At 38.4% G+C, this 72089-nt stretch overlaps 2 protein-coding genes across 4 annotated transcripts in view; one reads left to right on the forward strand and one right to left on the reverse strand.

Annotated features, from left to right (window-relative positions):
- The first annotated feature begins 4357 nt into the window (after positions 1-4357).
- Positions 4358-47953, forward strand: LOC121320823 (protein FAM193A-like). Of its 3 annotated transcripts, none has more exons than XM_041259501.1 (22): positions 4358-4745; positions 23252-23317; positions 23445-23690; positions 23976-24142; positions 25421-25588; positions 26169-26397; positions 26625-26749; positions 27389-27536; positions 29588-29665; positions 30243-30358; positions 32783-33025; positions 33467-33653; positions 34109-34273; positions 34553-34801; positions 35391-35598; positions 38013-38282; positions 38944-39226; positions 39708-39894; positions 40642-40872; positions 43334-44177; positions 44459-44540; positions 46385-47953. In XM_041259501.1, the coding sequence occupies exons 1-22, from the start codon at positions 4521-4523 to the stop codon at positions 46476-46478; spliced, it is 4611 nt and encodes a 1536-aa protein (XP_041115435.1). In that variant the 5' UTR covers positions 4358-4520; the 3' UTR covers positions 46479-47953. The 3 variants fall into 3 exon arrangements, with proteins under 3 accessions (XP_041115435.1, XP_041115443.1, XP_041115452.1); XM_041259509.1 differs by having other exon boundaries at positions 38013-38237; XM_041259518.1 differs by having other exon boundaries at positions 35457-35598.
- An 18536-nt stretch (positions 47954-66489) lies between these two features.
- The window catches only part of LOC121320839 (TNFAIP3-interacting protein 2-like), a 5620-nt gene continuing 20 nt past the window's right edge, over positions 66490-72089 (reverse strand). Inside the window, exons 1-6 of the mRNA XM_041259532.1 lie at positions 71308-72089; positions 69488-69793; positions 68884-68979; positions 68511-68768; positions 68061-68177; positions 66490-67927 (exon numbers count right to left, since the gene is read on the reverse strand). The exon at positions 71308-72089 is cut by the window's right edge and continues 20 nt beyond it. Of these exons, the coding sequence (XP_041115466.1) occupies positions 67643-67927; positions 68061-68177; positions 68511-68768; positions 68884-68979; positions 69488-69793; positions 71308-71700 (1455 nt within the window). The 5' untranslated portion in view covers positions 71701-72089 and the 3' untranslated portion in view covers positions 66490-67642. The remainder of the gene's footprint in view (positions 67928-68060; positions 68178-68510; positions 68769-68883; positions 68980-69487; positions 69794-71307) is intronic.

The following is a 72089-nucleotide window of genomic DNA, read 5'->3' on the forward strand; positions in this document are numbered from 1 at the left end:
TGACAGTGTAGTGAAAACAGTAATGCACCAATATAAGTATAGTACTACATGGTAACAACAACAGTGTTAAAGCATGGTAAAAAATTTTTAAAGGTGGCACGTTTACAGGACAACAACAACAATATACTGGTGTTTGGGAACCCACAATTGTAAAGTGTATAATAAGTACATTTCATTAAAACATTCTGAACACACAAAAACCCTGAAGTTTATTCCTCTTCAATTTTGTCTCTCATGTGTACAGTTTAACTGCATGGAGTGTTAAGTAAAACATTGTATCCTTTATTCCCCAAATAAATCTCCCTAGAAAGGGGAGACTAGCTGTGATGGCAGCTATCGCTGTTCTGGTTTTTCGCTGGTGCTTCAACCCTGGTCGACGTCATTTGCAGTAGCCCCTGAAAGGGCTGGTATTTAACAGGGTCCCCGCGGAGACTGCTGCTCTGGGTGGGGGGGTTGGTGCGGCTAAAAGGAGTGGAGGGTCTGCTCCGAAGGTTATTGTCCCTCTCGCTAAATACAGCTACCCTTTCATATGTTGAAGGAAGTCAAGCACACACTTCTGGGTTGAAGGTGGTCTCAGCCAGGTGCAGCTGCAGTAGGCCTCTCCCTCGCATTGGGGATAGCTGTCCCGTCACTGTCCGCCATGGGTGCCACTTTAGAACGGTAGATCCAGTATCGATCAGCGTGGTGCAGGGCACGCCCTCCACCCAGCAATTTAAATGGAGGTGTGCCCCAATACTGGTTCTCCCCACGATGACTGGTGCGATGGCAGTTGGGTTGAAGTTGAAGACTCGGGACATTGTTTCCCCTCTTACATCAGCCCCTTCTCGTTTCCTGCCGGTGGTCGATGGGGTTCAGGTCGCGGCTCTTTCAGGGGAAGTAGAAGCGTATGTGACCGGGCTGGCCACATCCCCAACAAAGACGGGGACTGGTAGTTAGTGTTGGTCCGGACCGTCTCAGCATGGCTTGCTAAACGGTCATGATCTCCCGCAGGATCTCTGTGAGTGGCGTGATTCTCAGTGTGATACCGGTGTCCTCTCATGGAAGGACCTGTACTGTTGGTGAAATAAATAGTAAGTGTTTGTTTGTACTGTCTATTGTTGAGTGTGTTCACTAGACAGCTAATACGTTCCAGAGCTGTCACCAGAGGCCAGCACAAACCTGGAACAGCACTTCATTTGTACCACTGTAAAACTGTATTGCACCACAATCGCTAATTTACGCACTAACTGGACTTGTTTTTGTGTTTTGTGTTTAATGTGGGAATATAAGAACGGGACTATTATGTCGGGACCAGCCCAGGGATTATAAATGTAAGTAATACACGCGCTGTATCACTTATTATCGTTATTACTTACTGTTTATTTTGCCGTCAGGAACTTGTCTTAAAAATAAATAAAACAAACCTTTTCACCTGGATTACAATTGTCTGTCTGTTCTTTAATCACCTGCACCTGCATACTATCAACCACTTTGCCATACAGAGTAATAACAATTAGTGCCAGATTACACAGCTCTTTGAATGGTTCTCACCTGTAGCATCTTGCAGGGTTCCACTTCACACCAGAACTTTTCAGTGTCATCAACATTTTCCCACTGGAAGTAATGTATGTTGCGCCACTGAAACTCAATTCTGCTGATTTCCTCTGGGGATATCACAAACAATTCTGCCAGTTCCACTATTGATTTCTTTGTATGTCGAAGAGCTTCACCAACACATAACATAGACATTTGCCATAAGATTTTTATATTGTCTGGCAAACAATTCTGACTCTCCTGTAACAGCAGCACTGTGATGTTAACACAGCGCCCTCGTATTGCTGCTTTTGCTACTTCTGGCACAGAATCTTCCCTGATTGCTTTCATATCCAAGTCGTGGATTAAGATCCAGATGATGTCACCTGTGAGATAATCAACCTTTGCCATAGGAAGTGTTACACTGTGTCCAAGTGATGTGGCAAGCCTGACAGGCCCATCAATTAACTTTGTTAGATCAACGTTATTTCCCTGGAATGTTTTGTTGACAGGCTGCACCTCTGATAGCATATTTTTTATAAATATTAAAAACAACCGACTTTGTGGATCACAAAATGGGCGGTAGAGCTGCTCTGCCATGTAACAGCGCTCCTTCTCACCTACAACAGCAAACAATGTTTTCAGGTCAAGCCACTTTTGGTCGAGCATGCCCGCAATATCTTCTGTGGCTCTGCCCTGTCGTTTATTGCAGTGAATACCTTCTTGTATGTTATTTGCCTTCCAGCACTGTGGGAGACTGCAGTACTAAACTGACAAAACATACCACACCAGAATTAGGTGGGGAATTTCAGATTTTAGCATTGCACACACACCATTATTTATCCCTGTCAATACTGAGGCATTGTCTGTCCCGATTCCGGTAAGATTTTTTAGGTCTAGCCCCAACACTGAAATGCAGTTCTTCAGAGCTGAAACTATTACATTTGCTTGAATTCTTCAAATTCCACAGCACTTAGAAATCTTGAAACAATCTATTTTTGTTTCACACTAAAATATCTTATGACAATGCCAAGAATCTTGACCACAGAAATGTCATTAGATTCATCTATAAGTAAGCTGAATGGACCGCCACCAATGTCTGACACTAGCTCACTGATGAAATGAGGCACTGTGGCAAAGTGGTTTACAGTGAGCAGGTGTAGAGGTGCTGCAGTGCTCAGGAAAAACAGACACAAGACAGTTCACAGTGAAAGCAACTATTTTATTTGGCTCTACACACCAGTATGTATCGCTCAGTTAAACCACGGGGTTCAGTCCCGAAATAATAAGACACTAAACAAGACACACAAGCACAACGTGGTCCAGAGTGAGTGCTCTTAGTGAAAGTGGTGATTTACAGGTTTATACGTGCACAATAGCGAAGTGGAGTCCGGGTTTAATTGCTGGCTGTTTAGCTACAGCTCACAGTTTAGCCTTCTATAATGACAAATATAACAGTTAAATAGGCAGGCAAAGCAATACACAAAAAGTCACGGTTTCTTTTTTGTTCGTACGTCCTTCACATAAACATAAGAAACAAACAGATTGCTTCGCCACATCCCGATATACCTTCAGTCACGCCCCCTTCGGTAGTGACTGCAATCACATATCCTCCAATCCATGACTGACACATCGCCTACCGCATTAAGGCAATGACTTGTGGTATTGTGACTCTGCCCCCTTTCTGGATGGCAGACTTCCGACAAACCCTGGAATGAACTCCCAAACCATCCAGTACGGGGCACACTGTTCCTGTTATACCGCACCCTCACAGGTCGGGAGGGAGATTGTTGACTAGGATTAATTCGCTATCTGTCACAGGACTAATGAATTATTAATGATAGCCAAACATTTAGACCTGTGCAGTCTCAGAACATATGCATGGGAATCCTTAAAGCACCCAGCTCTACCAATCCGTCAAGGACACTGGACTTGGACTTGGACTTGGACTTGGACTTGGACTTGGACTTGGACTTGGACTTGGACTTGGACTTGGACTTGGACTATGCAAACCCAAGGTACACAAGCACACCAGTGCAGGGGTACAGCGCCCTTTTATAACGTAGCTTCGCCCCTTTATGCTAATCGGGTGCCGGAGCGAACAGATATCCCGTTGGCCCCCAGCAGCACACCAGAACCAATGGGCACAGACAAACAACAGCCAATGACAGGGAGGGATCACAATACAACGGTAATAACAGTACAGGAACACAGTGGAAATACAGTACACAAAACAGCGCACGGATCGCTACATTTCAATGTGATATGATTTTTTTTTTTTTTTATATCCTGTAACCCTTACTCAATAACAGTGTTTCTTATAGTTTTATCATAACTATTGTATATTCTTAATATCTTTTGGAGAAAAAGTACTCTGTTGAATAATAAAGAACGGTATCATAATGCATGCGATTAATGTTATCTTGCACAATGCATATTAACAATACGTTTTCTTCAAATGATGGGTTGTATTAAATTACCGTTAATCAAGATAACTAAGGGGCACAGCAAATACCCAACTGGATTCAGGGAAATGTTCTCGCTAACCGGCCCCGCTCTGGTACTTGTAGTTTATTTCAAGCACAAACCCACACAGCAGGGAGAAAAAACTGTAATGAAATCTAAAGAACTACAGAAGAACTACAGAAGTTAAAAACACTGCCGGATTTGGGCGATGTCAATAATGCATGGTTTCTTGGGTGTTGTAGTTTTTGAATACAGCACTCTAACCTGGGAAGAACATCGGTTTAACTCAGTATAAACTACATTTCCCGAAGGACTCCATTTGCACGCAAAGCTACGCCCCGCGTCAGGACGCAAGCTTTGGCATCCCATTCCCGTTGGACCGGCCATATTGGACTCTGAAGTCTGAAGGTATTGAGTGACTGATTTTTTGGACAGTGTATCTTTCCTTTCAAGGCAGCGGTTTCAGGCAAGCTTTCCTAGTAGATCAACTAAGCCCCCGCCTCCTTTAAGACGGCAGGTTGTCTTTGATCATAGGGAGAAAGATGAGTCCGACCGACGCGAAACGAGGAGCAAAGCGCAGGAAGAACAAGCGGGGCGGTGGCAGCAGTAGCTGCAGTAGTGCAGTTTGTAGCAGTGGCAAGGCCGGGGCTTCAACTGCGGTTAGGAGTCAGCAGACAACTGGAGCATCAGCCGCGGCCATGAGCCTGTTGACGGCCGGGAACTCTGGAAACAGCAACACCGGCAGCATCACAGGCCTCCACGGAGAGGTGAGGTATTTAGTTGGGGTGGTACTTTCTAGTGAGAGTACACACATTGATACATTCTCTATGAGGCCTACTAAGGTTTAAATTTTATTTATTTATTTATTTATTTTGGGGGGGGTGATTACACACCGAGTGTATTATTTTGGAGGAGGGTAATATGCCTGGGTGCTGAAGTGAGTTGACACTGGCATTCTACAGAGCTAAACGTGCGTTGATGGTGGAGTCATTTCAGTTGCAGGGCCTTTGGTGCTTTCAATTTCCTTTTAAACTTACTGAACTGTTGTGATCATATCCAGTACGAACTGGATATGATCACAACATTTGCTTTGGGGGTTTAGGACAAGGTTTAGTTACAAAAGTGTTGTAATATGAATTCCCAACTAGGTTTGTGCTTGTAAGCTGTGCAAGGGATTGACTTTTCTCTTAAATCTTGTTATTGTTCCTTCTGTTGGAGGTTGGTAATCAGGTGCAATACATGCATTCTTACTGTGCTTTAAAAAAGAGATCAAAGCTTAAGCAACAGACAAACTGACAACTAGTTTTCTAATTGTTTTGAACATACATAGCACAGTAATATATACTGAACTTTAAGTGTGTTTTCATTTGTTGAGCAAGTGTCATTATATGTTTTCTGGGAGGATGTACTTTGTGTTTACTTGCTGCGCAATACTGGGTTATTTTTTGGTTCATGGGATTAAAAAAAAAAAAAAAAAAACTGCACTACTCAGATGGGCCATAACTAAGTCACACTGACAGCTTTAAAATTTTACAGAGCACTACACCAGCAATTACAAATATTGTAGTTGTGTAACTAGTGATGGGATTTGGTGTGTGAAAGCAACATTGATAGTTGGTGGACTAGTGATGAATTAATCATTTGTAGTGTGAATGCTACAAGTTTAAGTATTGCCAATTTTGTTCAGGCTGTTAACAAAACAAGCATGCATGTAACATCTATTTTAGTCATGTCCCACAAGTAATACACATTTTCTGTCAATCATTTTATATGTAAAATATTGGAGATGGAAATAATCACTGTCTAGCTTATCATTAACAGCTTGTTTAAACAAAAATGACAGATTAATCAACAATGCTTATTAAATGAACAAAAATTACTAACAAATATAAGTGTTATATCTTCAATAACTAACGAGTTAGGCCTACATGGCAAAAAATATTTTCTACCCCAAATCAGATCCAGTTACACTTATGAATATTTAATAACATTTGGGAGAATCCATAGGAAACCGTCTGAGCCGAGGATGACATCTTTACATATACTGTAGAACAGATCGATAACTTGAGGAACAGAACACCTTCTGGAATAGTGAAATATCCCTATCGCAATGAGAGCATTAGGGTGAGAACAACACAAAGAACATGATCAGATTTGCTTTTTGATTCTGGCAATGAATGACTGAACACCAAGCCTACCCAGGGTCTCTCTCTTCATAATTTGGTCATATTTTGGCATGGGATATGAACATACATCATGCATGATTTTATGTAGTTCCCGTTATAAGTGTCTTTGTAATCCTAATTTTAATGTTTCAGCAAACAATTGACAGGCCTTTGGTATGCAGTTCTAGCATCCATTGCATCCTTTCAAAAAAATTTAAAGTAGGCTACATAGAGCCAACAATAATTTGGCTACAGTAAAATTTACCAAGTAAGAAATATTACCACTTCGTAGATCTCACATTTTTCTACTTGGAAAATGTACACATTGTGTTAAACGCAGGGTTCGAAATTAGTACATTTCACATACTACTAACAGGCCTCAGTGGCGCATCCATTTTTTTATTATTTAGAGGTGCAGCTGGAGCACGGTAGGTCTGCACTGCCTGCAATGAAGTAGTGAACTGTTTCAACCAATTATCATTGCCATATACGGGCTGGCATAGGGTTTCAACCAATTAGCACTAATTATTGCCATGGGAGAGCGGTGTTTATTGTTTCAACCTATCAGCATCAAGCATTGCCCTGCGCGAGTGAGAGCGCGGTTATTTTCCAAACCTCTCGTAGCAGCTGGTTTCGCTGTGATAACTGAGCTCAGCCATGTCTGATGACAAAACGATATTTTGACATGTATTCGGAATCAAAAATCAGATGTTCGTATTCGCTAGAAATTACAAAAATACCTTGTACTCACTTACCACCTCGCCAGAAGCTGCGCAACAGTTTAAAAAATGGCAAATGATAAAGAGCTCCTATATGAGATTTATGTATTAGGGGTGCACCAATAATCGGTAGCCTGTCGGCATGGCACCGATTATACGGGGGGTAAAGAAAACACAATTGGCTATTGGCAGTTTTTTGTTTTAGCTGGTAATGTACACCGATATTCATTCTTGAATTTCTTCCAACACAGAATTGAATGTTTGGTCAGGCATGCTTACTAATGACGTAAGAACACAGAATCGTTTGCCCGGTGCTCTGTGTAACATGTGATCAACCTGCACTAATTATACCCTTAAAACAGCAGCACTGTTTGGATTATTATTATTTTTTTTTTTAATAATATCTGAAGACAACAATAGGATAGCGAGTAGTGTGCAGCAGAACAGACTTGATGCCTCATTAAATCCAACAATGAACTGTGAGTAGAATATTATTCTGATTCTTTTTAAAAGCTATTTGAAGTGTTTAAAGTTTAATTTCAATTTCCGTTTGCTTGTTCAGCTACAAAAAAGTAAACCTCATTACTTTATGAAAACATGTCTATGGCAACTGTTTACTGTGAAGACATGGCAATGGCAAGGAATGAAAACATTTAAAACAAAAAAAAAAGAAATGGGATGTCAGCTGTGTACTTTTTTCTTTTTTTCATGGATACACAAAACAACGTTTGACTTGAACTATTTGGAATTTCTTGTTTTGTAGTTAATTCATTGGTGTAAAGTAAGGCCTACACAATGCATTCCTTACTCCTGGGATATTTTTCTACTTTAAGGTGTTACATGTTATAATGTCTTGCTGTAAAATAAAGGCACACACACAGGGGCCACGCCCCCCTGCATCTGCTGCTATGCTGTCTCTGCCTGCGTTCTGAGCAATATAATGGCTTTTATTACTTTTTGAAAACAAACGAGTATCCAAACAGAAATTTAAATTGAGCTAATCTGAACGTGAAAATCCCATTTTCGTCCCAGCACTACTCTTACTACTGAGAAACATTTACTGTTGTGGAAAAACTTTGACGCACCAGTCAGGGCAGCCAGATCTTTAGTTGAAGTCTTGCAGAAGGAGAGAGATTATTTCTGCTTCATCAGTGGAATGGTACCTGAAACCCAGCTGTCAGCTCTTCAGGGTCTGATGGCCAATAGGATGAGTCGAGCACCTGGAACAGCTGCAACTGTGTATCATTCCACATTGGCTCAGAACGATCCACTAAGCATTGTTTAAGTTCAGCACACATTTTACTTTTAATTTCCTGCTTATGTGACTCGGTCAATGTCATCACCTTCATCTCCTGAAACTGCTAACTCCTCCCTCTTTTTTTTCTCTGCTTTGTGGGGTTAGATGATTGGCAGCTGGTGGTGGCAGAGGCATGTGGACCTGATTCAGTGCTAGTGAGAATTACGCTAATAGCATCCAGGTCTGCACTGAATATAATGCTTTTCACTTTTGGTTTTGTTTGGGTTACCAACAGGCTGTTGGACTAAAACACTTTCGACAACCTAGACAGTGATGACAAATAATCCGTCTGAAATTAATGAACCAGCAATCAGATCATTATGACAGCTGTGATAAGGACTGTTTCAATTCAGTTGAAACCCCCCCATGCTTTCATTGCATAACTGCAGCATCATAAGTGCCTAAACCTGATTCCTCCATGGTTACTCTTTCCACTCCCTGATGCCTAATTTGAAAAACAATGCATCCAGTGATTTTTATGTAACCATCTGCATTAGCTGTTGCACTAGTTTGGAGCCAGTATATTGAGTGAACCACCCCTTCTAGGTCAACAAAGTGGAGGAATACATTTACAAACTCACTAACAGTACTAGCAGCCGAGTTTCTGGCTTTCTCAAGTAGACTTTCCCTAATTAGTGTTGCTATGTGCTGAATGAACTATGCACAAGCTGTACGGTTTACATTGCTTTTTTTGTATACTGTGCAGAACATGCTCTGTAAATAAAAGGAAAGCCATTCATACTGACATTGCCATTCTGATCTAAATTTTCTCGTCGATTTTCCTACACTGCTTTGATTCATTGTGGGCGTGTGTTGCTGTGTCCCAGAAATTGCAGTGAACTTGAACTGGAATGTTGTTGGACCTCACTGTTGCTCACGTTAGTTACACCAAAAAAATTGGTCATTATAAAATTTTTCAATTTCAGGTTGGGTTACAATCTGAGAACTATCATTTTCAATTTCACAAGAGGGTATTACTAAAAGATTTGTAGTTCAATGTATATTATCTACATGAATCCTACCAGAAAATCAAAAGGCTAACAAGGAAGCTTGCTTTGGTTTCAAACCAGGGAGCTAAATCACCAAACTAAAGCTATAAACTGAGGGTGCACCTTTCACGGTCAAGTTTACACCATGCAAAGATATTTAAGCAAAGGCTTTCCAAATACTAAACTTTTGTTTACACCAGGAATAATGTGGGCAATTTCCAGAAATGTAAATGATGAAAAACGTATACTGGTTTGTGAAAAATTATTAGTAGTAGTAGTATTGTTGTTGTTGCTGTTGTTGTTTGTTTTCTTAAAGCCTTTCTGTCTTTAGTCCACCACAGAAATACATTATTTAATAATAATACTGCCCCTTCCTTTTCTAATCAATTAAACACATTTTTTCTTAAATTAGATGGTTAACTATAATTGATTGACCGTATAGATTTAGAGAGAAGTTATGATTTATCCCCAGGTTTTTTTTATTTATTTATTTTTTAAACCCATCGCCACGAAAACAAAATAAAACTGGTAATTTGTGTATTTATTGACCCTGACTAAAAAATGGGGGGAAAACGAATCCCACCTGTAACTTGTCCGATTATTCAAAATAATAGTAATGTGCCGATACCTGTGGTGTTAATAATAGATGTTTTTCATTGACATTTAAATAAGAATAATTTTAAATTCTCTTTTATTAATAACTTGAAGTTGCCTAAATAAAACAAATCCTAACAGTGATATTCTCAGTTATATTCTCCATAATTATATATATATATATATATATATATATATATATATATATATATATATATATATATATATATATATACATACACACACACACACACATATATATATATATATATATATATATATACACACACATACACACACACACACACATCCATACATACACATTTAAACACATTTACCATTTATATAGTCTCAAATAATTTGTATTAACAATATACATGAATTCAATTGGTAATTAGACTGGCAACGGCAGTCAGATCATTAGGACGAACGAATTACATATTGTAACACGCAATATATTGGTTTAAGTATTTTGTTTTAGCATTTTTTGAAAATGGAATTTTAAAAAAATCATTAAGGCAAGTCAATTACATTTCAACGCACAATACACATTAGCTTTATTTAATTTTTAATTTTTTTTTTTTAAAGTCAAGAGATTTATCCGTAGCAGTCTATCATTTACATAGACCCAAGTCCATATCCGTATATGTTAAATGCAGAAAGAATATATATATATATATATGGCAAATACACAAATAAATAAGTCTCATTACAAATACAAAATAAGTTACATTACATTATACAATCAGTCATTCAATTAATTACAAACAACATAATTTAATGAACACGTTGACTTGATGCAAATCCCCAGTTAATAATTTAAAGCTTTATACATGTAAAAATGCAGTGTCTATACCTCACAATTCCATATATTACCTATATTTAGTGCCCAGATCTCCACCTCTACAATGGAGTAAAATTATTTTTAAACCAACAAAATCAGAAAGAGAATGAGTATTGACAATACCCATGATCTGATTACTGGTGATTACTATAGGTGGTTTTAAAAATACAAGAAAATGTCTTATTTTGTGTTGGTACATTTTTTATCCAAACCTTGTCTCAATGTTATTAAAGCATTTTAATAAAGCAGAGTTTAACCACTGTACAGGATAGACTCTACAAATGAAGTATCGATAGAGTATATCTGAATGATAATCAGAAGCTTCATTGGTAGAGCAAAAATGCACAATTTGGCTATAAGGTAAACCTTTTTTCAGCACAACAGGATGAAAACTATTAGCCTGTAGGCATAGGCTGTTCTTTTCCATATCCTTTCTGTATAGAGTGGAACCCAAAATACCATCCTAAATAAGTCATTGTGTTTAAAAAACGAACTTGTAGGGCATACACATGATGTGTAAATGTAATACTATCTCTCCAGCCACTGATGTACATAATAAAATTATTCAATTAATTTGCTGTACCATTCCATGTAACAAAAACGTCATCAATATAACGCTTCCAAAATATCAAGTTCTGTGTAAAGCTTTTATTGTTCTAAATATGGCAGTCCTATAAATAGCCCAGGTAAAGATTTGCATAGTCTGGTGCCATTGTTGCACTGATAGCAGTACCTCGAATTTCCCAATAGAATTGGTCCTCAAAGAGAGAATTATTTTTAGTTAATACTAGTAATGCAAAATTAAGAAGTAATTCAGTCGGAAAATATGAAACATTTTGAAACATCTAAAACATATTTCGTTGGCAGTAGAACCTCTGTATGAGGTATACAAACTGGAGACGTCAAAAGTAGCAAGAAATACATTAGAATTAAGAGGACCCAAATAATTAAGACTACCTAGAAAATCTCCTGTATCTTGATCTTGATCATGATTTCCATTACATGAGAGTAGATGTTAAAATTTCATGCTGATTTGAACTCGGCTCTCGCCAAGATAAGCACCAACTAAGAAATAACTTTACTGTAAACTAATGTGATCCATCTGCACCTCCATCCATTTGCGTTTCTTTCCATCTGATGTAGATATCCTTCTATCTGGTGTTGATGGCAGAAGTGTAATGCTGGCTCCAGGGATCAGCGTATTTTGCCACCCCAGTGCATAGGCACACACAATGGCTGTGATGTTGGCTCTGGGGATCAACCACAGTGCGGTCTCCCAAACACATCAGCATGACAGCCGTCTGGATTGAACTAAGTAGGGTACATCTCTGGGGTCTTCAAGTGAGCACCTTTCATCCTCTGTGTTTCGTTGACTAGCCCACGACACCTCAAGAGGGCTCAACAGTGATTCTGGCATCCCAGCATCACCCCCCTCCATCCCCCACTCAGTTCAGCCCAGCTTACTTACCTGTACTTCAGCATTGCTTTATTTCTATTGTGCTTGAGATCCCCATCCAGAATCTTTCCTTCTCAACCACAGCCAGTTGCTGCTCCTTTCTGCTGCTTCAGATAAGTTCTTCACTGTGCGACGCAACTCTTGGCCACTGAACCCGACATCTCTGAGAAACCGGGTTGTACAGTGTGCCACAAATCCTCGACAACCCACCTCCACTGGGTAAACCCAGACTGTCCATCCTCGGTGTTCCACTTCAGCAGCTAGTTGAGCATACTGAAGTTTCTTCCTGTCATACGCATGAATAAGGCATGCTGATCCAGACCACAAGCAAATGTCTAGTCAAAGGTTAGTGGTGGCAATCTCAGGTGGAAAAATAAGCTGTTGACCAAAATCTGCCAACATTTTCCACTCTCTAGCAGCTTCCAGTTGTCTGAGCGAGGCTTGGTTTTAATACCTTTTCTTTGTGGTTGCTCTCCTGGACGGAGGAATAGTGTCTTTTGTGTGTAATGCTTTGATGGAACTGGTGGCAACTTATTGGTTAGGTTGCGCTTGTCTTCCAATGCTAAGGCCAAACATCGCAGAACCTGGTCATGGCACTAAGTAAACCTTCCTTGGCTAAGACCCACCTTACATCCTGTCAGTGCCTTAATGTTGCAGATGATGAACACAAAGGACATGAGGGACCCTCACCCATCCAGAGGTTTAGGTTCTGTGATGATGGGGGAACATCATATGTTGATCTGATGAGGAAACTGATCCTGCTCTGTTCCATCGTCCATAGGTCTTGTCAGCTGGTCCTGCATTGTTAGAGCCTCTCCCATCTCATCCATCCTCTCTGCTTTGCCTGGGAAACAGCCTTTACGTACCTCATCCTCTCCTGCTTTTGCACCTCATTGACTACGAGCTTCCTCCATTGAGCTGGGGTTGCCTTGTGTCATGTAGGAGGAGCTGAACTGAGACCAAGACCCCCTCTTCCAGGCTGAACTTGCTCCATAATATCACCAATTAGAAAGGCAGCCTTAGCATCTTCCACAGCTTTCTTTGCCGCCCACTTCCTTCCAATTTTCAACACAGGTGCTGCCTCCCTTATGCATTTGTCGCATGAATCTACTAATGTAATTTCTAGTCAGACCTTGGTTCACTTAAACTCCTCAGTTAGAGAAGACTGGTAGCTGCAGTATTCCTTTACCATAAAGTTTCACTCTGCTCAGGCAGCATGAAACTCTCAATTATTTCCTGATGAATGAACTGATTAAAGCTTCCAGCTTCTCAACTGTTGTCAAGGAAACCTTGTACACAGTCAGTGGCCACAGCAGTCTTGGCAGTAGACCAAACTGAAAGGAACAGAGTTTCAGATTGCCCAGTAAAGCGCTGCTGTCTGTGCTCATCAACCCTTCCACTGCTTGTTGTCTAACTTCTCCCACACAAACCGTGTCCTTTAAATCCCCGTTGTACCATCTCCCAAGACTTTTCACTGGCTTCTCGAACACTGTTGGTATTGCCTCACCATTAATGTAGAACCTTTTCTCTACTACTTTACCTTTAATTATAGAGATGCTCCTTGATTTAGTGGGCTTGAATTGCATTCATGCCCATTCAGTGTTATTGGTTAATTTGTCCAATAACCGATTAGTGCAGGCTACTGTTGTAGTCATGGTTGTCATGTCATCCATGTGAGCTCGAATTCGTTGTAGTCACATTCCAGAAGCTAAGCACTCTCCTCCTACCTATTTTGATGCCCTAATAATTCCTTCCATTGCCATGGTAAAAGCCATTGGAGAAATGGTACATCCTGCCATTATTCCAACTTCTAGGCATTGACATGTAGTGTTGAAAAACTAAATTGCAAATCTCAAATAGGCTTACACAAAATTTTCATAGGTACGCTGAAAAACTCAAATGATGCCCGAAGAAGTTCATGTGGCACTGAACCATATGCATTAGCCAAATCCAGAAATCCAGCTCCTTCCTCTCCTTTTTAGCTGATTGAATTTGTTGCCAGATTACACGGATGTGTTCTAAGCATCCTGGGAACCTAGATTGCCTGCGTTTTGTACTGAAGTGTCAATGAAGCAGTTCTTTAATAGGTAGGTTGACAAAATCGTGCCTTCTACAATTAATAGGGCAATAGGGCGAAACTGACTGACCGCTTGAAGAATCTTTTTCTTTTGGTATAAAGACTCCACCTGCTCGGCGCCATGCTCTTGGTTTTTCCCATGCCACTATCATCAATTTCCTTAGGATTCCCACAACTCCTGAAGCATTCTGGAACATTGCAGAACTCCATTTCGCTAAAAACTATATAAACTACAACTGAACAAGTAAAACTAATAATACAACAAAAAATAATAATTTAAAACACCATGTATATACTTGTAAAAGCTGAATGGCTTCCTGCAATATATCTGTCTTCTAAACGCCCACAGGTAGATTGGAATTGCTATCGCACGGCATGATGCTGTAAGTGGGTTTTCATTTGACGTACGTCATGGTGTTAAGGTAGTTAAAAAGAAATGAGGCAGGTTCATTGAGGGAACCAGTACCAGCTACTATTGGTCATCCAGGGGGATTTGCCAATTGGTGGAATATAAAACGAGCAGCAATATTTAGCTGAAAAGGTATTCAACATACAATAATAAGCTTTCAGTTTTGGCCTGAAGGCAGCAGGAGCATAGCCTGGGTTTCTTTGGGTTTTTTTTTTTGTATTTGCTTGAAGGCTCGACAGGTTAAAAAGAAATGCCCAGGTAGGTTATATATCGCCTGTAAGTATATATATATATTAATTTATATTGGTATCCAGGGGGATTTATATGGTGGAATATATATTTATATATAAAGGTATTCATATACAATAATAAGCTTTCAGTTTTGGCCTGAATATATATATATTAGCCTGGGTATTTTTTTTTTTGGTCAGTTGCTTGTTGCCAATATGCGATGCAAAGGTATTAGACAAGGTAAACACTTCAGTTTGGTCCGACTGAATGTTTTAGCATTAATAGTTATGTCCTGGGTTGCTGTTTTTTTATATTTTGTATTTGCTTGAAAGGACTAGGACAGGGAAAAGGAGCTTATACTATTATATAAAATTATATATATAATGTTTTATATATTTATCTGATATCCTTATTTCCTATAACCATAGGTATATATACATAATGTTGTGTATACATACATCATACATACGCAAGCACATTTGTTGAACTTTTTTTGTTGCCTTTTGTACATAGCACTTGTGGTTTTAATTCTTATGCATCAACAAAATATATAATAGACTTTTTCCAGCTGAATTTATTTAGCTGTTTACAAAAAAAATTAAAATAGTTTGTAGTAGATTGGTTTGATTGCTCAGTTGATATGGTCAAATCCAAAAGAGTAAAAACTTCACATTTGATGATTTTTTGTTTGTTTGTTTGTTTTGTTTTTTTTTGTTTTTTTGCAATTTATCAAATTTTATGTTTAATTTGAGATAAGCTGTGTAGGGCTGTAAAATATGATTGTTTGGATAATTATTGATGATTTTGTGTATATTTTTGCGGATGTGGATTCTTATATCAGGAGGAGTACGGATCGTGGATTGGGTAAAGTTATCAGATGCAGATTGGATGCGCATTTGTTGTATCCATGCAGGGCTTCACTTACATCGACTAGATGTCGTCGTTAATCAGGAAACGCAGACCAGTATTAAAAATACATCGTAAAAAAACATGCAAAATAGTATTAATCCCAGGTTTAACAATTCATTTTGAAACTCCAAAGACATGCAAGGCGGCACGCTTTTTGTTTACATCGAACACACAGAGGGTGTGTACTTGCAAAGCATGGGACCAGCGAATCAGATGCTAGTTAACACCAGCAGGAAAAGAAGAGCACTTCCACTGCTTGTCTTTGGCAGAAATACTGTAAACAGCAAGGCAGGGCGTTCTGTGCAGTTTCGTTGATAAACTTAGTTAATGTTATTAACTGTGCACTTTACAAAAATGTAAGTATTTATATCGATGTATATAATGAGGAATGGAATTGATTGAAAAATCGATTTTCGGTTTAATCGTAACAGCCCTAACAGTGTTTTAGGGTTTTTGAATTAACATGCAGCACTCCAGCTCTAGTTACCAGGGTTAGATGCAGGCCAGGTCAGTGTAGTGTCTGTAGTTGTAAGAACCAGCACCATCAAGGGAGCACATGTTGTCTACAAACCTGTAATATCTGTATATAACCATTTTCTTAAAGTATGTCAGCAGGGCATGAAGTTAAGGTCAGGAAGGGCAAAACAATGTTGCCTTTGTTGGGCGTGACTATTCAGGGGCACCAAGGCAAAACATAAATCCAAGGCGATTTGATACTCATTCATTAAACAACAAAAAAGAAATACAGAGAGCCTATTATGTGATTACATTTTAATTCAAACAAATACAAATCAACTTGACCATAAATAACATTTTTATAGTAAAAATTCATTGTATTCATTTTCCTGAAAACTGCATTCATAAAGCAGCCCCACTAATAACCGTGTACTGCAGGTCAGTCAACAAATAAAGGTGTTTTGAAAAAAACAGCATATTGCTGGCATTACAATATACAGAATAGTTGAAAACGAGGGACATTGTTACAAAAATGTACAATTTTCATAAAATTACAAATTAAATACAATGTTAGGGACACTTATCTCTCCCAGATCTGTAGTTTCATCTGCAACAATGCAGACTGGTTTATACTGTACTTGCTGTAAAACTGCTTATATGTGTTGGGGGGGAAAAAAAGTTAGGAGTAGGCAGGACAGAGTATTTTACATTTTTTTAATTATGATTATTTGGAATCGGCAATTATTTTTCAGATTTTCTTCCCAATTTGAAATGCCCAATTATTTTTATTTCAACCCTGTCCACCGCTGCCACCCCCACGCTGAACCGGGAGAGACAAAGATGGACACACGCGTCCTCCGAAACGTGCGCTGATAGCCGCCCGCTGCTTGCAACTTCATAGCTACAGCGTCGGAAGACCACGCAGCTCTGGGCAACTTACAGCCACCCGGGCGGCGCTAGGCCAGTTGTGCGCCATACCCGTGGGAACTCCCGTCCACGGTCGGCAACGCCTCCCGTCACCCCCCACTTTATCGGCCGGAGCTCGAAACGGCGGACGCGGGGGCACATCCTGCAGGTCCATCCCCCCGTGTAGGACCGTGCCTTTGCTGGGTGCCTTAAAAATGTTAGATGTTTAAATTTAATCGACTGAAATATATCAAGTTTTACAGTTTAAAATAGTGAAAAACAATTTACACTTGTTGTTTCATGGATTTTATCATCCGGAAGGGAGCACTTTATGAATATGGTCTTTGTTAGATTACTCAGCTCTTGGGCCCAAAAAAACCAATGCAAAATTATCGCTTTCTCTGGTTTAGATTACTAGGTAGTGTCGTTTTGGGTCAACTTATTGAAATCTTTATGTTTTTTTTGGCCGCTGTATCTCTAGCAGTACTGACTAACATTTCTCCCAAAATTCCCAATACAAAATTTGTGTTTTTCTCAGTTTAGAGGCATATTTGCAGAAAAATGAAAATCCCCCTTTGGTCATACATAACAAATACTCCCCAACATGCCCTTTTTTTTTCTTTCATTTTGTTTTTTTATTTGTGTTGTTGATTCGCGATATCTCATGCAAAAGGAAATAAAAACTTTTTCATGTTTTTTTTTTTTTAAGAACAAAACAACAGTAATAAGTCTTTAACTTATGGAAAGAGTTCAGAAAGAAATATTTGGGGGCCAAATTAACCCTGATTTTCACCCAAGCCTAGCTTTCATGCGTCTTGGCATGGCTCTCCACCAGTCATTTTGGGTGTTGGTGTTTGGTTCCTCATTTATGCACGAAAAACCATGGCGCAACAAAATTTTTCATGCTCAGCTTCGGCGTTGTTTGCTGGCTTTGTGGACCAATCTGTTTATGTTTTTCAAAAATCTGCAATTTTTGAACAGGGGCACATTGTCAGTTAGAGACAGACCATGTTTTGCACAAACTAAGTTTTCCGGGGCCCCCCTTGTACTTGGCTTGGTTTCTTTGCCCTTCTTCCCAAAGAACCAAATCTGGCCGGATTTCCCAGCCTTGGAAATTTGTGACGCCCCCCCAGTAAGGGAAGGTCAAATGTTCAAATCCATTGCCCGGATACACAAGGCTCTGGGAGACTTGGGCGTTAATGGTACTCGAGTGGAGATCTGGAGATAGCTACAAGCCAACAGGTCTCGCACCCACTGAGTGACATGTGGTGGCTGGTTAGTTGGAGATCTGTGGGGGCTGCTTTCAAGGGACATTGGCTGGAATCGGGCAGGCTTGGCCTTTGAATTCTAAGGCCCCAACGTACGCAGGAAGGATGGCTTGGTTGAAGGGGGGGCAAAACTTGCTTCTTTGCTCGCCCCGTCCCCCACTGAGGCTTGTTTTCTCGAGGGTACCATGGTCCTGCCCCCAAGCCTCCGGCCAATCACTGGTGTCGGATGGCGGACCACCAGCCTCAGAACCCGATCATGGCACAGCCCAATCTTCGACTTTGCACCCTACCAGGGGTGCAAAGTCTTGGAAAACTGTCACACCGACGGGGCGGACGAGGATGCACACAACCCCATAGCCCATCAAAACCAAAGCGGGCTGCTGAATCCTTTTGACATGTGGTGGACATCACTTTGAGGTCTGCCCAACCAAACTCCAGTGTTTAAACCACCCGTTTCAATTAGCAGGATTTTGTGAGTGCGACCCACCACCTCAAGATACGCCTGCCTCCAGGACCCCCCCCGTTGCACGCTGCAGGTCCCCTTCTGAGGAACATCAGTCCACAAGGGTTCATAGACCACACCGCTTGGGACAGATTGATTTCCGGAACTTTGTCTTCCTTACGGTTAAAACTTAGTATTGTGGGTGTGGGTAAAAAGAATCGAACTTATTTTTTTCTTTGTAATTATTTGAGGGTTGACACCACTGGCACTGTTTCTTTTTTGTATTTTATCAGCACCGTTTTGTCATTGTTTCTGCCGGAATAAACCCCACCCCCCCCACACCCCACCCCCCCACCCCCTATTCACAACCCCCAAAGTATTTTCATAGGCCCCCAAATGGTGGTGCAGTGTTATTGGAGACGATAAAAGCATGCGTGGAAACGGGTTACCTTAACGTTACCCAAAACACTACCTCCTTGATTACAATAGTAATTCCACCAGACCCAGTCCCACCCCTATTGACCACACCCCCCCGTTGTTCCCTGGGCGATTGAGACACGGCCCTTGTATACCCTTCTAATTGCACTGCTACGCCAAGTCTTTTTTTTGTTTTTTTTTTTTGTTTATAAAAACCGTACACCCAAACCACGACACTCATTGGCTCTCCGTCAACCTATAAATCTGTCCCAACGATGGTCCTTACAAAATCTGGGTGCACGGTCTGCTCGCAATCACGGGCAGATTCCTGGGTTTTGGGCACTCCTTGCCACCACTTCCAGTCCGCAATGCTCATGAATCTTCCGCTGATTCCCGCCAGTTCCAAATGTTCACCGATATGTACAAGTACATTTCAAATGGGCAGGGGTTGATTCCCACCATGTTCAAGTTCCGGTTTTTGCACCCCATTGGTCTTAACCCCCACCTTGCTGTCTTGCAATATCTCTATTTCCGTCCTGTTACAAAACCACCACCTTGAATTCCCCCACCCTCCAGGCCCCAATCCACATAACCTAACGTGGGAGGAAACCACTATTTTTGCCAACTTTACCCCAACCCGACTTTGATTGTTACCCTTTACAACCCTGTCTATTCCTCCAACGTTTTGTATTGGCTTTCCCCTTTTGCCTTATACACGCGTTTTTCCAATTGACGGGTCCACCCCCTACGCCCAACTGGGGAGTCGACCAACATCGTGGACCCCCTCTCCGTTACCGAAACATTTCACTCGTCTCGTTCCCCAATCCAATAAACTAACATTCTTCTAAACCCAATCCCCCCTCCCCTACTCCTCTAACTCCTTGGTACTCTGGCCGCCTCCTCATGATTCCGCGTTCCCACTCGTTCCACGCTTAAGTCACCGAGGTCTCGTAGTGGGACCGGACCAATAACAATGTTCCTTCTAAGAATTCTTTGGTAGGGGTTCACGTTGACGCACTGTTCCCCCATGCCCCCTCACCACACCGAGAATCCAGTTCCCCTTCACCCCCCTTTTTCGCCTAGTACTTATTTACAGGTCATCCTCCAAGCTCGATTCCCTATGGTTCATTTTGCTTGCCCTTTTGTTGTTATTACCCGGATGACCCCCTTCCCTCCCGGACCGCAGTAGGTCTATACCCACCAAGGGCACCTTTTACCCTATTCCCCTCACCTCCCACCGTGCAGGCTTAATTGCACACGTTCCCCGCCTACTCTAATCCCCTGTCCCCTGTTACAAACGTTTAACAGAGAACCCCACACAGTCCCTGCGGCTGTATGCAATCCACCGCCACCATTCCACGCTTTCAATCGTTGGTTGCCGGCTCTAGCTCTCCTTTCCACTGGGACTTTTTATAACGCACCGTAGTTCTCCCGAAAACCCCGCACCCAAATCAGGGCAGTGTTGAAGATCCGAACGAAATTGGCATACATCAGGGCAGGACGCAGCAGACCAGGACTGCAAACCCCCGCCGGACCTTTGTGCCCTCCTGTCGTTCCAAATGCGGTACTACACCCTCTACCCCTCCAGCACACTGGCCCCAATGTAAAAACTGCCGCAGAGTTGTTTACACCCCCATCATTCCCACCCACTTCTCCTCCGCACCACCCTTGCCCCTCCCTTTGGACCGAGATAACCATCGCCCCCACCCCCTCCCCCCCCCCCTGCCACAGCCCCCACGCTGCCTCTTCACATGATCCCCCCTCCTTTTTCCACTGCCTCCCCCCCACGCACCCGCCCCGCCTCTCGAAACCTATCACCCATGCCCCCACTCATACCTCGCTCACACCAACCACAGCAATTTCTAAGGGTCGTGTCCCAAACCACTTTGCACCCACCACCCCCCCCCCCCACCCCACCCCCACCACCGCCCCCAACCCCCCCCCCACAACCCCCCCCCCACCCCCCCCACCACCCCCCCCCCCCCCCCCCCCCCCCCCCACCCCCCCCCCCCCGACCCGGCCCCCCCACTCCCCACCCCCCCCACCCCCCCCCCCCACCCCCCCACACCCCCCCACCCCCCCCCCCCCACACACCCCCCCCCCCCCACCCACCCCCCCCCCACCCACACACCCACCCCACACCCCCCCCACCCCCCCCCCCCCCCCCCCCCCCCGACCCCACCCCACCCCCCCCCCCCCCCCCCCCCCCACCCCCCCACCCCCCACCCCCCCGCGCCCGTACATTACTTGTTTTTGCCCTTCCAACGGTTGGGGGACTATATTCGAACGCACGCAGAAAGTGGCAAACCAGACCACCCCCATTTCTTGGGACATTAACCCCCCATCCACACCAAAACCCCACTCAAACACCACCTTTCTCCCGTAGGTACCGGCCCAAACCTACCCCCGACAAAACCATAACTTCACAAGTGAGAGCTTCTTGATTGTAAAAAAAAAAAAAAAATTACTTCTCTATGCTCAGCAGGTAGGCCTTCAGTTTGGCCCCCTATTGTTTAACAAAGTTAGGCGCCTATGATTGAGACACAAAATTCTTTGACCATTGCTTCTGACAGTGGTTAAAAAAAAAACTGAATTGTGTACTGCTTTTAGAATGAAACACTCACCTATAGGTACCAAAACTGACTCGTGTTACTGAATAAGAAAGGATACTGGTCCAGAGCTTATCTATAAAAGTGAGTGTAATTTAGATTTTTTGTTATTACACAGTTAAATAAACTGGTAATGCAGAAGCTTTATTTTTTAAAAGTTGGTTATTAGTTATCAACGTTGAAAATATTTAGGTCTTTGAAGATTGTCAAAATGTGCATTGAAAAGTCTTTGAAATTTGTATCAGAAAAACTATCAACCCTGTATTTACGACATCTGCTTAAGTTAAGCAGAGATTGTATGTGATTTTTTGCAGCTGAGGTTTTATAAAATTAATATATGAATTGGGCATACATGTAAAAGGTTAGATTTATCAGATTGATCCATTTGATAAAATGACAAGTTGCTCACTTATTTACTAATTTACAAAAAACTGTTGTGCCTCTCTAGAAATATACCCAAAGTGTCTTTCTAGCAACAGGACGAACATAGTAAAAATAAATAAATGAAAACTACTTGTCCAACAGGGAAAGGATAACAGTAAAACTTGTTGTCTCTCACACAAATCTTTGTGTCCCGGGCGTCGGGCGGTACGAATTGCAAACCCCTGTCAGTGTATTTCATATCTTGAGTGTATTTATCGAAGTGTGATGGGACTTTTTTTTGCCGCTTCCACCCTTCTATATTTCTACACTTGTTAAAATCAACAGCAGTCAGTCATCACAGTAAAATACCAGTGCCCACCCTTCTCTACATGTCTTTGTGTATGAGTCGGGGCAAGTCTCGTCTGTTTCAGCTTTTTAGGCGTCAGTATTAACATTAACGGGCTGTTTAAAATGTAGATGCTTTATCGGAGAGCAGACCATTTACAAAACTTCATTTTATGATCTAATAAGCAGAGGTATATTTCGTTGACGTTGTGCAGGGTAACTGCTAGCGGTTATTGTATATTTGTGCATGTTTACGCACACGTTGTTAGGTTTTTTTTAAACAATTACACATTTTGACATGCCCCTATGGCCCTTTGTAAGTTGTTGGCAATCATTGAGTAAGTACATCATTGTCTAGTGTGCATTAGAGATCTGCTGTGGACCAATTAGTTTAAAGGAAAACTCCATATTTTCCATATTTGAGTTTATGTATTTATGCAATAAATGCTTCTTTCTACAAATTATGATTGTTTGAAAGTCAGGCAAATATGTTTAACAGTTTTACAACAGATGACCTTTACCCAATACCAAATTAGTTTTACCAGACTACACTAGCTGTGTGATGTGAGTGGAGTTTTTATTTATTCGCAGAAGTCTGCAGTGTTAAAGAATTATGCACATTTTTATCCATCTTAACTTTTTCAAGTACTGCTTGGACATCATCATCATCATCATCATCATCATCATCATCATCATCATCATCATCATCATCATCATCATTTTGTGGGCAATCAAGTATTAACATACTCATTTCTTAATATTTCTTTTGTCTTCTAGGTTTCTTTAAATGGTACACAGTTTTCTGATAGGCCTATGAATTCTGAGTTTACAGGAGTCCCACAGGTAATTAAAAGTATCTGATTCCTGATTTTGTTGAATTAAACATATAATCTTGCATGATGTAGGTCATTGTATAATTAAATGTAATTTGTTAGACATCTGAAAGTTGTGTTTTTTTCTTAAATCCTAGACCCCTTTTACCTTTGGCTTGAGTCAGAGGGTACCCTATCCAACAGGAGAGCGCTGTTTTCTGTGTAGAAGTGAACGTAAAGAGAACTTGTTTTCAGAAAGTGGGACTTACACGTCAAACAAAATAGCACTTTCTACATCTCCAAAAACAAACAGCATGCTGCAGTTACCTCTGTGGGTTTGTCCAGACTGTCGCTGTACAGTGGAGAAGGAGGAACGGCACGCTGAATTAGAGCAGTCTCTAGTGGTAAGGCACTTGGTTAGTCAGAAAATATTCACCTTGCAATCAATATTTGGAATTTAAAAGCATGTTTTCATCTCTCTCTCTCTCTCTCTCTCTCTCTCTCTCTCTCTCTCTCTCTCTCTCTCTCTCTCTCTCGACCATTTGCTATGAAAATAAGCTAAAACTGGTGCTTGTAATAGTTGATATTGTTGCAGTTCATTTTTGGTAGTACAAACTAGAAACTTTATAAGAAGTATCTGTTTTTAATTGAGTGGTTCAAAGTTGCCTTTGTTTTGTTTTTTTACATAGAACCAGGACTACTACTTGCACATGCCGCTTGGTAACAGTGGATCACCACAGGAATCTGTGGGAGGAGGGAGGTTAACTGTTGGAGCACAAACAGTAACAAATCCAGATCTCAACACTCCTGGATCCACAGATACCCTATGTAGCTGTGAAGCGTGCAATGAACACAGGTAAAACCTTAATCATAACTGCAGTGCTGCACAAACCCATTATCCAGTTATTTGGCTTAAGCTGTCTACAGAAATCAGATGCTGACAATCCACAGTACACACAAATGAGCAGCTGTTTCTTCATTTGTTTCACTTTACTTGGAATGGTAAATTGGCCCAAACACCAGTGACCGTCACCTGATTGCCAGCAAGTGATTGCTGGAGCTCAATTTGAATAATCAGTACATGCAGCTCTATGACACCGCCTTTTAACCGTTTCAGGACCAAGCATTTTTTGGCTGTAGTTGACTCTTCCTATAAAAATTCACTAAAAATGTATTTTTTACAGTAGCTTCTTGGAAATGGTATCATTTTTTAATGAACATTGGGGAACATTATAAAGTACTTCAGAAACCATACAAACTTTTCGCTTTTTTTTTCAACACTTTGTTTTTTAAGTTAAGTATTTTATATTATGTATTCTGCTTAGAGGTACATGTATAAAAACACATTATTCTGTGACCCGAGGAACATTCCAATACTTCCTGAAAGTTTTGTTGAACAATATTGATGTTTGGGTAAATTACAAGACATTGTTTCACCTGAATGATTGCAATGACATGATACGTGTTTATTTTGTCTTTATAAGCAATAATGGACACTACTGTTGATTTTGTTTTCACAAAATAAACATTTATAAATAAAATAAGTTATTCATTCCATTATCAGTAATGAGAAAAAAAACATACCCGATACATTTAGTATATGCTCATATCCACTTATTTCTTGATATTTATAAGTGTTGTAAAAATATATATATATTAAAACACATGAGACAGAATAAATGTTCTAATATAATTGTAAGTCAAATACATCAGATTTAAAGTGTTTCCCCCTTTTTTTGTTAGCTCTGAACAATTTTTTTGTCATGTTTTGTTTCTGCTTTTGTCTCTGAGCTGCTGTGAACTGTTTCTGCCCTTTAGACACTAAATGCCCGTTTAAGTGACATCACATGAAAAAAATCAGGAAGTGAACATCAGTCCCTCCTCTGTCCATTGATAAGTGTTTCAAGCCTGTAGTGCAAAGTACGGTGGCCCTGTAAGTCATCAAAACAAAGTGCTTTTTTTTTTTTTTTTTTTTTTATCCTGTTTACACGATCACGGTCCTAGGAGCCCACTTCAGTATGATCGTGTTAACATGATCCCAGTCCTTAAAGGGTTAAAGAAAAAAAAAAGTAACATTTCTTTTGTGGTAAAAAACACAAGTCAATAAAATGTTGTTGTTCATTATGAATTACAGGGAAATTTCAGCAGAGTCTGAAAGAGAGCCTCAGCAGCTTCAAAATTACTGGTCTGAAGTACGTTACATGGTTAGATGTATTTACCGGCAGACTGGAACACCACTAGGAGATGACCAGGAACAGTCTCTGGTGCCAGATAAGGAAGGAATGAAGGAACTGGTAGACAGGTACTTAACCTTTTTAAATGTTGATTGATATATAAAAAATCACATTTTCCTTGTAAGAAAATAGTAAAGCTTTTTTAGCGCTCTCGCTCTTTCAAAAAGATTATCTAGATTTATTGTCGTTGTTGTTGTAGATTTATTAAAGGGCATGACCACTCAATAAGTTATCATTCTACACCAACTTTTACTGAAATTACAATTTTCACTTTTTTCATTTTTGAGTAATAATGCATAACACATTTCAGTGTGTGCACAAGTCTATCAATATAGTGCTTTAAGTCATTACAGAAACATGCCATTTCACAGCTCGTTTTTGATCCAGCACAATTTCTGATTGGTAGTGGCCACCTTGTGGTTTTGGCGAAGTTCACAAAAGCGGCACGTTTATTTATTTATTTTTTATTTTTATTTTTTTTATTTATTTATGCATGCCTGTATGTTTGCTTCTGTCGTAGTCAACAGTCTAAAGCAGAATCCGGTATTTGATCCCTGTTTTCTTTCTAATGGGGAGGGACAAACTGCAGCACATGTTGAATGTGTAATGTATTAGTGGTTTATTTAAACACATTTTTCTGATTGGCAGACTTTGTGAAAAAGATCCCTACCAGCTCTATCAGCGGTTAGAGCAGCAGGCCAGAGAGTACGTGCTTGAAATGAAGGTACGTCTGCTCAGGCATCTGTCTATGGGATCTAAAGTGGCATCGGCAGCGCAAGGCCCTCCACAAGCACATCAGTTCATCTCTCTCCTCCTGGAGGAATACAGTGCACTCTGTCAGGCAGCACACACAATCAGCACTTTCCTGGTCACACTGGTAAGCCAGACTGTTTTGTCTGTTATACTTCACTGATAATTTAAATAGGGATATTTTATTCAAGGTTTTGAATATGAAAGATATATGGTTCCCATGATGAGTTTGACCTCTGTAAGTATACAGCTGTTATATGCAACAGACCCTTGTTGATGGACATCACTTCAATTAGAAACTTAGAGAAAAGTATTGTTGTACAATCTGACTTTACATACATTTTATGTTCATAGGAAAATGAACATTTAAAGAAATTCCAGGTGACGTGGGAATTGCACAACAAGCACCTTTTTGAAAATCTTGTATTTTCTGAGCCACTTTTAAACAACTGTTTACCCACCCTGGTAGCACAGTTAAGGTAAGAGGGTTATTACCACAGAATGTTATACATGTGTGTAATGTCAAATGTCTCTTTGTAACCACACCTGATAAAAATAGATGGATTTTTATTAACCATAACGTACAGGTGAACTACTGGACATTGCTTATCAGTAGGAAGAGCCTTGATACAAATTACAGGCTGTGGTTACCTGGCAATGAATAATTCCCTTAAATGAACTGCCACAGCTTAAAAATCTAAACAGATGTCTGAAGAAGAGAAACACAACTCTGTCACAATTAAGTACAAAACACTTCAAAACAAATATTTGCCTACTGTCACACAGATAGAAATAACAAATACAAATTAATGTAATGTTTGGGATACAACCATTTTGTGCAAACCAGACATTGGTACCCATTTGCTATTGCACATCAGTACACTACACCAAAAGTGCTGTCATAATAGGGTACATTATTCTGGCTCATCCTGAGGAATAAAATGTGAGTGTGACAATTATTTTGAGTGTTTCCATTATTAAGAGCTTCTTACACTGAAATGACAGATGTATCTGGCAGTAATCTGTTACAGAGCACGCAGTTCAGCATTAAAACAATTCTTGTGGTGTATTACCTATCTTTTTTTTTTTTCTTTTTTTTTTTTTACCAATTTGTTTAGGCTAGGAATGGCATCTCACGACTCGTACAGTGAAGATATGTACAGTACCCTTCTTCAGAGTTACCATCAGCTTGATCAGGAAATGAATTTAGTCTCTGTTGAGTGGCTAGAATGCGAAAAGCGAATAGATGATTATGTTGATGAACAGGTAAGACTAAAATATGTACCTTTTAATCACAGACAAAATCATTAATAATGCAGTATCTTGTTAAACTGAACACATGTAAAGAACTACTTCATAAACAATTAAAGTACAATGAAAGAGTCAACACATCCACATCTTCTAAGAGCAAAGGTCAGTTTTACATAACAACAAAAGCCAGAACTCGTTAAAAAGCAGTTTTTAGAGTTGCCAACTGCAAGCAGAAGCTATCTTTCAAATACTTCCTCAAAATGCTGATAAGAGATATGAATCTAAACTCCTGCTTTTGGCACAAAAAAGGTTTTCGATTGCATTGGCCAGATAACTCACAAAAATAATAAACTTCCCAGATACTTCAAATTGATGAGAATTCACCCCCTTAATATTAAGATTACACCCCCAGATATATGCATAATATAATCAGCACTCCAAACCAGGCCCAAACACTGACCCAGTTCCAGAGAGGGATGTTTTAACTCCATTTCAGATCCCCTACAGCTGTGAGATGTAAAAGACTGCATAACCCAGAAGCTATAATGGCTTATTTAAAAGCATTGGATCCCCACATAGTTAAAGTATAAACATTTGATCAGAGGCAAGATGCTAGGTAAATTTAAGAACACATAACTTAGTTTGGTCACAGTTGAAGCGTCCAAACAGATTTTATTAATTAAATGAAAAACTGCACTGTCTTTTCTATGCAGCCTTCTCAGGTCTGGAGTGATGGTTCAAAAGCACAACATGCCAGGTACCTGCAGCAAGGGAGACAGATAGCAATAATGAGTAAAGGCATTTTCATGTATTTTATTTGTGATTGCAACAAGCTACATTTAGAATTGATGATTAAAATCCCCAGTTAGGTGTGCCCTTTTAAATATGTTCCTCACCTTATCTACCTGATTGTGCAAGTCAAGAAAGATAATAAGCTGCACTTTGTTAGGATGTGACTGTGTATTTCTGTATTAAGGTTCCTTAAGTTTCCATGAAGATATATTCCAATCTGTTCACAAAAAAATCCAACACTTTACTAGTCTTTAATAAAAGATTGAAAAGCTACTCTAAGGAAAAATAATTACTCTGTATTGCTTTCTTTAAACTGTATTCTACACAGGGGAATTTCCAGAGGTATTATACATTTTGTTCTGTTGTGATACTTCAGGAATATGGCACATGCTCCTGTATCTGATAGCATAAGATATCGGCAGATTGGTGGATGCCTCAGTACCTTATATTTGAGCAAAACTGGTGGTTGTTGCACAGGAAAATGCACGCAATTCAATGCAAGTGCTGCGTTTAGTTTTTTGTGCAAGCTTGATTTCATGTCCTTTTTCTTGTGTTAAGCAAATAGTGCAAGTTATGTGGTTTTTTGGGGGTTTTTTTTGTTGGCAATCAATCCTTCTGTACCGGTACTTAAATATTTTAGATATTCTTATATTTGGCACAGTAACTAGTTCTAATTTCTGGGAACGTATATAGTTGACTATAGGCTAAGGGTTGAGTGTTACAGCGTGACCCTGCAGCAGAGTGCTTCTGTGGAAACAGCGCACCTCCATTGACATTATTGTGGGCAAATCCTTGTTGCCCTCATTGCCAGAGCAAATGCGTCTAATTTCTCTCAAATCAAAACGCTAACATCCAGGAGCTGTCACGTAAAACACAGACGCTGTTTGAATTACAGCCAGACCACACCACCGCCCACATTCCATTGAAATACATAACGGTACTTCCTTGTGGACTAAGAAGTTGGGGTGGGGATTGGTAGAAGTGCTTATAAAATTGTTATTTTTGTAAATCTGCCGTTCAAATGCTGTCAGGATATCTAAATACATATATTTAGGAAGAATAATGCCTGAATTGCACTCTAACAAGAGTTTCAATTTCAGGAGTTCATTTTTGTTTTCTGTTTCACTAAACTTACCATGTTTCAATAACAAAAAAAATAATAATTAAAGTGATACCCGAGTCTTGCCCTCACAATGGGGGTCTCGACTTTTACTTGAGCGAATACGGTGTGTGTGTGTGTGTGTGCAATGATGTCTATCTTTTTTTCTTTTAAGATGGCATTGAAAACAAAGCAACGCATGCTGAAGGAAGACTGGGAGTTCTTTAAACAAAGAAGGTTTATTGAAGAACAGGTTATTTATTTTAGTTTTTTTTTTGTTAGGATTTTTCAGAATTTGCTTGTTTTGCTGTATTATTAAAATTAAAGGTGTCAGGAATTTCAGCTAACAGATCACACTTGAATATGAGTGTCTCATCTAAGTCTGAATGTATGTACTGCTGGGGGTAGTTCATGCAGCTGTTGGGGAGGAGCAGTTTTTTTTTTTATTTTTTATTTTTTTAGAGGAGTAAAACACTCGTCTGCCACGGCTGCAACTTAAAAATTTGTGATAAAGTTGATGGCCGTAACATCAAAAGTAATGAACAGAACTCGTAAGAATAAGAAATGGACCATCACAACTGGATAAATGGTTCTCCAGATGTATAGAAAAAATGACAACTATCTATAAATACTGTAGATAATTGAGTTCTGAAAACCCTTATTTTCTGTAGGAGGTTTCTTTAAGAGTACAATTATCTTTAAAGTTTACTGAGAAAAGGTCAAAAACTTAATTGAGATAGTTTTCATTTGTGTACACCACCAAATTGTAGGTTTTAATTTTGGATTAGTTGACATTGATTATTGCATAATTCTTTTGTTTTATTTCCCAGTTAACAAACAGCAAGAAATCACTTACAGGGGACAACAATTTCACAGAGACAATGAGACATATGCTTTCATCTAGACTGAGCATGTCTGACTGCCCGAACTGTAACTATAGACGTAGGTAAGTCCTTTTTGAGGCAACCCCTAACAATCATACGATGTAAAATATCTGTAAAACATGGTAAGTATCTTGTTAATTTCCTAGTAAATACGTGATATAGATGTAGCTCTAAATAATTATCATTTTATTTTTATTATGTGGTGTTTCTATCATAACCCTTTGCAGTCCATTTATTCAGAGCTTGTCAGACGCGTCAGGTCCAGTTTATTTTCACACACGCTGTTTAGTTTGCACACGCTGTCAAAATATTGTATTGTATTGTAGAGTAAAACAGGTTTAAAAGGCATTGAATTGCAAAAGGACTCTCAGTACTGTCTCTACAGCCAAGCCCCACATCTTGTTCGCTGTATTTATTTTTCACATACATCTTTGTAGACGTGCATACTGATAAATCCTCTCCTGATTACTCTCTTTATCACCAAACTTCTCAATAATGCGATCCAAGTTATTATTTTAGTACTGTAATATCTCCAAAAAGCTCAGCAAATGTCTGATATTCTTTGAGCGCTGGATACAGAAGCAGCTACCTCCTTTGTTATGTCCATGTTTTCTCTGTAGTGGATGGGGCTGTGAGAGATGCCCTTTTTTGGGGGTTTCATTCAGCTCCTATCTGTCTCACTCGGCCTTTAAAAGGTTTTCTCTGCTTTTTCTGGAGAAAAAAAGACTAGAAACCTATGCTTTATGTCTTTTTGATGTCGAACAGGGTCCGACATTGGACTGGAAAGGGAAAATTGTAATGTCTGACCTTGTCCAACATAGGACCACAAAGGGTTAATCTCAAAGAAATAACTGCTATAGTTTATTCATGTTAACCAGGCCAATGGTCAGCTGTATTTTCATTAGTATCCGTTAGGCTAACATCAACAAATAAAGTGCCGAGAAAAAGTTTGTAAACCCCTTTGGATTTTCACATCTTTCACATATTTCAAACCTAAAATGTTATTACATTTTAATCTAAGTCCTAATCATAGATAAAGATAATCTGATTAAACAAATGACACAAAAACATGATACTTTTTCAACATTTATTTATCCACAAATGATTCAACATTCAGTAACCATGTGTGAAAGTGTGTGCCATATGTGAAAATGTGTGAACCTTTAGATTCAGTAACTGGTGGCACCCCCTTGAGCAGCAATGACTTCAGCTAAGCGCTTCTTGTAACTGTTGGTCATTCTCTCACATCAGTTTTGAGGAATTTTGGCCCATTCCTCCTTACAGAACTGCTTCAACTCTGTGACATTTGAGGGCTTCCTTGCATGGACAGCTCGCTTCAGGTCCTTCCACAACATTTTGATGGGGTTTAGTTCCGGACTTTGACTAGGCCATTCTAAAACGCGGAATTTCTTCTTCTGCAGCCATTATTTTGTACATCTGCTTGTATGTTTAGGATCATTGTCTTGCTGCATGACCCACTTTCGATTCAGCTTCAGCTCATGGACAGATGGCCTAACATTCTCCTCTAGAATCTTCTGATACAATGCAAAATTCATGGTTGTGTCAATGATGGTAAGCCGTCCAGGTCCTGAGGCAGCAAAGCAGCCCCAAACCATCACACTCCCACCACCATGCTTGACGGTTGGGATGAGGTTCTTCTGTTTGAATGCAGTGTTTGGGTTTCGCCAAACATAACGATTCTCATTGAGGCCAAACATTTCTACCTTTGACTCGTTTGTCCAGAGAATATTGTTGTAGAAGTCTTGTGGATCATCTATGTGCTCTTTAACAAACTTCAGACGGGCAGCAATGTTCTTTTTAGAGAGCAGCGGCAAGAGTGGCCTGCAGGTCCTTGGATGTTACTCTTGGGTTCTTTGTGACTTCCTTGATGATTTACCAGTTTGTTCTTGGAGAGATTTTGGTAGGACGACCGCTCCTGGGTAGAGTGAGTGTGGTCTTGATCTTTCTCCATTTGTAGACTGTCTTGACAGTGGATTGGTGGAGCCCCAAATCCTTAGCTATGGTTTTGTAACCCTTTCTAGACTGATGAATATCAATAACTGTTTTTCTGAGGTCCTCAGAGATTTCTTTTGATCGTGACGTATTTCCACACACCTGTATGGTGAAGACCAAACTCACAAAGTTTCTGATCTTTATATAGGGTTGAGGCCTCCCAAACTCACCCCTGAAGATCTACCTAATTATTTAAACACCTGATTCTAATTATGCCCTTAATTGAGCTTATAAAACCAGGGGTTCACTTACTTTTTCAAATACCCTGAATTTTAATTACTCATTTTTTGTCCAATTCATACATCATTTTCTTTCAAGAGACATGGAATTGGTTAATATGAACCCTATTGGATATTTAAGTAAAGACTGATTTTGATTCAAGAAGGCTATCATGGTAAAACTGTGGAATTTCCATAATTATCATTGAGGTTCACAAACTTTTTCTCAGCACTGTAACTGTTTCTGTCCTCCAGGTGTACCTGTGATGACTGTAGCCTTTCACATATTCTGACCTGTGGCATTATGGATTCTCCAATAACCGATGGCCTTCATATAAACCAGTTACCACTGCAAGTGGAGTCTGCTCCTGACTACCTCTCTGAAATACGCCCACCCAGCATGTCATCGGCTAGCTCAGGGTCAGGCTCCAGCTCTCCCATAACCATACAGCAGCACCCCAGACTCATCCTGACAGACAGTGGTTCAGCCCCCACCTTGTAAGTGATGTGTAATGTGACAATCTGTGAAACCAACCTAAAAATGTCATGAACCGATATAATCGTACAAATGTTCACTTACGTAGTTGAGTGTATGTAGTTTTGTATAACCCTGAATAGCTGCACATTCTTTTATTATTCCCTGCTGGGGTTGCCATATTTGAAGTATCTATAGTAAAGTATGTCGTTCATGTATTTTTTTTTTTTATCCAATTCTTATCCAGTTGTGATTAAAGTTGCTTAGGATATAGAGGCATTTGTCTGCATGTCACATACATTTTTACATGTGCACACAGTAAATGTGGGTCATGGTGATTTTACTTTCATGATATGGATAGTTCTAATTTTGTAAATAGCCGACACACACACAGAGGATGTATCTTGTCTTTCTCTACCATAATTTCTTTTAATCCATAAATATTTTGTATTTTATTCTTTTAGCTGTAGTGATGATGATGATGGTGATGATGATGACGATGATTATGATGATGATGTGCCACCGCTATCAGCGAAGTTTGCAGATATATACTCAATGAATAACTATGACGATGCTGAGGTTGTGGCCAATATGAATGGAATGCATGGCGAACTGAATGGTGGGGGCGAAAACATGGCACTAAAAGATGAGGTGTGTCTGTCTTGTCTAACGTGCAACATATCAAAGATAACCCATGATGCTAGTTTTTCTGTTGGTACTTGCTTGCTGTTTTATCCTTTTCATTATCACTAAAAATTATAGGTAATGTTATTTCTCTTATGCATTGTTAAATTTATGAGTTCTATAAAGGAGTGTTTTGTAAAATTAATTGCTTATGAATTTGATCATACCCAGAAAGCAGCATGTGCAGCAGGACATCAATCTAACAAGTTGTTCTACCTCTTTATTTTAGTTAGGTTTGTGTCTATGACATCTAGAGAGAAAGAAAAACCTTTTCCTGGTTTAAATCGTCCCAACTTTTTGCTTAGCTGTAGGTCTGGAAAGTATCTTTTAATGAAATGACCTAAAATAACATACACTGTGAAAAAACAATAAGTAGTTAGTTTCTTTTGACCTGTGTTATTTCATTCTGATGTTCAACGCAGTCTCCACAAGTAAGCAGTACAAGCAGCAGCTCCTCGGAAGCTGATGATGATGAAGCTGATGGGGAGAGCAGCGGGGATCCTCCTGGAACTCACCCTGGAAAAAGAGCTCTAATGAAGGGTGATTTAGAGAGGGACAGTCCTCCACCGTCTTATCCAACTCAACAGGTGAACAGTTTAAAGCCCTTCTGTAAAATGTGTTTCTATGTTGAAATACAAATAAACAAAATGTAAGTGTATATATTCCAATTCACGTTGTGTCTAATGGGCATCAAACTTTAAGCTAAGCAATGCATTTGTATTGTTGACACTTACGAGCCCTGCCTCCTCCTACTCATTTTTGTATGGGGTCTGTTTAATGCCCATATTATTTTAAAGGGAAAACTTTTGGATGCAGTGTAAGCACATGATTTACTTGTAGTTTAAATGTGATTTTTTTTTTTACAGGTTGATCAGGTTCAGCATGCTTGTGAATGTCATGTTTGTAAGCAAGAAGCAGCTGGACTAAATGCAGCAGCACTTTCAACTGGACGACTTCCTTCTGGCCACCAGTTCTTAACAAAGAAAACTTCTCACCCTGCTCTGCACCTATACCCACACATCCATGGGCACCTGCCACTACACAACATGTCCCACCTACCCAGGCCTCTTCTCCACCCCACTCTCTATTCAAGTCCACCCTTTTCACACAATAAGGTAAGGTTGATTTAATTTTTAATTCCCCCCAGAAAATTTCTGGCAGGATTACATTTGAATATTTTAGTCTGAGTGTAATGAAATATTACATTTTTAGCCACATCTAACTTCTTTTCTACAGTGTGACATGGTTAGACTGGACATGCCGATAGTATGTATTTCGGACAATAAAGAGTTTTATAACAAGTATCCAAAACTTGTGTTTGACATACAAACACACTTCTTTTTTTCTTTTTTTCTTTTTTTCTTTTTTTTAGATTATAAGAATTCATCAGTTCAAACTTATCATTCAAAGGTTCCGGACCAAGTTTTGATTTCATACCCAAATAATTTCAAAACGGTGCAGCTTTATTTTATTTGTTTTATTATTGTTATTTCTAGGAATCTTATGTCTATCTCATGTTTATCAAAACAGAACAGAGCTGGTCATGTCAATTTTGTCTTTGTTATTTATTATTTTTTTCATTTTAAATCATTGACTACAAATATTATTCCCAAAGGTTTGGTGATCATCTAGGAAAAAAAAAAAAACGACCAAAAAAATAAAACATTAGTAAAATCATTTTAATAATGAGATGTCCTTTTTCAGACACTTCCTTCAGCCCCGACATCTAACCATACAGGTAAACATCAGGTATTCAATGCTTCCCTTCAGGACCATATCTACCAGAACTGCTTTGGGAACACCACAGACTGGAACAGTTCTTTACCCCCATCTCTTAAATTTGAAAACTTGTGGGAATCCACTGTTATGAAAAACTGGAACCCTGCCATTTTTCTACAGGAACCACAGTCAGGTGAGGGGATGTTTCGGTAGAGGTAATTCAAGATTCAGACTTTAATGGTGTCTATTCAATTGATCTGAGTGTCGGCATATATTAATTCAGACAGTGATTTAATCATTAAAATAGTAAACTTACTGGTGGTTTGCATATTTTTACACAAAAAAGACACCCAAGCACAGTTTCTAAGTTGGATTCGCCTTGTTACACAAATAAACTTAATTTAAGGATAAAAGGAGCATTTTGAATCACTGTTGTATAGACTAATTGAATATATCCACATTTCTACAAAGTATGTTTAAAATAAGTCCAGTTGCAGACAAAAGTATTTGGGCAGAAAGTGCACAAAAAGTGATTTCTATAATTTCCAATTGTTCTGTTGAAAGATATAAGTTAGAAATTCAGCTTTATAATAAAACAACACATTCTTACATAACATGCATAAAATCGAAAATAACTTGCAAAAACAAATTTCATACTTTGACAAAAGTATTTGGACAACCAATATATTTCGTATGAAACACATTCGTTTAATTATTGACAATTGTCATGATTGAAAATCAACACCTGATAATTAGAGTAAATAAAATCCATAATCCTGAAAAATATTGAAAAATAAATTGGAAATTTGTGATTCTAAAAAGCAACAAAAATGTTAAAACTAAAGAGTTCAGCAATGATCTCAAAATGGCAGTGATACAGCTAAACAAAAAAGGAGAAACTACCAGAAAAATAGCAGAAACACTTGGTTTACCGAAAAGCACCTTGTGGGCTATTGTTGACAAACACAGGAGAACAGGAACTACTGCAACTAGCTCCAGGTGTGAAATACCAAGAACATTTTCTGCAAAATCTGGAAGAATCATTCGAGCAGCACAGCAAAATCCTCAGATACTGCAAAAGATTGGACACAAGAATTAAAAGAAGATGCAAACAATTCAACAATACCTAACAAGATGAATGTCCATGAGCGAAAACCAAGTTGCAAACCTTTGTTAAATAGTACACAAAAGAAAGTGATTGGAGTTTTCCATTGAATACTTGAAGAACCCTAATGATTTTTTCAACTACATGTTATGGTCAGACAAATCTAAAAAATAGCATTTTTTCACCAAGAAAGCAATAATATGTTTAGACGAAGAGAGAAAAATTTAAAGAAAGTTCATCATGGTGGAGGTTGTGATGGTATGGGCTTGTTTTTCTTCCTCAGGCACTAATGACCTTTGTATTATAGAAGGACCAATGAATGCTGCAAAATATCAATACAATTTGCACTCTCATTTGTTACACAGTGCTAGAAGGCTTATTGGACGGAAGTTTGTATTGCAGCAGGATAATGACCCTAAGCATTCTGCGAAGTCTAAAAAGGAATTTCTGAAAAAAGGAAGATTACAGTTATGGAGTAGCTGTCTCAGTCCCCAGACTTGGATCCCATCAAGATGTCGTTGATTGACTTGAAGGCTGCTGCTGCAAAAAGGAAACCAAAGTCAATTGCACAACTCAAACTCAAAAAAAGACTGCAAGCTGACGGCTCCTTAGTGGTGCATCCAGTAAAGGCGCGCCGTGTGGAGTGCAAGATGCCCCCTATAGCCTGGAGATCACAGGTTCGAATCCAGATTATGTCATTGCTGAACGTGACTGGGGGTTCCTTAGGGGGCGGCACACAATTGGCCGAGCGCCACCCGGGTAGGGAGGGATTAGGTCGGCAGGAGAATCCACGGTTCACCGCGCACCAGCTTCCTTTGTGGCTGATAGGGCACCTGTGGATCTGCAGTGGAACCATTCAGATCTGTGTTGTCCTCCGGCACTATAGGTCTGGTGGCTTCGCTGTGGATCCGCAGTACAAAAAAATGACAGATTGGCAGGAACACGTTTCAGAGGACACGTGTTTCAGCCTCCCTTTCCCGTCGCCGGGGGGTTGCAGCGGTGAACCGGGATAAAAACAATAATTGGGCATTCCAAATTGGGGAGAAAACCGGGGTAAAAACCATTGACGAAGACTAAATTTATTTTAAAAAAATTAAAAAAAGATTGCAAGCTTTAAAGAAGCACACACATGTAAGGGTGTCCAAATACTTTTGTCAATGTATGAAATTAGTTTTTGCATGTTATTTTTCATTGTATGCATGTCAAGTAATCATTTGTTCTTCTATTATAAAGATGAATCTCTACTGTTTAATGTATGTCTTTCAGTAGAACAATTAGAAATTATAGAAATCACCTTTTGTGGTTTTTCTCTTTTTTTTTTTTTTTTTTTTTTTACTTCTCAAATACTTTTGTCTGCAACTCTATGTTCAGAATTATATTTGTCAAATGTACCTGTTGTGTAAGAATATTTGGCAGTATTTTTTAAATAACGTTCTTAAAGTATGACCTTTTTACCCTTTTTTATATAAACAGGTACTACTTCATTTTCTGTATTTTATTAGGTGATATGTTGGGCCCTGCTGTCCCAGAAATTAGACCAGACACACTTCCACCTTCATCCAGTACAGAAACCACATCCACCACAGAAACCAAGGAAAAAAAGAACACAGCCAAGAAGAAATGTCTCTACAATTTCCAGGATGCCTTTATGGAACCAAACAAAGTTGTCATGGCCACCTCTTCAGCCACCTCATCGGTTTCCTGCACAGCTACTACTGTCCAGTCAAGTAATAATCAGATCAAACTTTCATCTAAAAGACCCACTTCCCTAGGTAAAGAGGGAAGGAGTACAAGGGTTCCTTTAGCCGTGCCTTACAAGGATAGAGTGAAGATAACGTATTTGAACAAAATGCACTTTAATGTTGCATTTCCTTTTGTTCAGCCTTTTAGTAATTCTTGCCACAGCCTGTCAATTTAATTCCGTCACAGCTAAAATTAATACAAGCCAAATTAATTAAACAACTTGCTTTTCTCAAATGTCTTACCCCATTTGTCAGATTATTAATCTTTTACATATGTTTATTTACTAAAATATTAACTGGTCATTGATTACTTTGAATATCCTTAAATTAATGTTTCTTTTTCTTTTTCTAAGACTGTAGTTCAGATAGGAAGTGAAGTTTAAATTACCAATGGAATTTAAGTATTTGAATTTATGAACTGTCTTACTAAAAAAGCTTTTTATAGTGTACGTTATTTTAATCTCACAGTTACATGATTTACTATTAATATTTAATAATCATATAGCATATTTTTTATTTTAAAATCATTGATTCATTTTTTACTTCAAGGCAGACTTCCATCCAGGAAGATGTTGGTAAAAATAAAAAAATAAAAAATTCTTAATGTATTTTTTGTTTGACATAAAACAAAATCCACTGACCTGTATTAATATCCACATTTTAGGCTTCTAACTTGATTGTTTCATTTTAGGCGAAGTATTCCACAATATAGGCAAAGAGGACCACATACACCCCACTCCAACTGCACCTAGAAATAGCCCCACAGGTTTAGCATCACTTCCATCGCCAACCTCTACACCACTGTCTCCTGTCTCTGCACCTCATCTACCCAATCTCGCAACTCAGCATTTCCCAAATATTGCTGCTACAGCATCTGGGTTTATGGATCCTCACCAAGGACTTTGCCCCACGACTGTTGTACTCCCTGCTGCTACGACAGAAAACTCTGTGAGCGCGCCACCTAGTGTTTGCAGGTTTGTTCACTGTTGTAAGTCATGTCTTATAGGTGGTTTACATACAGATGTTCACTGGTAAGGGGACAAGACAAGGGTAACAATAAAAGTTTTAATAATTGTTCAAATCAGTTTACCTTATTGTAGAACCAAAGGCAAATGCAAGTATTGGGGTTGGTAATTAATGTAAATGCTTACTGTTTATCCCTAAATATTTCAGTATGAAATGAAACTACAATGCCTTACATAAAAAGGAATTGTCTTTTTAAATGTTTTAATGTAACATAATCTCTTTACCAAGATAGTTGATCCATAACAATACAAATCTATCTATTAAAAAAATTTAAACATGCATGAAAATTTTAGATTTTGCTTGCTGAATTCTGTTGAGAATCAAATTGCGATGTGATTAAACTTTCTTAAAATAAAACTGTGACACTGTTAATATTTAAGCCGTGGTCCAGCTTTGTTTTGATGTGTGTATTTATTTCTGTTCATGTAGTGACCCAGATTGTGAGGGTCATCGCTGTGAAAGCAATAATGTGTATGACCATCAGCAGTATGATGGGGAGGAAAGCCAGGATGAGGACAGTTGTTCAGAACATAGTTCTAGCACCTCCACCTCCACCAATCAAAAAGAAGGAAAATACTGTGACTGCTGCTACTGTGAATTCTTTGGTCATGGTGGGGTAAGTTTTTATATTGTTTCATGTACTGTCAGGGTGATTTTGTTACTAAGACAAATAAACCACACCACCGTGGTGGCTCATCTGGTAAAAGCCTGGTCAGTCATACAGGGTAGGTTTCTTTGCTGGGGATTCCAAAGGGAGCTTCTCATTGGCTCTGGTGCTCCCTTGGGTTATTGAGACACAACCGGCAGGAACTGTTCCTCATCGCCCTACAACGAACTGTGCTGACCAGGCTCCCAGTGAGCTCAGGGTGGACAAATGTAGGGCTGGCATTTGTCCTCCAGAGGTCAGTAGCTTGCTGACAGCCACTTTCGAGTTCCTGGGTGTAAAAGAGGAAGCTGGCTCGTCATGGCAACATTTAGTTCTACTGAGCTGTGGGGAATTGCTGCGGTGAGGGAAAAAATTATTGAACATTTCAATCTGGGAGAAAATCAGGGGTAAAATAATTGGGCACGCTAATTTATGAAGAAAAAAAAAAAAAACACCACCAGATACTTTGTTGTAGGTAAAGTTTATCTGTTTCAAGTTAAATAATGACATATAATGCTTCAGTGCACATTATTAGTTTTACACAGTTGTTTTTATTTTGTGAATGCTTCCATAGGTCATAGACAAAATTCTATTGTGAACATTTATGAGTACAGCATTTAGGATAGATATTCAAGGTTTACATCACAGATATGAGTTGTGCTTGTGCTAACTATTTGTTGACCATGTCGGAAGTTAATATTTCTTTCTAATCTGTAGCCTCCAGCTGCACCAACCAGTAGAAACTATGCAGAAATGCGTGAGAAGCTGCGCTTGCGTCTAACAAAGAGGAAGGAGGAACAGCCAAAGAAAGACGATCCACTGAGCGACAGAGAGAGTGTTGAAGACCACCGGAAAGTGGAAGATCTGTTACAGTTCATAAACAGCTCAGAGTCCAAACCAGTTAACAGCTCCCGGGCAGCAAAAAGGGCACGGCACAAACAAAAAAAGGTAATTCTTGTTAACCTTCACTTGCGTATGATGTATTTGGTGCAGATTGCTGCTGTTCAGTACTCGGGCTTAAGCGAAGCCTACAAAACCGCTTGATTTCAGTATGAAATTGAACCAATGAACACAACCTCTTTCAGATACTATAAATCAGAAAACCAGGCAGAAACACAAAAATAATAACAAAAAAATCCCTCTTAACACCTGACACTGTGCAATAGCACTTAACAATTTTTTTTATTTTTTATTTTTTTGTACAAAGTAACCCCTGGGCATCAAATCCTGTTTTTCATTTTACGTTATAAACTGCATAAGAACATAAATTTAAAAATACACAAACCTCCTCCTGTGTATGTGGATGAGTGTGTGTGGGTCATGTGAGTAGTCAAGCTCCAATGAGAGACCATCATCTATGGTTGCTAAGGTGTTAAATAGATAAATAAACAAACATGTATACTGGCACCAGAATTTAATGTTGCTGGCACTGAATCTAGTGCCATATCTAGCGAATCTAGCGACTCTGAATCTAGCGCCATATTTGCACCCCTGAGCATTTTTTGTGCACGAAAGAAAAGTTTTGCGGCACATTAAATCTAACGGCAGTCGGGTTGAGCGCTGGGCCCTGGCAGCTGCCTCGCACACCTTGCTATAAGGCCAGCACTTTTCTTGACCTATAAATGAGTAATTGATAGGTATTGTAGTGTTTGTGTTAAAAGTTTTATTCCTCAATTGCTGATCAGCAGGGCTCTCCAAAATGTTTTCCCCGTTGAGGGTCCAGGACTCTCTACTAGAAAAACTGAAAGTCCCAGAGGAAATTTTGTGCACCCCAGTGAAAATATTTAAGGTCCCAATAAAATCTTCATGTTATGGTACACATCCTTTTTTTCTTGTTTATTAAAGTTTTGACTCTGTTTCATTTTATTGTTAAAAAAAAAAAAAACACCAAAAGCCACAAACAGAACAAAAAGCCATAGCAATAGAATCGAAGGATGACCAACCAATCTACTCAATCAGGCACCTCCCACTGCTCTTATTATTAAAGACCAAATGCTCCAGAACAGTGAGGCTGTATTTTTCATGATTACCACAAATTTCCACGTACCGTGTAATATGTAGTTCCATGTGAAAATTTCCATGTATAAATATACATTTGTTATCCCTTAAAAATAAATACAGCAAACAAACGCTTTTAGGAACCTGGCATCGGTTTAGTTTGCTTCCAATGAACGCACTGCGTAGAGCTGCACGATTTTTTTAAAATGTCTTCTACGAAAAACACTAGAAAGTTCTAATTTTAGATCATTCTGTTAGGAACAAGAAAGGGGTGTTTCACATGTATTGTTACATTTATGTTTGCAGGCAAGGCAAACTATATATTTTGCCCCTCTTCTTTTTTTGCTCCTTATATGAGGTCTTTGAAAATTGGCAAAATGGGGGGGGGGGGGCTATTAACACTAATTTATTACATCTGATTGAGTTAAACAGAGATTGTATATTATTTTTGTAGCTGAGATTTTATAAAATGAATATGTGATATGGGCATACATGTAAAAGGTTTGAGTAACATTCCAAAAACTTTTGTTAACTAGTTCATGTGTGATTTATCTGGTTGATCCATCTGGTAAATTGACAAGTTGTTAGAAGTAATTCTGAATTTCTTTTTCTTCAAAGTCAAGTTCAGATTTGCTTCTAAAATTGGTATAAAATGGCTCAGCATACATCTGAGAGCATCTACCGCCCCAGAGCTTTTTTTTTTTTTGGGGGGGGGGGGGGGGGGGTGAGGGGGGGGTGGGGGGGGATAGACGGGGGTCGGTTTTCTAAAAAATTGGTTTTGGCTTCAAAGTTTCAGTCAAAATGATCATTGGCCACTTTCATCCATGTGTATATTAATGTAGAGAGAAAATGTAATGTTTAATTGTGGAATATCTTGAAATACAAATATCTTGGAAAAAATACAGTCCCATTTGTCAGGGAAGCAGTCAGCAAAAAACCCTGAAATAGAATTCAGCAAAACGCAACCTTTCATAGCAGGTCATGTTAAAGGGGCTCAACTTGGTATAGTGTTCAGTCCTTCAGTCTGCTCTGATCCAAGATGTATCTGGGTCCCATGTTTTCCAGTTCTCCACAGAAGGAACTACAATATAGAGCAGGAGTAGCTGCATGATGATGATCATTATTATTAATAATAATAACCTGCTGTGGGGCAGGCCATGCCAGACGGACAGAAGCGCATCCCTGGGATGAAGGCAACTCATGGGTCAGGTTATTGATTACAACACACATATATCAGTTCCATTTAATTATGTCATCTGTTTAGGCATTACAGGAAAAAATTGATATGGAATTCTAAATGTATTGTGTCCTGGTATGTAACAGTAAGCATTTCACTTGAGTGGGGAGAAGTAATTCATATTTAGCAGCAGAACTTCAGCATTAGAAACCTAAATGTTACATTGTTCTGCAGATGGAGGAAAAAGCACGTCTTGAGGCAGAGGCTTTGGAGAAGGAGCAGCAGCAGATGCTTGAAGAGAAAAGGCGGCGGGAGGAGGAGGAGAGACTCAAACAAGAGCTTCAACGGCTTCAAGAACATCAGCTACTCCGAGCTGCCAAGAAAAAGAAAAAAGATAAAATGAGAGAGGCTCTCAAAACAGACCCTGTTCTTCAAAACCCTCAGCCCTTAAAGGAGACTGCTCAGAATGCATTAGTAACCCTTCAGAATGGTAAGCTGGAGTCGTGGGACAAAATAATTAATTCACCCTGTTCACCCATTAGACCAGCATTTAATAAAGAGCAAAGAACAATGCCTGAACCTTTTGTGACAAAGCAGAATTTGGGGAATGAGAAAGACTTTAAGCAGCCGCAGCTACCGCAGAGCCAGAAAGAGGGAAAAGCAAAGCAGCCGGAGATGCCTGTACCTCATCACACTGTAATGCAGAGAGAGGTTAATAGCAAGCCAAAGCTGAAACAGCAGCTTAGCAAACTGGTCACAGAGATGGGAAAACAGCCAGCTGAAGCAACTAAGGTCACAGAGATCCAGCTGAAGACCACTATCAAGTTCCAGGTAGAATCGAAGCACAAGCCAGCTGAAGATCTACCTGGCCAGGAACTGAAGAAGGAAGAAAAGGTCAATGTTACAAATGGAAAGAAGCAATTAAATCATATAAAGGAGCACAAGGCCACGGTAACTATTGGATCGGCACCTGAACAGCAGCAGAATAACAAGCTTAACACAGCTGAATCTCCTCAGCCCAAAGGAAAGACCAAGAAAAATAAAAAGAAGAAAGGAGATAAGCTAAACAATCCCATCGGTGAGTTTATTATTCTGGATCTTACTAATTTAAAACGCATTTAAAAAGTTCACCATTTATCATTGAAATATCATATTTAAGAAAGCCACTAGTGATTTTAAAAGTAAACACCAAAAAAAATCAAGTTTTAATTAGGATGTACTAATTTTAGGTGTTTGGTTTGTTTTATAACTTGTTGTTTCTTGCTTTTATTATTGGTGTTATTTCTTGCTTTTATAATATTATTATGCTTTGGGAATCTGGTCCATTTGTTTTCATACTTTTTTTTCCTCCCTCACCAGATGATGTGTTCTTACCAAAAGACATTGACCTAGACAGTGTAGAAATGGATGAGACTGAGCGGGAAGTTGAGTATTTTAAAAGGTAGGTCTTTCTACATGTTCTGTCAGACAAATTCAAGTAGGACCAAGAATTCCTTTTCTGCCCACTAATATTTTGTTTTTGTCACTTCGCAACAATCTCATAGCCTCATATCCCAGAAACCATTTTAGGTAATTTCATATGTATTAAAAATGAAAATGTAGGTTGAAGCTATGCTTAAAAATCTTAAATAGATGTAGGGTGATTTTAGTCAAACCCATTACAATAGATAACTATAGCTATGTATGTTGTTGTGGAAAGTTACGCAGGATCTTATTTAATTTAATATATGTTGTAGTTTCCAGTTCTTTATTAACTGTAAGTAATTATCCACAACTCCAAGTGTACTTTTATTATTGCAAAAACAATTGATGAGATCTGACTTGGCGAAGCACCTCCTGAAATGTGCCTACTTTTATAAATTACACTATGTAACACAATTTTTGTTCCTGGGTAGTAAGTGTTATTTCCTAATTGCTTATGCCTCAAAAGTATGGAAAATGGCTATTATTCCCCACAAACTTTGCTTTTGTGACCAGGACAGTGATATTTTGAAATTTACCTATTTCCAATGAGAAAACGGGCGAATTTGTGTCTTTTCGTTCACATAAAGTCAGAAAAAAACAACCTATGAATCCAAATTAACATGTATTTGTACTAAAGTAATACAAAAATGACTACAAAAGATTTAGAAGTGAGTAGTTTTTCGGGATTTATGATTATACTGTAAATCACTTTCACGAATCAGCCCCCAAATGTAGTCTCCCATCATGTTCTCGTTGTACTGTTCTTGGTAGCGGCGTTCAAAGTCCAGTATATCCTGGTGGAAGCGCTCGCCTTGCTCCTCCAAGTACGCTCCCATGTTCTCCTTGAATTTATCAAGATGAGCATCAAGGATATGGACTTTGAGGGACATCCTACAGCCCATTGTGCCGTAGTTCTTCACCAGAGTCTCAACCAGCACCACATAGTTTTCGGCCTTGTGATTGCCCAGGAAGCCCCGAACCACTGCGACAAAGCTGTTCCAAGCCACTTTCTCCTTACTAGTGAGCTTCTTGGGGAATTCATTGCACTCCAGGATCATCTTTATCTGTGGTCCGACGAAGACACCGGCTTTGACCTTTGCTTCAGACAACTTAGGGAAGAAGTCTTGAAGGTACTTGAAGGCTGCCGACTCCTTATCTAGAGCCCTGACAAATTGTTTCATAAGGCCGAATTTGATGTGCAGTGGTGGCATCAGCACCTTCCGGGGGTCCACCAGTGGCTCCCACTTGACGTTGTTCCTCCCCACAGAGAACTCGGTCCGCTGTGGCCAGTCCCGTCTGTGGTATTGCGCCTTGGTGTCCCTGCTGTCCCAAAGGCAAAGATAGCAGGGAAACTTGGTAAAACCGCCTTGGAGACCCATCAGGAATGCCACCATTGCAGCCTCTTGATGCCATCTCAGAAAAATGCAGATATGTATCAACTTAGGCAGCTGGAACTAAACTGAACTGGTGGGCTTAAGGCCCCTGTATTTATACTGCTATTTATATTACTGGAAAGTTCTAGAAGTTACTCCAAGTTTACTCAGCACTGAATCTATCTGGAATGTTCTGGAAAATAGGTAAATTTCAAAATATCACTGTCCTGGTCACAAAAACAAAGTCTGTGGGGAATAATAGCCATTTTCTGTACGTTTGAGGCATAAGCAATTAGGAAATAACACTTACTACCCAGGAACCAAAAAAAAAAAAAAAAAATTGTTACACAGTGTTATCCAAGTTTTTTATTCACATATTTCTTGGTTTGTTAATAAAAACTATTTAGATGTCCATTTTCTGTTTTCTAATATCCAGTTATTTTTTCAGGTTTTGCTTGGACTCTACTAGACAGACCAGACAGCGGCTTTCCATCAACTGGTCAAACTTTAGCCTGAAGAAAGCCACCTTTGTTGCACACTGACAGCATACAAAGACTTTGCAGAAACCAATCAACGATGACTCTGCTGACTCAGTCCTGCTGTGCTAAAAGCTCCTATGGCGTAAGCCATTGCTGCCTTGCCTTGTCCTTGTTGCTGCATGGTTCTGTGAAGAACCCTTTTGCCTATTAGTCTTGCAAAACTGAAAAAAACAAACAAAACAAAAAGCTACTTTCTACCTGGATTTGTTTGCTTATGTGCTTGTAGTCTGTGAGTGGGACATTTCTCTTGACTGTGGCCATAAAAAAAAAAAATTGTTCCAATTCTTACTTGTTTTGGTCTGGAGTAGTCCAGGCTGCTTAACTTACATTTGGATGAAGGCCTTCCAAAAACAGTAAAAAGAAAAGTTAACTGTGGCTTCTATCACACATGTATCCCGAACTTGGTCAGTGTCACTCTACTTTGCTCCAGCATTCCCCAGACAAGATATAAAAAAGGCAAATACTTGACAGAGATATTCTTTCGTTCTGTTTCATATTCCGCCGTTTAAGAAGAGTACAAGTTAAGCTATGTGGTGTTTTTTTTTTTTTTTTTTTCTTGACTTGTAGCCAGCTTGTATTTGAATACTTGCAGAATGGAATTTAAAAAGAACAATACTCACACTATCGATCTGTTATAGAGTGTATATTGTATTAACATGGAAGCCTAACTGGCTACTTTTTTAACATATTGTTAAGTAATATTAAAAATCTTGTCTTTCTTTTTGAAAGATAAAATACAGTAGTGTGGCAGGAAGATGTCTTGTGTCTTTTGAATGTTATTCCTTTTTATTTTTATAAAGAAATGTTTCACCACTGCATTTGCTCACTGAAATATGTGAAGGTGAGTTGGCAGGTGTCGTGAGATTCTTTTATCATCATCTAGGGAAAATAAGGTGGCTTTGAACATTGAACACGGCCAACTTGAATGTAAAATGTAGAAAGGATATTTTTGCTAACCCATTTGGTTTATTTTTTGGGGCTTTTTATTTTCAGACCACAATAATCATAATTGATTTACAGTTTATAACATGCACATGAAATAGTGTTTTAATTTATCTGAAAAAAAAAGAATACTTTTGAATTTGGAAGATGAAGAAAAAAATCATGTTAATTTTCAGTTTACTGGTGTTCGACCAATCCAATGTAATTCAGTAAGTTACTTGGTAGTTCGTTTTCAGTCTGAACTTTATTCTGTGTAAAATGTTCATAAAATGGAAGCATTATGTTCAGAAGAGTTCACAGGAGCACTCATATGGAAGCTGCCCTGCTGGGAGCACTACAGAATTTGAAGTACACACTTCTATAAATAACAGGTAAATAAGTCCACAGATAAATACTGAATTGCAGTCATAAATGCCTGCCATCTATATTGCTGCTTTTACTACATGTCATTGGAAGCAACCTGTTGTTTCTTTAGAAATAACAGCAAAGATGAACACTTGTTAGTTCACATATCAAATACAAGGATTTTATATTATACATATTTTGTTGACAATTACTTTTGTCTGGCATGATTTTCTTAATATACAGTATATATTTTCTGTTTAAATACTGGAGTGTAATGTTGCTATTAAGTACTGTTTGAAGGGCTATGCTTGAACTGCAGCTTACCACTAGATGGACTTCTGCCATATTGCATTTTTCTACTCAATTACTCAAAGCCTCCAACTAGTGTTTTCTACTATTGTAACAACCTTGACTTGCATAAAGAAGGATAAACATTGCGTGAAATAGCTCAGCTCACATCACTTGATTTTCAAGATGTGGTGTCTGAAGCATAATCAACAAGTACAGAGAAACATTGTTGTCTATCCTTCAAATCACCTTTGACCATTGTTCCATAGTCCAATTTCTGTGTTCTTGTGCAAATTTTAGCCTTTTAGTTTTGTTCCCCTTTATTAACAGAGGTATTCTTACTGCAACACATTTTTTGTCCTGATTTCAAGAGTGATCATCGTGCTGTTGATGGACGACGACACCTGCCACTTCTGTTGTCAATTCAACTCTTGTCTTTCTATTCATATTATCTTCAAGCACTGCTCATCTTTGTTAGACAGCTTGTTGGGTCCTTCCTTCCAGCTTCCAGTCCTGGGTTTGTCAATTAGAGATGATGTTTCTCTGTACTTGTTGATTGTGCTTTGGATTCCACGCCTTGAAAATGAAGTGATGTGAGCTATTTCACTCAGTGTTACAGTAGAAAACACTAGTGAAGGCTTTGAGTAAATTGTTGATGCTTATCTTGCATCAGAGTAGAACAATGCAGCATGTCTAAGACTTTTACACAGCTCTGCGTGTGTGTGTGTCTAATATATATATATATATATATATATATATATATATATATATATATATATATATATATATATATATATATATATATATATGATGTATAGTGCTAGATCACGATCTTAATTAATGATAAAAATATTAGGAGGTAGTAGTGCTATATACGTGTAGTACTTCAAAGTGTTAAAAAAAAAAAACTAGCATTATTACTTGTAGTAAACCCTTGACTGGTACGACCTAGTAGTAATATTGTACAATGCTATAAAAATATTATAGGGCACTATAGGAATGATTTATTAAAAGAAATATAATACACATCTGTCTATGTCAATGTTGACCCACTCTGAAAAGTGAGGTACAGACTTCAGGAGCTGATCTTTTTGCAATAGATAATGTTCCAGATAGCAATTTAAGAGGCTACAAGCCACCTGAAGCCTAAACTAAGAAAGTAGATGAATTTTGAAACCCTATTCTTTAATCGCTGTAAATGGTGTACATGGTCCAGAAGGCCGATCGGTTTCTCCCTCTGCACGGATCCAGCTGCTGGAAGGGATCTAATAAGTCTCAAAAGTTCAAGGATGCAGAAAACAAATGAGTCAAATCACATGTAAACGTTCAGTGCTGTAAAATCCTGGTGTTGTCTTGGAATTTTTGAAAGGATTTTCTGATTTCTGCTGCAAAAGAAATTATAATTAAGGTGATAATGTTGTACTTGAAAAAGAGAGACATCATTGTACTTCCATGGTGTCATATGCCACAAACCACAGTGGCTGAGGCTTCAGATGGATGGCTTCAAATACAGGCGCCCAGCAGGTAAATACATTTAACCTGCCAATGTACGAACACTGCTGCCTGAGCAAGACTTGAACTGTGTGCTTGCTTTAACCTCTATGCCACCATGTGAGCCAGAGATGACGAGAGTTTATGAGGAAAGACATGATGGAGACATGAAACACCAAAAATCTTTTTTTTTTTTTCATTTCCAATTTCTGCAGAAGTTACATGGTCAAATATGTAATCTTCAAATGTTAAATTTTCCCACTTTTCGTGCTGTTACTGAGTATCATTGAAAACCACTACATTTGTACAGTAGGACAACATGTTTGTGTGTTATTTAAACTGTCAATCCTTTCTAAAATCCAGAAGATTCTTGGTGGATAAATAGTGCCAACTGATACATTGATACTCAAAGTGGAAAACCACTTAATTATTTGTCTCCATAGGTGACACAGCGTTTACATGCCAAACAACATTCATTTGTTTTGAGCTTTAAATGTCCTGAATTATGATTAATGTTATTTTATTTATTTTAAAATACAGCAACTTGAGACACAGAGTGTAGAACAGCCGAAGCTTCTTTTAATCACAGTTTGAATTTTCATCTGCCACATTTGAATATTCAGCATAGGCTGATATAATTTAAAAAATCAATGAGGTAATGTACTGCCTATCAGTTTAGTTTGATTGCTTCTGTAATCTGTGAATATACTGACTTCAGCTAGTTCTTAACGATGCATCTCAAAAATATGCCTGCATTTATTACATCACAGATAAGAGCTGAACTTAAAACTATAATAGACAAATGAGTCATAAAAAGGGGCTTTAAAAAAAAAAAAAAAAAAGCAATTGCAATTCAAACTGGAAATCTTTGAATGGGAAAGTGTAATAGCACTAGAGGGACTTTGTTTTTGGTATTTCCAATGTTTCTCTTCCGCTCATGTTGTCAAGCTTTTCATCACAATTTTCTGGGTTCCTTTTCCAGTAAGTTAGCCTGAAAAATATTACCAAGTTCCCACCTGCCCCTGCCCTCTTTTTAACATTGAAAACAACACATTTGTCAAAACTTTATCTAACAATAATACAATTCTTTATTTTTTCATTCGAATATCTATACTAGTTAATTGTGACCCACGATTTAAAGTTCTTTTTTTTCCCCCTGAGATATTACTAGTATCATGTTTCTACTGTATCTGCAACTTAGCATAAGTCATGTGACTTGTGTTCATAGAATGTAGGTCCCCTGGGAGTCTTCGGTTTGATGTGAAATGAAAGTGCATGACCACCTTTTAAATCTTAGTAACAGATTTGCCCCAGAAACTTTCTGTGGTTCCATTTCTTTCACTACAGGCAACCAACCGGTTTTATGTTATAAAAAAAGAGCATAATTGCTATAAGAAATCACCTATTCTTTTGCTCAAGCTTCTTGGCCATGATATACTTTTAACTTTTTAATGACAATATCGTATGGTAATTGGTGTACGTGATAAAATAGGTAAAAGTGAAATTAAAACTTGATTGTTAATTTTGGTTCTGTGTATTCTGTATCACCAGTCATTGCTGCAGTATATTTTAGATTCTTCGTAATCAAATGGCTATGGTAATTAGTGTTTTTTTTTTTGTTTTTTTTTTTATTTTTTTGGATCTCCAGTATTAACTCCCAGGTTTTAAACCTGGGCTAGTTTTAAATAACCAAACGTCCATGTTCTTTTTGTATCTTCACACCATCAGTGGATATATAATGACAAATGTACAAAAACCACAATACTGTCTTTGTCTTTGATTGATTCATTCAGGGCATAACATCTGGGGAAGGAAGTCTGTGACTCAGTGTACTGTTACAGCTGAAGAGTATTTAGTGATGTCATGGAAAAAAATGTCTTTTTTTTTTGGGGGGGGGGGGGTAGCACATGTTCACCATTTGTTTCTTTTCAAACACTCATTCAAAAATTCACAGGTAGATTTATGTTAAATGCCAAGTGTAAGACAGGGATCATAACTATTAAAGTTAGTCCAGTGATTTCTAATAGGGTATGTTTAATGAAATCTGGACTTTTCTACTATGAGAGAGGTGTGTTGTACATAGATTTGGTATTGAGTCCTGCAGAAGTCCAGTTATACTGGTTTATTTCAAATAATGATACTTTCTTGGTCATATTTTTCAATATATAATATGTTGACCACTAGTAGCACCTTGGGTAATTTGTGAATTGTCCAGTTGCCTTAATCAATTGAAAACACTTATTTAGCCTGGCATAATCTAGCCGGCTACATATTTCAGATAATCATATCTACAGGTGTAGTCAAAGGTTTACATACCCGAATGGAAATTTGTAATTTCTCGAAAACAAAGAAAATATTACAAGAATAGCTAAATTGTTCAACCAATATTGAGGTAATGTGTTGCTGTTTGATTAGGGTAAATATAAACAGAAGCCTAGTCTCTTGAAAGGGTTAAGATGTGAACCTGTGTAGCGTAGCGGTTATGTAGTTAGAGTGAAAGTATGACTAGTTAGGGCTCAAATCCTGATATATATATACACACACACACACTGATGCACAATGAAAATGCAACGGTCTAAGTTTTATATCAATAATCAGCATGATTGAAGGCATCCTATCTGTAAGAAAAGTTGCCCGGAGAATGAGATGTTCTGCTTCAACAATCAGCAGACTAGTCCAGAGAAACCAGGAAACTGGCTCTGTGAGGGGCAGGCCACATCCTGGAAGGCAAAGGGTCACCACACTGGCCCAGGACTGTTATGCTGACTGTTGTGTTGTTCAAGCCAACCACTGGCGCAACCGCGACCAGCCAAGCTTCGCCAGCTGCAGCTGAACATCCCACAGCAGTTGATCCAGAGGCTGATCAGGTCTATGTGTCAACACTGCTAGGACGGTGTTAATGCTCAGGGAGGTCATACACACTACTAACTTTGTAACAGTGTGTCTCATGTTTTATATTGAAAACTTGTCATGATTCATGATTCTTCTATTTTTGTTCACATTTTCTGTGATTTTGTTTGATATCTATGTTTAAAATATTTGATTAAATCAATTAGACCTGAATGTTGAATTTCTTTTGTGCATCAGTGTGTGTGTGTCTATATATATATATATATATATATATATATATATATATATATATACACACACACACACACACACACACACACACACAAAATAAAATGCTTGCAAGCCGAAACTGATTTTCTAAAACAAACCGTGTGCTTTATAAGTTACAGTAAAAAAAGAAATAAATAAAAAAAAAAACGCCCAGATGGGTATCAAAAGAAAAGCCTGACTCCACTCGGAGTACTAACTAAAAACAGGTTTCCCTGACTGCGGTTGGAATGGCTAAGCCTTTTATCCAACAAAACAAAATAAACAAAAAAGAAGCACTGATCGACACTGGTTGCAGTTTCCAAGTGACAAATGTTATTCCGACTTACATAGGTTATCTGATTGCTTGTACTCCCTACTATCTCTGGGGTTCTGGTGACACTGGGCTCCCTCTCTAGGGCTCTGGCAGTGCGGGGCTCTCACGGCACGGACTGATGGCAATCCTAAATCAGGGAGACTGTTGCTTTCTCAAATGCTCTGCAACCCCCATAAACAACACATATGTAACATATAAAAGACAGACAAGACAAACTAAACAAAGTCCTGCAACAAAGCAATTGTCTGACCTTTATATACAAAAATCATTACTAATATAAAATTGAACAAGAACTGTTAAATAAATATCAAGATAAATAAATGTCTATGTATTCATTTATTTCAATATTTATATTGATTTATGTTTGATTTTTTATCATATAGGCTATCCTTCAGCATAGCTAATTCTCAGAAAGTATCTTCCTTTTTTGTACATCGGGGACCACAAACAGAGTTACACGGATCTACCAGTTTAGAGAGAGGAAACCGTACTTACTTGTGCCAACAGTGAGTACACTAAGCATTACTCTCACAGGAAACCAAACATTTTCAGCTCCAGCTCAAAAAATCTCAGAATGAGGACGATGAAGATGAATGATGGCTTGAAAATTCTGGTGTCTCCAGAGAATTCTCAGCTGGCTGACTTTATCTTTCAAGATACTGCTTGTCTCAACTAATTGTGCAAACAGAAGGTTGGAGGTTCAAATCCCACATACATCAGCATTTTCTTACTTTTTGCAGGCAAATGTTCCATTTTAAAACAGAAATAAATAACTTAATGTAAATGATATACATGTCACAATAAGTGCGTTCCCAGTATATTTTCATGTTGACAAAACAAGTTAATAGTCATTAAAATTGGATGACTTGTAACATACATATGCGTGGATAAAAGTCTGCAAAAAAATGCGTCTGGAGAAAAAGAAGATTTATTATAAGGCATTTTTATCTACCTTTGGCAATTTATTCCTCTTACTCTTTCACCTAAGTGTGTTGGGAACTACAAATTAAATGTTGAATAGTGATTTTGGTTGATTTACTTTTGCTGCACCAATACCCTGAAAACATATAAACTATCCCTGCTGTATAGATAGTCACTGGCAGTTCTTGCGCTTTGTTGTAACTTGGCGTGTGGAACTACCATTATTCTCGATTTATTTAAGCAATTTTGTAGTAAAACTCCAAAAATGCTAATTCAAAAGTATTCATACCCTTTGTTGCTATGATAGTATTGGCTACAAGGTGCTAGAAAATTCAATATGATAATGCAGAACCTAATTCTAGAAATGCTGGGTTGTAGTTGAACATTCTTAGAGAGTATAAAAAGGTTAGGCATAGAATGATTGCTGTCATTACCAATAAGTTAACGGGGGAAAGAGCTGTCTGAAGACTTTAGGCAGAAAATAATTTATTGTCACAGAACTGGCTGCAAGTGGGATTGGGGTTTCCATTTCAACTATAGGCTAAGTATTGCATGGTGAAGGTCTCGATAGTCGCAGGCCAAGGAAAAAGCAGCCACAAATCTAGCTATTTGGTCATGCTGATAGGGCCCGATATTTGAAAGGTTTGCCACCGCGCAAATTGGTATGCATGTCGCAAATGCCGTTTTGCCGAAATTGTGCCAAGTTGCCATATTCGAAACGTCCTTTTACGCGTTACAATCCATTCTGCGCTGTGCAGAAATAAAATGTATGCAATATGGGGGGAGTGGCCGACAATATGCGTGATCCTGGTATATTCGAAGGTATGCGCCAAGCACAAAACCAGGTTTGTGACACGCAGAATAAGGATTGTAAAAGGACTGCGTTAACTTCGTGCACGCTACCATTCCAGCACTGACTACAAACAGGCAACAATGGGAAACGTGGGTAGCATGCAGCGTGTCCGTCTACATGTGGATGTGAATGATGCAAGACACACCCAGCAACAGCAACCTGGTTTTGATTGGTATATTTTCTTTATTATCCTTTATTTAACTAGGTAGTCACATTGAGATTAAAACCTCGAGTGAGACCTAGCCAAGCAGGTAGCAGCAAGTCAATCTGACAACAAGAACAAATACACAATAAAATACAATTAAGACACAAGCAAATCACATTTAAAACAATATACACAAAAGTAGTCAACTATTTAAAACAATTACAACTCTCAGTCACGAAATCATGCAGTTTACTCTTAAATTGAAATAAAGATATCTGGGTCTGTAGCTTTAGTTTGGACTGGAACTCATTCCAGGACCATAGGGCATAACAAGCAAAGGATCCTTTACCAGCCCCAGTATGCACATTTGGGATTTTAAAATGCAAAAAAGAATAAGATCTGAAGCTATGGTTACTATGGGACTAATTTACATTGAATAGCCTTATATACCAGAATATACCAGTGCTTCAAACTGTGTAAAGCCAAAGTAGTCCAGCCTACCAAATCGTATAATATACAATGATGAGTATTAAGTCTTGTATTTGTAATGTACCTCAATGCTGCATGATATAGCGAGTCCAGTTTACCTAAAGTTGATGGTGATGCAAACCTATATACTGCATCACCACAGTCAATTTGCGGCAAAAACATACAAGCAATAAGCCTCTTTTTTTGTTTCCATAATAACATATATAACCTGTTCATATCATAGTGACGTTTATGGGGTATTCCCATGCCCAACAGACGAGTGAGGAAACATGCACTCACCTCTGTCCAGCACACTGCCTTCCTTCTGTTCCTTTAATAAGGTCCTATTAGCATATGGTAATGCATCTGTAATTAGAAACATGAGATGAAAATGTATTCTAGGTGGACAGTCATTATGCACATAGCGCAATCAAATTTGAATTGGGCAAAAGCCCTAATTTGTCTGAATATACCAATATCTGCACCATAATTGTATCGGCATCCAACGTATACCATCAAAGTATGGAAATGAAGATTGAGAGAAGAATAAAGAGGGTGCGGGGTCCTGTCTGTTATCTTTGCTTTGTGTTGCCTCATATCTGTAAATTAATGGCATAAATACATCATACACCCATCTTACAGCTCATTGCTTTATTTGGCTATTCCGTAGGTTGCTGTGCATTACGGGTGAGGGGCGGACAGCTGCAGTTCGACGAGCCAAACACCAACAGGGCACTCTTGCTGTGAAAGGCATGTTGACATTTTCCTAATGTCAGACTGGTGATACGTTCAACCAATCAAAGACCTGTATTTTCTCTGCAGCAGTCCAATCATAAGTTAGCTGAGGCGGGACAAACAGTTCTGTTAACTGTAACTTCTGAACGTTTTTAAGGAAACTAAGGTTTTGAATGTCTGTGTTGCTAATTGTACAGAGACTGTTCATTTATTGAGAAATCATAGGGTACAATTAACATTTTAGGAGCGTATTTAGAATTAATTATTATTCTTATAAAAAAATGGCATAATGAAAAAAAATTCCGGCGACACTCAAAACTTTACAAACTGGGCTCAAACATGATGTTCAAATGGGTGAGTAGAATGAATAACATAACACATTTCTGTGTATTGTGTATATAAAAATGCTTGATTGATGTTTACTTTGCAGGTTGAATGAACTCGTTACATTTACAAATCAGAGAGTGTGCTACCACAGTAGACTTTGTCACGGCACGCACGACTATTTATATATATATATATATATATATATATATATATATATATATATATATATATATATATATATATATAATAAAAAAAAAAGCCTTAAAAAATTTTACTTCAAATGAAAGTTACAGCTATGTCAGATACAGTCAGCCTTTAGAGAGAGACGTTGAAATTTGAAACCTATATAGTATTTCCTCGTGATGCAGTACTGTCTGTATTTAATAAAACAGTGGCGTTATCAGTACATTAATTTGCAGCCCACTATTCCACTGGGTCTGGAATGGGTCAGAGTTGCAGCTGATCCACTGGTCCATCTCTGCCTCCTAACTGCTCCTGCTTGATGCTCGTGGGTTTCGTTCTTAATCCCGCTTTTGATGCCAGTGTAGCATTTTAGGCAGGAGGCAGAGACACACACTTGGTTCTTGGTTCCAGTAATCTTTTATTTTGGACACTCTCACACCCATCAGAGACCGTCGCTCTGTCAGCTTCCCGGTATACAGACTCCTCGAACACTATCTCAGCACCAGCCAAAGACCACAGTCTGTCAGCTTCACAGCATACAGACTCCTCGAACGCTATCTCAGCACCCTCCAGAGACCATGCTCTGCATGTTTCACAGGTTACACACAAAGGATCCAGCAATACAGGAACATAAGAACGATGGCAATCAGAAATACAACAATAACAATACTTACAAAATAAAAAAAGTAATCTATAAGGTTTTGTCTGACCTGTCTGGCACTTGCAGCATATGCAACCTCCAACACTGGGGCTTCAAGTTCAGCATCTGCTTCCCTCAAACCCTGTAATCTTTCCTCTCTAAGTTCAACATCACATCCAGTATGGAGAGCTATGTGTTATGTAAAACACAACTAGCTAGGATGATATTGCTAACCTTCTGAGGAGTTTACTGTAGTCTTCCCCTAGAGACATCCAAACATCTGAATCTCTTTATTAGGATTCCAAATGTTCTCTCAATTACAGTACGAGCACATTTAAAGGTACGATTAACCCTCTGTTCGGCAGGGGTCATGGGGTTGAGCAGCAGTGTCAGTAGCCACCACTTCAATGGATACCCATTGTCCACTATCAACCAGCCTCTCGGACTCTCATCCCGCTGAAACGCAGCTGCGAATTAGCGAGCATAAATGAGTCATGAGTGGAGCCAGGATGCTTTGCAAACACATTTGTGACGTAGTTATTTTCATCACAGATCACACACTACTTGAATGGTGACAGAACAGGTCCCCTTACGATTTATGTAGAGGTGTCTATTTTGTGTTGGTGCGCGTAGCGGCAGATGTGCACAATCGATGGCTCCCAGGACACCAGGAAACCCATACCTCCCAAGAAAACCCTGCTTTGTACTTTGTTGCAGCTCTTGAGAGACAGGGAAATGGATAAATTCTCCTGCCTGCTTTACTAAAGCTGAAGGTACACCTTGAACTGCACAACCGACTGGCTCATGTCTGCAGTATACTGTAAAGCCATAAATATTTGCAAGCCTTTTTTTATGTGTTTTTTGTGTATGAAAAAAAGCAAACATTTTTGGCACAAAATCAAATTCCACTAATAATACTTACTTTGTATATTGCAACACGTAGCCAACTTTTCTGTAGCAAATTCGGATTTATGGGTGTGATTTGCCCAAAATTTCGGTTGCAAATGTTTATTTGTTTGCAGTAACCCATAGTGTGTTGGAATGAGCCACTGGCATAAAGTTTTAGTGTTACAGACAAACAGTGTGCTCTCCTCATGTCTCCTTCCAGGTCAGCCTGAAGCAGATGTCAGTGATTGTTTGTGTGTTGAGGCAAAATTGCTGCATACATAGGGTGTCAGACAGGCTCAGAAAAGACAGATGACTTCTAACTATCCTCCTCCTCCTCTCTCTTTGTCTGGCCACGTAAAAGTCCAGGGAGCACTCCATATTTCTTTTATTTCTCTTTTTTCTCTCTCTCTCTTGTTTACCTGCTTCCCTGGTAGTTTTTACAGTCAACCATGTAATTTGCGCACAGTTTAGACCTGGTTTTCACGTGTCAATTGAAACACAAATGCTAACACTGTTGATGATTTGCTAAATTACTACATTTGTATGTAAATTAGGACACGCCCCTAAAGTTCAGCCCATGTCCAGCGCTAACGCTGACTTGCCGTGTGGACACTAAAACACAGCTGCTAAATCACATAGGTGGGCAAAGTCTGTTTTTCGTGCGCTAACTGTCAGTAAAAGTGTTTTGCAATTGCCTTAGTGGTTGCGAGCATTGCTAAATAGGATCCCATGTCTCTTTATTTGCATGAACAATTATACACAATCAATATTGTTTTGAAAGTTATGAATAGGAGGATTGAATCAGCTGAGAGCTTAACAGTTCAGCAGTAAAATATAAGAGGCGTGGAGTAGAATGTTAGTGATGTCCAGTTCTAGGCTATAACATGATTGCATGAGAACACTGAAGTTCCAACATGACATGCTGTATACCCCAGTGTGCTACCCAAAGTAGGTTTGTTGCTTTAAGCTGGGGCTCAGGAAGTCTTTCTAAAGATAGATAATGAGACAGTGCATAACCACAGCCTGTGGAAACACCTACATATATGATAGGGGACTTTCTTGGCTCAAAGATCATATATAATTTATAAACTTAATTTGTTATTTCCCACTTCCTGTCATTTCACTATGCTTTTGTGTGTGGTTAAAAACAATCTTTATTTCATCCTCACAATAAACAATGAAAGGTAAAAAGTGAAGGGGAGAATTAACTTTCTCACCAGAAATTCTAAAATACATATAAAATATTATTCTAAAGTTTATTGAGGTCAAAATTATTTTATCTTGTGCAGAATCATCTTCTGCTGAAAAAATATGGAACACTGGATTACTACTATGTCTTAACATATACAGTTTCTTCATTATGTGAACCTGTACATTGGTTAAATCTCTTGTGAATCATTATATTAAATAAGAGTTACATGACTGTATGCCAGATAATTATCCAATGACAATTTCATGGCTCTGACTCTTTGAAACTCTCTCCAGCTTTGGTGAGTGATGCTCCCACTGTCGCTCGCTTTAAATCAACTCTCAAGACCCACTTGTTCTCTTTTGCTTTCCATGCTCTTTAAGCCTGATATATGCTGTTAGCTGCTGTGTTGCTGCTACTGTTTCATGTATTATGGTACTATCATTTATTATGCACTTTCCACTGAATTTAATGTACTATTTTGTGTATTATGATACTATCATGTATTATGCATTTCTATATATTTAAAGTATTATGGATTTTCTTATTATTATTGCATCTTGTAAAGCACTTTGTGATGGTGGTCCACTGTGAAAGGCACTATATAAAGTAAAGAATGACTGATTGATTGATTTGAATTTACATTAATAAAACATGGAAGAACACAGAGGGATTAAGAGTACAATTGCCATGAAAAATAAAAACACCACTTACAAACATTTTGTAACGTCATTGTATTCAGTAGATCCAGTTCCCCTGTAATTGTTGGGAAATTCATAGCAAGAAAAGGGGAAACTAGATGTTAATTCTTAACCGGTAGGATTTGACAAATTTAATACATGCGTATGACCTCTGACTAAAATGGCCCAGTAACTGAATTTCATCTCTATGGAGAAATTGTTCACCCTTTTGAAGAAAGTTAATTTAAAGCTGCAATGTGAAGTGTGGCTTATTAGTTTAATGCTGTTTAATACTTCATCTTCATCAAAGTAGTTTTTGACTTCCTCCTTTAATGATACAGTATAAATGTTGCACATGAAGAGGCAGTATAGCTTGTTAAGAATGATTTTAACTTTTTAACATCTGACAGACTTCTTGAATTAAAATAATAATAAAAAAAACATAATTTTGTATATTTTTTTTCTTATTCCAACATTTGAAATAAGCACATCCATTTGTTTTTAAAAGCTTACTTAAATAATGTTTTGAAATGGATACGTCCAAAATTCAAGTTTATTGTGGACTTTTATAATGTTAAATAGCCTCTACTGGTGACATTTGCAGAGCAGTAAAATAATGCCAGTTACTTTTCTGCATATTTATATTACATAAAAAAGTTTTTATATAGTTAATATTCTGTATAATCGACCAACTGACAGAGCAATCTATTTTTTTTTTTCTGGCCCTTTGAGTTATTAGTAATATATTAGTCATCTGCAAATCTTATTAAATTTCCACTTTCTGTCAAATAGAGGTCTCCTGACAAGGTGAAGTAACTTACAAAAAATGATGGTGATTAAGTAGATTCAAGAAAATGCACAGAGTCCTTTTCTTCAATCAGTTGCCATGTTTATTGAAATATGCAGGGAGTCTGGTCCCAGGTACAGGACAAACAGAATACTCATCATTACAATGTTTGCATGACATTAAATACCCTTCTGTATAGATGGTCCACCTCCCCTTTCTCTGACACTTAACCAATTGCAAAGGTAATTTAATTTATTGTGTGAGTGTTAATGTGTGTGTGTGTCTGTGTGTGTAGTCTAGTGTGACAACCTCTGAACTCAGTGCATTCTTCACACTCCTGGAGACAAAAGGTCCATACATCTGCCTTTTGTTAACTCCTTGCGACCCCCTTTGATGCCAGTGGCATTATCTCTTTCGATCTCTCTGAAGTCCTCAGAACCTGTTCCCTTCTAGTCCACAGCATTGTTATCTCATTAGCTTGCAGTCATTGTTGGGCAGTTTGTAGACGCATCGTCTCTATCAGTGGTTAGCAGTACATGCAATTTGAACCAAACAGTCTGCTATCTGCAATATTAGTCTCTTTTCAGAAAAGAACACCAGTATAGCTCTGCTAGTCCACATGCGTAGCAAACCCCTAATCAATTCTCGATCCATGTTTTCCAACACAAGGTGTTTACCATTTCCCAGTCAACCACAGGTGCATAGGATAAAATTCCACTTATAAAGCAAGATCAATTTGACTAGCCCAGGCATTTCAAATAGCATAGGTAAAAGTATATTGGAAAACTAATATGTAACTATTCATTTAATTGGGGCATAACTTGAACACAATGTAATTGATAAAGCAGAGGAAATGCTCTGAACAAGTGTTGGGTCTTATAAACCACATGGTATGACAACCCTACATTATCAATGTGAATGTAGCATTTCTAAGAACTCTTAAGAAGATAAGAACATAACAAAGTCTACAAACGAGAGGAGGCCATTCGGCCCATCTTCTTCGTTTGGTTGTTAGTAGCTTATTGATCCCAGAATCGCATCAAGCAGCTTCCTGAAGGATCACAGGGTGTCAGTTTCAACAACTTACCTTTTAATCAAGAATCAAAAGCTATAACCAGCCAGTATTTCACTTTGACGTTTAAATTGTTCTGAGTTACACGTTATTGAAAATGCTGCAATTCTACAGACACATTTCCTTTACAGACACATGCTAAATGTGTTACAAACTATTCAGGATTCACTGTGGCAACTGTAATAAAAAAAAATATAAAAAATATACATATATTGTGGGAAAATCCAGATTTTCCACAAAGAGAATTCAGCTACAATTACTGGAATCAATGCATATTTTGTTATTAAAACAAACAAACCCAATAATAACAGAGTACATAAATGCTTCAACCCCAGTGCATTCAGCCTTTAAAATGAAAGTACAGACTAGCCCTCAGATCTATAGGGAAATTCCCACAACACATGGATTCACTAACTGAAAAAAAGTTTGTAACTATAAATATACTGTCTGTGTATCAGGAGAGGCTGTTCTATCATTATCTTCCAACACCACTAATCGTACAAAAGCAAAAACGGGAAATGAAAGGTTTCTGAAAAAAATATGAAGAAACACTTATTGGTCCTGATATGGTATTGTGATATTGGGTGTATTTCTTGAATTTTAGGTTAAAAAACCCTGTAAAATGTAATAACTTCTTTAGATTAACAGAGCTATTGTAATTTTATATACTGTGTGTGTGTGTGTGTGTGTGTGTGTGTGTGTGTATATATATATATATATATATATATATATATATATATATATATATATATATATATATACAGGGTGGGGGGGGGGGTGGGGTGGGGGAGCATGATATTCATTTTGTCACTGTTGCGTAAAACTAGGATTTTTTTAATAAACTGGACCTTTTTGGGGATTTTAAATAAGCACTTTGCAAGTTCTGAGTGAATGACAAAAAACTGTATGTTTCTAAGAATCTTTTGCGATCCCTTGTGACCTAATTGTTCCAATGTAGTTGTAAATATGGGGGAGGGTTGTACTCGGCAACAGACTAAGGGGAATCCATAATGGGCCAGAAGGAATAGTGTAGGTGGACCTGTAACTCGTGGGAGGGGGAATCCCTGACATCTCCAGGGTTATGGTTTTAATATGGCTGCTTTGTATGCACCACAAGGTTACTCTTGTCATAAAAAATATAAGTTCAGATTGTCCTGGGGTGTCAGAAAATGACTTCTCTTGATAGAAACTCCCTCTCAATATGCTAGTTTATTTTTTACTGTTCACAAACTGGTACCATATCCAATTGTAGTGGGAATAAAACCTATAAAGATTTTTATTTTTTATTTATTCAATTCAGTAAATCCCTCTAATGTTCTAGCTGCATTCTGACCATCTTTTTTTTATGTCTGTGGTGTATTTGAAATATTTTCATATCCTGGAATAAAGGTTAAAAAAAAATGGTGACCGTTGGTAACATCGATAAAGCTAATAAGCACTATGAAAATATATTGTAAAGTATTGGTTATCACTCCATTAATGGACTGTAGCTTTTACTCTTTCATTAAGGGGTGTCATGTGTTACAAGGAACCATGCGTGGTTTCAGAAGTTTTTGGATGTTTTTAAGGAAATGGTTTTATTAATGCATTGTCTGTGTGATTAAACCAGAAATTATTTCATAACGTGTCTGTGTCTAAGAAACTCATACATGTGAAGTCTGTGAGCTGTGTAGTGTTTTCCCATTCCTTCTTTGTGGGAAATGTCAAGACAGAATCGGATACCGAAGCAAACCTGAAAAATACAAATACAAAAAATAAACGATCCATAATTCTGCGTCCTGGGAAAAGGGAAATACCAGCAAATTCTCCTTTGCGTCTGTGTATAGCTGTTTTCAAAGTTACATACTGTTGTGTCAAAAAGTTTCAACCCACTCTCCCTGATGATGTGTCTGTGAAATCGGTGGGAGAAGCACTAAAGATCCAGTATCATAGCTTAACCATCATAGTGTGGTACATGCATTTTATTTTGGTAGTAGTAGTTTGAGTAGTTTTTCGAGCTTTACTACAGTATAATCGTAAATCTCAAAAAACTACTCAATTCTAAATCTTTTGTAATCATTTTTGTATTACTTTAGTATAAATATATGTTAATTTGGATTCATATGTTGTTTTTTTCTGATTTTATGTGAATGAAAAGACATACATTTGCCCGTTTTCCCCTTGGAAATAGTGATATTTTGAAATATCACTGTCCTGGTCACAAAAGCAAAGTTTGTGGGGAATAATAGCCATTTTCTATACTTTTGAGGATTAAGCAATTAGAAAATAACACTTACTACCCAGGAACAAAAATTGTGTTATATAGTGTAATCATTTAGTGTTGTCTATAAATCTACCTACAAAATTTCACAAAATCCATTGAATGGACAAAAGCAATCATCATCATCATCAATCTATTATTTCATTACACCTATCAAACCTGTAATGAAATGGTCCTCTACATCTAGGTGTAGTGCAGGATTGCTATATTGATACATATTCTGTGCTTTTGAAAACCCAGATAAAACTCTTACAGTAACTCCCAACCTACCAATGCTGTTTTGTTCAATTGTCTGTAAGGTGGGAGACTCCGATGCCCAAATAATTGATTTTGACATGGAGCCTGGATAAAACCAAAATTATGGAACAAACTGTGACGGTGCAGTGGGTGTGGGTGTGGAGCAGACGTCACAGAGTCACTTCTGAATTTGCAAATACCCTACCACAATGGTAGGGTGAACTTTTTTAACAAAAAAAACACAGTTCAAAGCAACAAAAATATAAATCATAAGTCCCAATAGAGGAGTCCCTCTCAGCTCCTTGGGTGCACTCCTGGGGTGGTGAAAAGTGCAGGTGCTCAGGTGCTTAAGTGTCCAGTTCCGTTGTCCGGGGTGTGTGGTGTCCAAGGTGAAAAGTGCTGGCAGTGGTGCGGCAGCTCCTTGGCGTCAGGGATCACTCTGACAATAAACACAAACACGTAGCACAAAAATAACCAAATAAACAAACACACTGCTCAGGAACCTAGCTCCAGTATTACCTCAACAAGCCTCGCACCTACAAAATGACAGCCCTTATATACCAGGGGACTCCACCCCATGATCAGCGCGACTCAGCACACCTGCCAGTTGTCTAATGCAACACAGCTGATCACAGTGATTTTGTCCCCTAATATGGTCATTCCGCCCTGCACCAAGATGGCCGACTTCCTTTTCCGCCCCTCTCTCCAAGCCGGCCCATCTCTGAACAGGCATGCAAGTACCTCTGCTTAGTGCCCTCTTGGGTCGGGAGGGAGATTTGCAGCTCAGATCCTCACGCTCCCTGTCACACCAACTGAACCAAGTTTTCACAGCAGAAGGGTAATCCCTAAATTATAGTTCCATTGTGAAGTGTTGTGTTAAATACACTGCCACTCAGGGGAAGGGAAGTGTATTCTTAAACACCACACTTACGAAAGTTAATAAAATATATTAGTAATAGGCTGGATTAGTGATTCAAGTTGGTAATTACGGGACTTTTATGTTGTTGTTGCATCTTTGGGAGTAACACATATGCGTTATAGGAAAAAAGCCATGTTGCCTAGGAGATTTTGGTTACGAATGTAAGTGTCAAGCGGTGACATTCTTTTACTGTCAGGGTGTTCCATGTTTGTGAAAGCACGTGAATGCAGTTTTGCATTTGTTGTGATTATCGGGACATCACCAGTTCAGAGAAAACTGGAATGTCTAAAGAAGATTCATGATGCCTATGGACACACACACAAGAAAATGCAGTTCATAATAGATTGTATTTCTTTTTATTATAAAAAAATACTCTTTTAAACATAACAATACTGTTTAAAAATATTATTAAGATTATTAAACATTGTTCATGTATCTTATGACAAATGTATGTATCAGTCTACAAAAATTACAAAAAACACATCAAATACAAATTGTAAATGATGCTAGTAATACTGACTGCCATACAGTATATACTGGATTACTGTTAGGCCCCTGTACTCGGTCTTAATTTGAGGAGCTGAAAATAAGTCAAAAAGATTATTTTGTTCTTAACACTATACTTCTCAGTTTTTTCAATGAGACACACAAATAGGACCATTTCAGTAACATCTCCAGATACTGGCAATCATTTCCACTTTGTTAGGGACCTTGCATAAATGTGATTATTTATATATGTCTGTGTTCACATTGTCTGGGCTTTAGTCCAAAGAAATGTCAGTCTCAAAATAACTAATAGCTTAAAATACAATTTTTCTTTTTTACAATTGACAAAACTAGGATTCTTGTGTAAAACGTGTTTTCTGTACTCAACAAACGTCTGAAAGGATTCAAAATCTGTATTGTAGAAGTACAGATATGGCCAAAAGTTTTGCATCACCCTATAGAATCAACTAATTTTGCTTAATAAAGTCAAATGAAAACCTGCAGAATAATGTTACATTAACATACTGAAGTACATACCACGTTGTAGTTTTCCAAATACTTAAACAACTGACAAAAGTTGAAAAATCTGACATTTCAAAATCTTACATGAAATACTATACTAATATTATAGCTTCCAGTAGACTTACAATATCATTTTTAATTTATTTGATTACATTGAATAATACAATAAAATCTACATTACATTCATACAGGTTTTTTTTTTGTTTGTTTGTTTTTTTAATTATGTCTCAATCCTAAAATTCTAGGCGATGCAAAACTTTTAGCCATAGCTGTAGACTACCCAAAAATGTGTATCACTTGAGCAGAGACTTGTGTATAGAGCTCTGTTTCCACTTCCATTTCACTCACATAGCAAAATGGAGATTGTCTACATTGCAGTCTTACATAACTCAAGCTAAAAAACAAATTACTAACCCTGAAAGTTGGCAACTGGCATAACTTCCCCAAACACTGAATTACATTGAATTATGCATTCTAAGCTAACAAGCTATTACTAGTAAATTAAATATATTACCATTTATAATATATACACATATCAAGCACCAAGGTATTACAACTGCACTTATCCCAAGCTTACTGTTCTTTTAATTAGTTAGACATACTGTAAAGTGCAATAAGTTAAACATGATTACTGTGGACAGCACAATAATAATAATAATAATAATAATAATAATAATAATAATAATAATAATAATAATCTCCTACTAACGTCTTATTTGAAGGAGAGATGCACTGTATCTGGCTACAACACTATTAGCCAAGTGCATCTGTTGCTTCTCACAATAAAATCACAAAAGTACAACTAGCCTTTTGGAGCACACAGTTGCTGTTTTAGTCAGTTGATAAGAAAGATATATAAAGTACAGAAACGTATAAATAGATGGAATAGAAAAAATAGCTATTAAATCAGAAGAAAATTATAGAATCAGACTGAAACCAATTTTGCGTCAGTTTACCAACATGGTAAAAAAAATACCAAAAATAGCATGTGCTATTAGCCACAAAACGGGCCAATAGTCACTCTAGCAGTCAACTGTCAACGAACTACTGCTCTCTGAAACTGCAGTTTTAGTGAAACAGATTTTGACACATGATAGCCTGTAGCTTTGGGTCATGTAACCCACTGTCACTTTCAACTATGCCTAAACTCCAGTAAATAGCTGTATAGGGTGCTATTTGGAGTTGCGAAGACACAACGAAGTAGGGAACTACACAACAGTTAAAAGGATGTTGTAAAAGCAGCAAGACTGTAGCTATTTCTGACAATAGCATTGTAACAAGTATCTGAACCCACACAAAGTAGTGTCGTTCACTGGTTGTATATTGTCTCATTGGACAGTTTTTTGTTTCTTTGCCTTATAGTTCAGCACATTCTGTAAAATGTTTTAGAAATGCAGTCGACTGTTCATCGTTATAAACTACCAAACAGCGTGGACATTGTAAGTCAGTCTGTGCTCTGTGCTCTGATTTTGAAGTCCTGTTTGCTGCTGGAGAATCTTGAGTTGACTGGGAGCTTGACCTGTTTGCTCCCGATTGATCAGGGCTATTGCCCAGCAACACTTCAGCAGCATCCGTCTCTATGTGCATAAGGTTCCTATTGCCAATGTGTATTCTGACAGGGGTAGCTTGATCTCCTGAATCCTAACAAATACAAGGTTTGGATTAGTTATTTGTTAATATGTTTTCAATATTATTACAAAAACGACCTCTCTCAAGTCCTACATTTTAATACTGCTTCCTTGAATCATTGATGAATATTAGAATTTTCAATTACCTGTCTTCTCAGCTGCAGCTCTAAGCGGACTATATCTTCCTGAAGATCTTGTATTTTGCTTTGCGCCCTCTCTCGATCAGCTCGCTCAAACTTAAAATCATCTTTATAAATAAGAACCTGAAAAAATAAAGTAGGGATTATAACAGGATGTTATTTTTACATCACTGTTATGTTTGTAGCCTATTGGTCCCTTACAAGAAAAGTATAGTCAGGAGTTAATAACAATTCCGATAAAACAGGATCCAAGGGTCCCCCATTGGACGCATTTAAGAAAAAGCAACTTTCCTTAGAATAAAACAACTGTATACAACTGGAGAAAACAACTGTTGCAGGTGGAGCTGTTAAATTGCAGTTTTGAGTAGTTTCTTGCTAACAGTATGCATTTGCTTCAAAGTAGGGCCTGTACAACTTTAAGAATTGCATTTAAGAAATGTATGAGTGACAAAGTACCTGTTGTTCAAGTGTTTGGATGCGTTCTCTGTCCGTTTTCCTGGTTTCCTCCAGGTCTCTGCTGAACCTGTTGCATTCCTTCATCTTGTCTTCCAGCAGTCGATTAAGCCTCAGGATCTCCTGCTGCATCATGTCCATGTTGGTCTGCGCCGAGTCAAAGCCTTGCTTTGAATTCACTTTCAGTTTCTGACACAGTCCTTTCACATACTCTTCCCTGCTAGCGTCATACTTCTGCCACTTGGCATTCAAGCTTTCTACCTGTGGCACAAAACAGAAAAATATTGTCTTTAACATAGAAATTATACGACTTGTCACACAAGCGTCTTTAAAACGTTATTTAAAACATTGTCATGGAGTAGAAAAAATAACTTACATGAACCACTTTCTGCTGTAAAGTTTTATTTTCTTCCTGTAGCTGGCATACTATAGCCTTAAGATGAGCAGTCTCATTAGAGTTTGTACATTGAAGCTGTGAAAAAAAAAACACATTAACATATTATAACCTGTGGTGAGGATAACAGTTACTAATTTAGTTCTTTTCGGGTTACTTTATCAAAATAAATATGGTATACTTTCAGGTAATTTCATAAAAATAATCCCCTGAAATAAAAATATAAAATCCATGATTGCTTTTGGGAAGTCCCTACTTATCCTGTAGCAGAGAAAAGCATTTCACTGCTGGTAAATGATATACTAAAACTGTTGACATCCAAGAACACAACTATCGATATTATTAAAAATCTGAAAAACTTCTACCTCCAAATGGACAGTTGCTGTTTTGTTGTTTCAGTTTCAATATCAGCTCTGTGAAATTCCCAAAGCAGCTTCTGATAAACATGTGGCTATTATCCGTGAAATTAAAATATACTGGTTTAAACTTGTATGAGTATGCCTATTGCCCCTTACTGTCAGTAAACATGCCACTATCAGAATTGTTCATAGGGTATATTAAATTCTGTAAACATGATCCAGCATACCTTGCTAGATTGTTCTGTATGAATCTGTTCTTCTCCAGATTCAGGAAGTTTCTTCTGTTTGCCCTCCAGTCTTTGTGATACCTGCTGACATACTTCCACTGTGGCAGCCAGCTGAGCACGGAGCTGCTCTGCCTCATCAGTGAGGGAATGACACAGCACCTCTCTAGTTGCCTGAACCCTTTCCTTCTCTGCCAGAACCCCCTGGAGCCGCAAAATCTCCAGGTCTTTCTCATGTGGCGGTCTGCTTGTCATTCTCTGCATTTCTTCATCTTTTTCTCTCAACTCCTTTTGCAGTTTCTGAAGCTCCTGCAATTAAAAGTGAACACCAATAGTCTTCTAGCACAGTTTGGAGTAACAGAAAATCACCATGCAACAGTGATGAAATTGGACAATATGTTGCTGCATCTGTTTGTGCAGAGCCTGAGCAAGAATATCCTTTATTTTCATCTCCTGAACAACTTTATTTCCTTATTTAGCAGAAATATGTAGTCTACTTATCTATTACTGTAAAAAAAAATGTTATTGTGTAGACATATTCAATAAATAAGTAAAAGCGATTTCATAAATTTACGTTTTACAACCAAATTATTCGGACATATCAGATTCTGGGTACTCTGAACCTCTTTCACACTGGCGCTCATACCCAGGTCGGGTTGTGGGTTGCCACACTTTTATCCCGGTCGAGCGAGACAAAATAAATTCATGATGATTATTGGTAAGCGACAAAGTAACAACAGCACGCCTGCGTAAAGGTATCGCGTCCAACAGGAACATTTCTGTTTATATTTCTATTGATTGAGACACGCCACGAGCCAGATTGCAGCAGGGACAAAGAAAATAGCTCTACTAATCAACATTTTAGCCGGTGATTCTTGAAAGCCTGAACTGATGAAAGGGTGGTCACATGAACGTTGCTGCTGCTTGCTTACTTCTGTAACCCAGTTCGCAGTATGAAATCTCATAGCCGACCTGCAAGACACCGGTCATGACCCGGGTGGGGTCCGACCAGGGTTGTGCATGCTAGTGTGATAGGGGCTTAGGTCATTCCAAATGTCAGGCCGTTACTTTATTGGACAACTGAAGAAAAAAATTAATTAAAAAAAAAACGTCTTCCCCCAATGCTTTAGCTGGCCAATAAACATGCTGCCACAAGCATTTTAATAACAGGGAATTTAAATATAATGGTCATTATGAACAAAAAGTGTATGCGGTCTCTGCTTGTCCACTTTTGGTTTGTTACTAAAATGACCAGTTGTGACTGAGGCCCTATTATTATTACATTTTAGTAATAATTCTCATTAAGGAAATTATAATAACTAGGACTGATTACCTACAAGGCAGCGTGTATCATTTCGACTGCGATTTCTCAGAACAGATCACATACTGTAGGCTTAAATTATCAGGATAGATATGGTTATAAAATATGTATTTTATATAAAAAGTATAAGGCCCGCACAAAGAGAAACTGTCTAATCTGAAACTATGTAATTTCCCCATTTGCAATATGACTATGCCATGCGTCACTGAAGTTTACAGATGAAATGCAAAACTCCTGCATTCATTTATTTACATATATTAGTTGCCATTCTAATTGTACTATGTACAACTGTCAGTATAATAGACACATGTTTTACAGTGATTAAATTACCAATGGAAATCGTTAATATATTTCAACCGGATATTTCCATGAGTTAATCAAAACCGTAAAGATGTATGGTTGTAGTTTATTTTCCTGAGATTACGTAATATTATATATTATATAAAATTACCAATAGAAAACAAACACGCAAATATATATATATATATATTATAACACTTACTAGTTTCATTGTTTCCAGTTGCTGCTCAGAATTTCTTTCAGTTTCTTTCTGTTGCTGTTTAAGTTTGCTGATTTCCTTACATAGATTCTCGAATAAGGACTTTGAAGGTCCAAAAACCAGTGGCCCCTCTTCCCCTACATGAACAGCGGCGTTTTCGTATCTTGCTAACCTCGCCTTTAGGTCCCTGATTATATTATCTTGTAAGCGGACGTGGTGGTTCATTCTGGCCAATTCCAGGCGTGTTTCGTGGTAGAAAGTGTTCAAAGTTGTATAGCTCTGTAGTTTGGTTTTAAGCATTGCGTTTTCCATCTTGATTTGTTCCACCATCTCTTCTCTCTGATTGTATCCGTGGCTCGGTGTTTCTGTGCTGTTGAAGCTGCTGTGGGAGGACATCGTAGTTGGTTGATGAACTACTCTGCTTGCATGCCAAATGTGTTGGGACAAAAATTCACAACTATAAATAAAACACCTACTGTAACAATAATGTTACGCTACAGTACCTGTACGCAAATGGTAACTAGCATATACAAGCGGCAAATGGATTTAATTAAACATACATAGACATTAAATTGCGAAATTAATAATATTCCAAACTGGAGGGGGGAATTTCCTTTCGGGACTTCCCCGCTGTTCCGGCGGACTTTTTATGTAATTTTCTTTGTTTCTCATGCCAGGCTCCTTTCCGTATTGCACCGATTAATCCTTGCTGGTAACCAACTCAGAAGATTAAGTGTTTTATTATTATTATTTAAACTTTATGTTGATACAATTTACCTTTCAAG

Source organism: Polyodon spathula, chromosome 1, assembly GCF_017654505.1.
Source record: "Polyodon spathula isolate WHYD16114869_AA chromosome 1, ASM1765450v1, whole genome shotgun sequence".
NCBI lineage: Eukaryota > Metazoa > Chordata > Actinopteri > Acipenseriformes > Polyodontidae > Polyodon > Polyodon spathula.

Coding starts and splice junctions, on each gene's coding strand:
- LOC121320823 (XM_041259501.1), top strand. CDS start 4,521: ATGAGTCCGACCGACGCGAAACGAGGAGCAAAGCGCAGGAAGAACAAG. Junction 29,666..30,242: donor GAAGGTTTATTGAAGAACAG/GTTATTTATTTT, acceptor TTTATTTCCCAG/TTAACAAACAGCAAGAAATC. Junction 44,541..46,384: donor GAAGTTGAGTATTTTAAAAG/GTAGGTCTTTCT, acceptor TTATTTTTTCAG/GTTTTGCTTGGACTCTACTA.